The following is a 72,089-nucleotide window of genomic DNA, read 5'->3' on the forward strand; positions in this document are numbered from 1 at the left end:
TCAAGTATGCACATTACAAAGTCCTTGTAACTGGCAACAGTTTCTGGAATCGAATCTATTTTACTTAGCAGATGGTTGTGAGTCCCGAGACTACTCTTGAAGCCAGGACAAAAGTCATGAGTACACGGGAAAAAATCTGTGGTAAGAATAACTATTTTAGCTGACTACGCTCATTCTTAAAACTACCATGGAAATTCAGACCAAATTACTATGTTTACGGCACCCCACGGTACATTTGACAGAAATAATTTACAACAATCTGATACCAACTACAGACATGGTAAAATCAAGCGCATTTCTGGTCTGCTGAAATTTGCCGGTGCGAGCGCTTAAGGTGAAACATCTCGGAATCCAAAGATGGCCGGCACAATGGCCGACTTCTCTCCCTACTCACGTTTTCAAAGGCACAAAACTGGAGAAATAGTTGGCAAACGTTCCTGCTCTTCTTATTTTAAGCTTTCTGCTAGTGCACAAAGCCAAAATAAAAAGTGCACTGTTGTGGGATGCTTTCTTCACGAGATTTGTGCCTTTGAAGTTTTAGTGCAATCTTAGAAGTTGATTCCAAACTGTTTCACCTTAAGTTAACCCCCTGAAATGGTAGTTTTTACCGCACATTTTTTTTGCGTGTACAAACTCGACAAGTACTGTTAAATACTGGTAATTCAAGGACTGATGACTAAAAAAAATTCTGGCTTGATTCGCTTTTTCTGCTAGTACAAATCCTCTTTTTTCTAGTATTTTTCTGGGAATCATTTAAAAGCGAAACAAAGATGGGACTAGAGTCCCGTTGTATGGTCAAATATCAGTACTACCGGTTTGGTTCCTAAGGAATCAAATCAATTATGTTTGATAAGGAGCGCGCCTTCACTGAGATGTAAGTAAGTCTTTATGAAGGGTATAAATAGAGGGAACTTTGCATCACATTCGATTTTTATCAATCTCCGAGGAATTAAAACAAGAACTGTACAGAAATCGATACCGTAAAACGGGGTAAATTTGATAATGCGGGTAACTTTGATAGTAACAACAACATATTAAACGAATAACGAAGTTTTTATTAATCATGTTTACAAACTGGAACCATTTTTGTAATCTAAGACAAAAATTTCCATATAGCAATAAACGTCTAGAGGTATGCAACGCCCTATAAATGTTCCGTAATTCATTCAATTTCGTTCGATTTATACTCCATTATCAAAGTTACCCCAAAACAGGAAACCGACTTCCGATTATATGAAAAATAATATATCCATTAATAATAAATCTTTCGGCAATCTATCAAGTGCAATCGATAACTAGGATGTCAGTACTTGTTTTTAAAATATAAATTGTAATTCTTTGAAACAACATGCATAAATATTGAAGTTTCCTTCGAAAGAAAACTATCAAAGTTACCCCGTTTTACGGTACTTCAATACCTATCTATTGAAATGAAGTAATATGACATGCACTATACACTATCGACATTGCCCTTGGCCTCAGACACTTATCTCCCCGGAACTACTTTAAGGTATTTCTTCGGGGTGGGACCAGTGAATACTCACTGTACCCACATTTGCCAGCTCTACATTTAATGCGGCCAGGGATTCCAACCAGAGTTGGGAAAAGTTCTGAAATTCACACTACCACTGTGCTCCCCTGACCGTTATTATTAGAAAAAAATCTCCATCAAATCTGAGCTCACCAGTCGATTTCTATAGCTAAGATGCATGTATGGGCAAAATTTAAAAAAAATCGTATTGCCCGTTTTGAAGTTACGCCCTTTTGAATGTGTAAGTCCACTAATTCAAAGGAAACCTGAGATATTTAAACGAGTTTTCATTGGCCGTGATTATCAGAATAGATATAATATTAAAATTTGAATCAAAGTTGGTTTATATAGTTATTTGTAACTTCTGGTATGAGTTTTGAATGAGATGATAAAAAAAAAATGGTTACGCCCTTTTGGAAGTGTAACCATTAAAATACTAATTTTAACTAGATTTGTTAGGCATTCTTTTAAGCAGGCATTCCGTTAAGCATGTGTAAATGTTTTCAATGACACATTGCACTAACATGTCGCCAAAGTCTTTCACAATTGATCATTTTTCCAAAGGCTCAAGCGCTCTAAGGCATTACGGAGCAATTTTCGTGTCATTATTATTATTCATAAAATATTTCTATAGCCCAACTAGCTACCTTGGGCCTTCCTTAACCGAGTGGTTAAAGTCCGCGGCTACAAAGCGAATCCATGCTGGAGGTGTTTGAGTTCAATTTCCGGTCGGTTCAGGATCTTTTCGTAATGAAAATTTTCATTGGCCGTGATTATCAGAATAGATATAATATTAAAATTTGAATCAAAATTGGTTTATATAGTTATTTGTAACTTCTTGAATGGGTTTTGAATGAGAAGATCAAAAAATTGGTTACGCTCTTTTCGAAGTGTAACCATTGAAACACTAATTTTAACTAGATTAGTTAGGCATTCTTATACCTTAGAGCATATTCAAATGTGTTCAATGGCACATTGTACTTATATGCCACCAAAGTATTTCACAATCAACTGATTTTCCATGGGCTCAAGTGTTACGGAGAGGTATTACGGAGCTAATTTCATCATGTAACCAAATTAGTTCTTGTAGCACAATATTCTGGCTAGTTTGGTGAACCCATGTACTCACGATTCAGATTATTTTACATGCAATTGATTGTTGCCTGTTGTACATCGAAGCGAAGTATACGTCAAGGAATACTTCACGAGTTAAGTTTTCGGTTATGGGTAGCAGTGTATGGAATAAAATAAAATTAACAACGTAGAAAGCAGCGATACAAATGGAAGAAATGCAAAGTTTAGAACATCCGTTTTATTTTGTTTAATAGAGTTCAAAATTGTTGCATTTACAGAGCCTAATTTTGAATGTTTGTCTTTGTCAATTTGGAAAACTTTGTGAAGCTTCCAAAGTATTTTCGTTTGTGATGAGTCATAGCAGCTGGTGATTCTTTACTTCACAAGCACAGTCTGCGATCGAAAACAAATAAAAGTTTACATGGAAATGTTCAGTTTGTGTAGGATTGAAACCATATTCTGGTAGGTAGACCAGCAGGTTATCAACAGGGCCACAGAACAGTTTACGATTGTCCGGTCATCAAATCTGGGATTTACGTTAAATCCATGAACAACTCTGTTTTTACCATATTTTATATATCATTTCAAAATTATCAAGGGGCTTTTCAAAATACAATCAAGGGGCTTTGAATTCCATTACCCCGAATACCCGAAGACCATCTCCGCAAGTTCCAGTTTCTAAGCCCAAGGTAGCTAGTTGGGCCATAGAAATATTTTATGAATAATAATAATGACACGAAAATTGCTCCGTAATGCCTTAGAGCGCTTGAGCCTTTGAAAAAATGATCAATTGTGAAAGATATTGGTGACATGTAAGTGCAATGTGTCATTCAAAACATTTACACATGCTTAACGGAATGCCTGCTTAAAAGAATGCCTAATTAATCTATTGGAAATTAGTGTTTTCAATGGTTAGACTTGCACAAGGACGTAACTCCAAATTTTGTCTATCTTTTCATTCAAAACTCATACCAGAAGTTACAAATAACTATATAAACCAACTTTGATTCAAATTTTAATATTATATCTATTCTGATAATCACGGCCAATGAAAACTCGTTAAAATATCTCAGGTTTCCTTTGAATTAGTGGCGTAACTTCAAAACGGGCCCTACGATTTTTTTTTTAAATTTTGCCCAGACATGCAGCTTAGCTATAGAAATCGACTGGTGAGCACAGATTTGATGGAGATTTTTCTGATAATAACGGTCAGGGGAGCACCGTGACTACAGTAGGCAAGCGTAGAAAATCACAGTCAGCGGAGCCAGTGAAACTCACTCGTATCGCTGCTGTAGGCAAAATGCCTTGAACATAGCAAAACACCCTGCTAAGGGCAACCCAAAACTACTATAGAAAGATGTTCTATTTCCCGCATTTACAGCCTTCAATGACACTACAGATTTAGAAAATTCATGTACCCAACATAGGCTACTTGATGAGATTTACAATTTTGAACTACTGTATTAGAAGAGCCACGTGATTTTCGCAAAAACTCAAGCCTACCACTATTACCATTCCAGGAATTTTAAAAGTCTATTTAAAAAGTAGGGATGAATTAAAAATAAGTGATCTTAACCTATCCAGCAGATAGCATAAACCTATAAATGTCGAGAAGGACTATTTCGGATCTCAAAAAACAATAACACAAATTTGTAAATGACCTGATCTGTTCATTGATTCAACAATTGATTTTCGCTTCTTCAGCTAGTAGTTTTTGAAAATCGCACAAAAATTCGAACGCTCTATGAGCAAATCACATTGTAAAACATTAACATATAGGAGTTGTTCGTGAAATATATACGTGCACGTATTTGACTATCAAAGAGTTCTCGATATGATTGAGACTTTGTAAATAGGTTAGTTGGTTGAAATATTGTTCTACAATATTGTAATTCACCTTCGACATATGTTCGACTACAACGAATAACAAACGACACCCACAATAAATGTTAACCGAAGATAACGTTACGCTGGCTTCGGTTCCCAACCAAGCCCGATCCGGATCCAAAAGTCACCCGAGCAATACTTTGCGCATCATGCTGCTGCTGGGCTCACCGTAAACCTCCGCCGTTTTGGTATCGCTGATACACCTGTGAACGAAACAAAGCAAATCAACATTAGACACGTGGGTCCATGGGCGTAGCCAGAGAGGGACGTTTCCTCCCCTGGCCGACGAAACATAAATGTTAAATAAACTGAGTTGTTACATAGATCAATTGAACATTGTGTCATGTTAAATTACTTGGATTCCTACTCAAAATCAGACTTCTGCTAAAGATCATTCAATTATTGCGTCAAGCATTCGCTCGCAACGGATTTTGCAAGGAATTTGTCGAAAACTATTACGGTGAAAGTATCATATTCTGGAAGGTCAAGGTCAATTTGATTAACTTAAGGTCCAATTAAAAATGGTACAAAAGTCAAAATTTGCAGGATGCAGTTTTATCTTTTTTAAATAGAGAAATCGAAGAAGATAAAGACACACAGCTCTTTTAGGTGCCAAATAAAACAGCTGTGTGTTTTTATTTTCTTCGATTCGTTGGCTTAGAAGCTGAAAATTGCTTTTTCAGTTTTGACTTTTGTACCATTATTACTTGACCCTAAACGTCTGGTCAGCCTAACATTTTATTTTATTTTGTTTTGTTTCATACAATGAAAATTCTACCTACAATTACAATTTCGCGTACAAAACAACAAATAGCTATAACTTTCTCAAACCTAAAACGATTTCAGAACAATTACAACATTTGTTTTGAATTGAGCTAGAAATCTTTAAAAGAAACTTGATCTATTATTTTGCGAGAAATTCGATATGCCTTGATGGCAATCCTGGCTACGCTCATGCGTGGGTCATTACAAACAATAATTAATTGGAGTACTTTGTCAATACTTACTTCGAAGAGCACAAATACTGCAACAGGGGGATGCGATATTTTCCACAAAAGTCGACAAATTTGATATGCTCCACTCGATTATCAAAGAATACTCCTGAGAGGGGTGAGATAAGAAATCACAATGAGAATATAATAGACACATTAGATAAGTTTGCCCATTTTTCTGGAGTGAGCACAATCAATATGTTTCGGGACAAAGCCAACAAAAAAAAAAGCGGACGCAGCGGACTCGAGTGACTTGCTTACCTTTACAGTTAGGATTAACACAGCAGTTGGCGGTTTGCAGGTAATCGATAAGCGTCCGCGGTAGATCCTCGGGACCGAACGGCAGCGCGGCCACTTTCACCGAACGGGCCGCCAGTTCCAGTAGGGTGGGTGGATTAAGGGTCATATCCTTGACGAAACGCACGACCAGCGGGTTGTCTCGCAAACTGAGCTGTAATAGACAAGAAAACATGCAACTAAGTTGCAGTATGCATAGATGCTTGATGGGACGTGGTGACAATTTTTGCTTAGATAAGGATTAAACTGGCTAGAACTGAATTGCTGATATCACCGCCGAGAAGATGCCTCCGGTAAGCCGGCTTGGCGGTTGTCTGGCTCGGGTGGGTCAACGGCCATGATTCAGGACATTGAAATAAGCACGCTTTACTGATAAGTGGTAATTTGAAGCTTTTTCAATCGCTACGAGGTCGACAATCATTGTGGTGGCTTACTGGCTTGACGAGATACTCTGAATGGACCCGTGATTCGAGGCAGGTAGCTGAATGGACGATATATAGCGAGGGATATTTAGATGTTATAATCTAACTTTCTTTTGTTTTTTTTTTCTTTTGTTAGCTTTTGATTTAGAATTGATAGGGAAGAAATAATTAGGTCAGCCCACTTGAAATCGAGTTGATCTGATGACAAGCCTGTACAAATGGCGAGAGACAACTGGATTTGTCGCTTATCGTATACTATTCTTCTTATTCTTGGTGTTACATTACTGGAACGGTATATGGCTGGCCATGGCGTACCATTGGTACCTCGCGTACCTGCAAGAATAAAATAGACCGGTTTGTGTGGTCCTTAACCCTCTGCCCAGCAACTCCTATCCCTACCTCCTCGCGGTACTGGCCGGAGTACGAGTAACCTTAGGGAAGAGATCGGGTAACCAACCACGGTGGGAACTCTGGTCGTATGCTGACAAGGAACGGGGGGTGTTTGGTGTTTTCTTCTGCAAACCTGGAGCGTCTCTGTATTCCATGTTAGGGCGCCGAGTTCGTCCGAGTTCCATAGGACGACCAATGCGACGACAAAGGACTAATGACACTGCGGAACACGTTTTTGTCTCAAGCATCAAAATACCGTTATTTATTTATTTAAGGGTTGCTGAATCCATTGCCGTTTTCAAAAATATCATAGCACGTCTAGTTTTTGAGATATTGGCAGTTGAAAATGCAAAATTTGACTATTTCAGCCAACTTGCATGCAAGTTTGCCAGCTTGTTAGGAAATTTATTCGCTTAAGGTGAAGATGAATCGAAGCCAAACTTCAAATTTTCTAGAGCACGGATCTGGAGAACCAAACATCCGTTTAATCTGAAAACATAATCGATTGGTCACCACCAGCGACTGACCAATCGATTAAGTTTTCAGCTCAAACGAATGTTTGGTTCTCCAGATCCGTGCTCTTGAAAATTTGAAGTTTGGCTTCGATTCATCTTCACCTTAATTTGCCACAGAATTTAAACTTTATGTGTATAACAATACTTATCAGCAACGTTCATAATTCTATCGATGCTCAAAAGTTGTTTTTTGGTGTTTTAGAAAAGTATTGCATTTTGCCATAGAAGAAAAACAAAGAGTTTTGTATGGAGACTGCAAACATGTTGAATAAAATCGATTTAGACTAAATTTTATCGTGAAATTTCAACCAAATTATATCTAAAATGAAAGTTGTAGTCCTATTTGCATGTTTACTGTATTGGATCACAAAAAAGTTTGAGTAATCATACTTTAAATTTCATGTAAACATCACTTAAACCAGTGTTTTATACTACTTTGGAGACCTGTATCTAAAAATTGTGACGTGCTGGGACATTTTTGAGAACGGCATCAGATTCAGCGGCCCCAAATCTACTAGAGACACATAATTTGGTTCTTGAGACACGCAAAAATGTCATTTTTGTTACGCTGTGTGATTGGAAACTTGTAAATCTCTCAATTTCATCGGAAGCACCCGCATACTCCGATGCATTGAAGGATCGCAAGTTCGACATCGTAGCGCTGCAGGAGGTTTGTTGGAAGGGTTCAATGGTGCGAAAGTTTAGAGGTAATCATACCATCTACCAGAGCTGCGACAACACACACGAGCTGGGTACAGCTTTCATCGTGATAGGCGACATGCAAAAACGCGTGATAGGGTGGTGGCCGATCAATGAAAGAAGGAGCAGATTGAGGATCAAGGTCTTCAACATTAGCATAATCAACGTGCACAGCCCACACTCCGGAAGCACTGATGATGATAAAGACCGCGCAGCTCGAACGCGAGTACGACAGCTGCCTAAGCCACGACATCGAGACCATCATAGGAGATCTAAACGCTCAGGTTGGCCAGGAGAAGTTCAGACCGACGATTGGAAAGTTCAGCGCCCACCGGCTGACGAACGGGAACGACCTTCGACTGATTGATTTCGCCGCCTTCAAGAATATGGCCATTCGTAGCACCTTCCCCACCGATACACCTGGAGATTACCACAGCAGACAGAATCCTAAATCGACCACGTTCTGATTGCTGGACGGCAATTCTCTGACATTGTCGACGTCAGGACCAATCATGGCGGTAACATCGACTATGACCACTACCTGGTAATGGTAAAGCTGCGCCCAAAACTCTCCATCGGTAACATCCTACGGTACCGACGCTCGCTTCGGTATATCCTTGAGCAACTGAAGCAACCGGATGTCGCCACAGCATACACCCAGCATTTCAAACAAACGTTGCCTGAAGAGGATTCCCTCGCCGAAACCTCTCTCGAGGACTGCTGGAGTAGAATAAAAGCAGCCATCAATGCCGCAGGCGAGAACATTGTTGGGTACGTTGAACAGAGTCAACGAAAAGATTGGTTCATCGAGGAGTTTAGGATGATTCTGGAGGAGAAGAATGCAGCGTGGGCAGTAATGTGCAGTAAGGTACTCGACAGAACGTGGAACGCTATAGACAGAAGCGGAAGCATCAGACCCGTCTGTTCCAGGAGAAACAGCGCCGCCTGGAGGAGACGGAATGCGAATACATGGAGCCGTTGCACCGCACCGAATTGAACAGGGATAAAGATGGAAGCATGTTGTCGGACGGAAGCGAGGTGATCGAAAGTTGGAAGCAGCACTATAACGAACACTTGAATGGCGCTGAGAGCACAGACACGGAGGTTCAAGGCAGCGGAAGAAATGACTACGTCGGAATGTTGGACAATAGCAACCAACCAGCTCCAACTTTGAGGGAAGTTAAGGATGCCGTTCAACAGCTCAAGAATAACAAGGCAGCTGGGAAGGATGGTATCGGAGCGGAACTCATTAAGATGGGTCCGGAGAAATTGGTCGCTTGTCTGCATCGGCTGATAGTCAGAATCTGGGAGACAGAACCTGAACAGCTACCGGAGGAGTGGAAGCAAGGGGTTATATGCTCTATCTACAAAAAGAGCGACAAGCTAAAATGTGAGAACTATCGAGCAATCACTATTCTAAATGCCGCCGACATACCTACTTCTGAGAAATCGAAATTCTTTTAGAATTGTCTTCAGAAATTCTTCTACTGTGTATTTACTGAAGTTTTTCCGAAATTTGAACTAACGGACATTCTTTCAGAGACTTTTAATAAAGTCCATCATACTTTACGTTGTTCATGCAGTATGGCAGTAGAAAGACATGTAACGGAAATGCAAATGACAGTTTGAGCAACAAATTGCAGAGTGATGATTTTCACGGGCATTTAACAAAGAAAGCTTTCAGTTAATAACTGTGAATCAAAACACTAAACAGGCTCTCTTCAAGTTAGGACGTAACGTAAGAAAAAAGAAGAACGCTTGATGATTGATAGCCAGATTGGTTAGCATTCATTAGGACACAATATAAGCTATTCTGAAGTCGTCTAAAGAACACGTAGTAGTTCTAGGTGGATTAATCCGGACCTTATAGTCACAACAGGTCACAACCGCAGCTGGTGACGCACGAACTACGTTCCATTTTCACTAGAATACTTGCCAAAACAAGTCGTTCGGTACCGGCATCATGCTGAGGAACATGCTGAATCACGAACGAGTGCAGATTAGTTAAGAAAGCTCTCAATTCCCGAGGCGTCAATTTAATTGATTACCCTTCTCGTTGCAATCAGATTGTCGCTCGCTCGCCGCAGATCAACGTATGACGGACCGGTGATTCTTATCTTAATGTCTCTTTGTGGGCACAATGCAAAACCCGGCCATTACAACTTAAACAACCACCCAAGCAAATCAAAGCATCGTTCTCCTCGTTTACGGGTGAGTGATAAGCGAAACACAAACTACCTATATGCCTAACCCAATCTAGGCTAATTCAACCCCATTGAAAAAGGAAGACCTACCTCGGTGAGGTTTTTCAGCGTGATGATTTCGCGCGGCAGATGCTTGAGACGGTTCTTGTGCAGGAGCAGCGACTTGAGATGCACCAGACGGGCGATCGAGCTCGGCAGCGCCTCGATCAGGTTATCACAGAGTACAAGAGCGTGGAGATTATTGAGCAGCCCGACGGTGTCCGGGATCTCCGTTATGAAGTTTCCGCCGAGCGAGAGGAGTTGCAGGCTGGAAATGGAAAAGGAGATGGGAATTGGTTAATGATCAAATCTAAAGATTTAGAAGAATATGTCACGGAGTGTCTGAAACCGTTATCAACGAACAAATGTTCACTAAATCGTCACCCACCATTCGTATTCGTTCGTCTTCTACTTGTATTTTAAAATATTTCAGCGGAAGTTATCATGATTTACCATTATGTCCATGAAGTTTAATTTGGGGCTCATTCATGTGTCCATTTGTAACACTAATGGACACCACTAACAAATAAAAATATCCATAGGATTAGCATAGATAGATAAAAGAGTCGGCAAGGTTGTTTTCTCAATTAGTCCTCCCTGGACACTGTCTTGGAAAAAAAAAAACTCTTAAAGGTCACTTCTTCTTTCGTTTATTCACTGACCATGGTTCAAACCACGAACAAAAGGAAGGGAGAAACTCTAAATTCACAACTTCCTTCCAAACTGTCATAATAAACATTCGTGGCAATAATGGAAGAAAGGATGCAATCAGTTCGATGCTCTAGACAAATTTTCCAAACACCAAATCGAAGAAGTCTCTAGCCCAGGCTCTTTGATTCAAGTGAGGAAGCAAAGAGTGCCGCCTATCGTGGTCAGTTGTTCCGAATTTGGGGGATTCAGGCAGGAGATCTTGAACTCCGTTAGGGGAATCAAGGTCTCCTTCCAGATCGGAAAGAAAGAAGACTGTCGCGTTGACTGTCGTTTTAATGATTTACTTGGATTTTCGCCAGTCCATGCAATCATTATGAAAAAGAGAACCCAATCTGGTATTGTTCGGAAAAAACTTTCTCAAGAATATTGTTTAGTTCACTTTAACAAAACCTTAAATAATAAATAATATAATAAATAAATATTAGAGCTTTAGAAAAAGCTAGACTTATGTTCGATGTCCGTGTGCCAAAAGTGTGGACATGGTACAAAAATTGTCGCATGGATGCTAAATGCATGATTTGCGGAGGTTCTTCTCACGCTAATGACGTCTGTCCAGTGAAGGAAGATACCGATAAGTTCATATGCGCCAATTGCAAGGTCAATCATAAATCCAATTTTTGGGCTTGCCCTTCGCGTAGGCGAGTCGTCGAGGCTTGTGCCAGACAGATGAAAGATAATATCCGTTACGATAACGGTCGTTTCCGGAGTATGCCTGGTACCGTATCGAACAATGCTCATTTTTCAGTTAACGATCGCTTGATCAAGAATCATACCCATCAGGAAGATCATGATCATGCTCATTCACAAGCTTATTTTTATCCGTCGGGTAGCCGTTCGAATCTTTTAATTTCGAATGTTTCTACCCACGGAAAATCCTTTGCTGATATTGTAGCAGGTAATTTTAACACCTCCCCTATTCGTACTATGAGTACCCATTCTACTTGTTTCAAATCAAATGGAAAAAACCCTGCCGTCAGAGGTAACATCTACTTCTCGTCTACCGAAAATTCTAAAGGAAAATCATCAAATGTACCCACTTCAAGTGATATGTCTGCCTCTGACTTAAATTTTCTAACAGAACAATTGAATCTAATGATTGATACAATGTTCAAAGCCACCACTATGACTGAAGCAGTCCAAGTTGGTGTAAAATTTACTTATCAAATTGTTATTGGATTACGTTTTTCTAATGGATTCAATTAATAATAATTTAAATATTTTAAATTGTAATGCTCGTTCCTTGAATGGTAAAGAGGACGAGCTGTTCAATTTTCTTACAGCTAATAACGTGCATATAGCAGTTATTGTTATTACTGAAACGTATTTGAAACCTTAATCTAAACTCAAAAGAGATCATATCTATTTGTTAAATCGTAATGATCGACTTGATGGGGCATGTGTAAAGCCTGGTAAATATACTTTCATAGCTGCCTATTTGCCTCTTCAATGCTCTGGACAGCAAGTTAATTTGCTCCAAACTGACTTGCGAAAATTGACTCGCAATAAGTCAAAAAATTTTGTCATTGGTGACTTTAATGCCAAACATCGGTCATGGAATAATTTTCAAAATAATTCCAACGGCAGAATTTTATTTGATGAGTGCTTTTCAGGATATTTCTCAATTCCATACCCTGATAGCCTAACGTGTTTTTCCTCCTCTAAAAATCATCTACGATTGATTTGGTCTCAATCGACTCTAGGCTTGTTTGTAGCCAATTAGTTACTCATGCTGATTTTGATTCTGATCATGTCCCTGTTACGTTTCAAATTTCCCATGAAGCGATTCTCAATCCTATCAGCTCTACTTCCAATTATTCTTGAGCTGACTGGAATATATATGAAACATATATTGACTCTAATCTTGATGATAACATTACTTTACAAACAAAACTTGATGTTGACAATGCTCTTGAAACTTTAACAAATTCCATTGTTGAAACCAGAAGCATCGCAATTCCAAAATGTGAAGTAAAATTTGAATCCGTGATTATAGACGATGATCTTGAACTCTTGATCCGTCTTAAAAACGTGAGGAGAAAGCAATTTCGACGCACTCGCGATCGTGCTATGAAAATTATATGACAGGATTTGCAGGAAAAAATCAAAAAACGTTTTTCGCAATTAAGAAACAAAAATATTGGAAATAAAATTTCTCAATTGGACTCTGGCTCTAAACCCTTTTGGAAATTATCTAAAATTTTGAAAAAAACCCCAGAAGCCAATACCGGCATTGAAAGAGGAAAAGAAATTATTACTAACTAATTGCGAAAAAGCTCAAAAACTTGCTATGCACTTACTTACTAGTCCAATTGAAAATTAAGTTACTCAGGACTTCGAAAATATTCTCAATCAAGAGAATGTTTTCGAAAATTCCTGGAAGACTGATTTGGAAGAAGTGAGAACTATTATGAAAAAAAATTAAAAATATGAAAGCTCCTGGTGATGATAGAATTTACTACATCCTCATTAAGAAAGTTCCAGAAAGTACCTTATCATTCTTAGTTGATATATTTAACAAATGTTTTCAATTAGCATAGTACCAATTTTAAAACCAGACAAAATTCTGCAGAAGCTTGTAGCTATCGTCCAATCAGTTTGCTTTCCTCCATCAGTAAACTTTCGGAAAAGGTCGTTTTGAACAGAATGATGGCCCACATCAATGAAAATTCAATTTTTGCCAACAGTTCGGATTCCGCCATGGACATTCGACCACTCATCAACTTTTACGTGTAACAAATTTGATCCGTTCCAACAAATCTGAAGGCTATTCTACTGGTCTTGTTCTTCTAGACATAGAAAAAGCTTTCGACAATGTTTGGCATGAAGGCTTGATTATAAAATTAAAAAACTTTAATTTTCCAACATACATTGCTAGAATAATTCAAAGTAATCTGTCATATCGTACACTTCAGGTTAATTATCAGAACTCCAGGTCTGAAAGACTTCCTGTAAGAGCTTGTGTTCCTCAAGGCAGCATTTTGGGACCAATATTATAGAATATTTTCACATCAGACTTACCTGAGTTACCTCAGGGATGTCAAAAATCTGTGTTTGCGGATGACACAGGTCTATCCGCCAACGGACGAAGCCTGCGTGTCATCTGTAGTAGATTGCAAAACAGTTTGGATATTTTTTCTGCAATATTTCTCCTGATGCTTTCAAAACTCAACTTATAATATTTCCACATAAACCAGAAGCGCTTTATTTTAAACCTTCTAGTAGACATGTTGTCACGATGAGAGGGGTCCAAACAATTGTTCGAATGAAGTTAAGTATCTAGATCTAGGGCATGCTAGATAAAAACATATCTTTTAATACTTGTTTTAATTATGAATCGTGGTTTACGGCCAACCAGCCGAGTGGAAGTTTAACAACTACCGAAAAGCTAAACATTACATATAATTTGCAATTGGATTAGATGGACAAATTGATGTGAAGATTTGCGAAAAAGTTACACGTCTTCTCAGTGAGAATCGAACTCACGACTCCCCGATCTCTAGTTGGGGCGCGTTAACCACTACGCCATGAGAGGACTCATGAACGCAGAAGTTAACCTGAATTCGATTTCAGCTCAATAATCACGTGGTCCTCTTTCGCAAAGTGCACCTCTTTCGGAAGAATTAGATGCCCATCCAAACACAACGCTTTCTATATATATCCAATGCCTAGCCCGAGAGCGCATTGTTTTTTAGGTATAGGAATAGCACACTACACTAGCCAGCAACTGCGCTGGCTGAGGTTTCTATTGTGTGGGCTTCCAATGGGTTAGGCATTGGATATATATAGAAAGCGTTGTGTTTGGATGGGCATCTAATTCTTCCGAAAGAGGTGCACTTTGCGAAAGAGGACCACGTGATTATTGAGCTGAAATCGAATTCAGGTTAACTTCTGCGTTCATGAGTCCTCTCATGGCGTAGTGGTTAACGCGCCCCAACTAGAGATCGGGGAGTCGTGAGTTCGATTCTCACTGAGAAGACGTGTAACTTTTTCGCAAATCTTCACATCAATTTGTCCATCTAATCCAATTGCAAATTATATGTAATGTTTAGCTTTTCGGTAGTTGTTAAACTTCCACTCGGCTGGTTGGCCGTAAACCACGATTCATAATTAAAACAAGTATTTATCGAGCAACGGACTCATGTTCCGTAACCGGTCGTTTGAGAACGTCGCGACCCATTGGAAGCCCACACAATAGAAACCTCAGCCAGCGCAGTTGCTGGCTAGTGTAGTGTGCTATTCCTATACCTAAAAAACAATGCGCTCTCGGGCTAGGCATTGGATATATATAGAAAGCGTTGTGTTTGGATGGGCATCTAATTCTTCCGAAAGAGGTGCACTTTGCGAAAGAGGACCACGTGATTATTGAGCTGAAATCGAATTCAGGTTAACTTCTGCGTTCATGAGTCCTCTCATGGCGTAGTGGTTAACGCGCCCCAACTAGAGATCGGGGAGTCGTGAGTTCGATTCTCACTGAGAAGACGTGTAACTTTTTCGCAAATCTTCACATCAATTTGTCCATCTAATCCAATTGCAAATTATATGTAATGTTTAGCTTTTCGGTAGTTGATATCTTTTAATATTGAGGGCATTCAAATCAGATGTAACTAATACATAAAATTTCTGTATCCACTTATCAACAGAAAATCCAAACTTTGTCATAAAAGCAAGCTTTTGATCTTCAAACAATTAGGTATTCAAGCCAGCCATGTTGTATGCTGTACCAATATGGAAGAAAGCTCAGCAGAGGATTCTACATATTTTTTTTAATAATTCTGAATCTTTTTTCCTAGTATCGTACTCATGAGTTACATAGAATATACAGTGTTGAAACATTGGAACGAATGTCGAATTAAATTATAAATGATACAAAATTCGTTGCAATCTACTATTGCCACGACTAATGGGCCTTGTTAGAATATTCCAAAATTCATGAAGAACATTCTTGAAACTATATCTCTCGGATGGTGGGTGCCAATTTGGTAGACAATAACGGTTTCAGACACATTATGATCGGCAGTATGGTACTCACTTGTGCAGCTTCCAGATGTCCTTGGAAACGTTGGTGAGCTGATTGCCCCCCAGATAGAGATACTTGAGCGATCGGAGCTCGGTCACCTGCTCGGGGAAGTGCGTGAAACGGTTCCCGCTCAGGTTGAGCTCCTTCAAACCACCACCGTGGGCCGATCGCAGAGTTTTGGGCAACGATTTGTCGTCAAGCAGATTGTTCTTGGCAATCAGCGTCGTCAGCTGACATTGCTGCGTTATCTCGTCCGGTATCTGCCGGAGGCTATTGTTGCTGAGGTCCAGCACGCGTAGATTGGCAAACTCGCCGATAGATGCCGGCACGATCAACAGGTTGTTATGATTGAGCAGCAATGTTTCGATATCTTCGGCCACTTTTTTGGTTTTACACATTCGCAGCAAATCCTCGTCCAGGTGGCGTTTGTTGGCATGCCCGAAGTCGGCCGTCTTCTGCTCGCGGGAATCGCTATCGCAGCTATCCGAAGTGTACACTACATCCATGGCTGAGCGTTCGCCTTTACTTCTTTATACTATTGAACCCGCGGGTCGGAACTACAGCCCCAGCACACTTCTATCTACTGATTTCACAGATCTTATATTCACAATTCGCTCAATCACATTTCCACATCACAGCCTCGGCAAAATCACGGTCGATCTGTCCATTTGAATCAACCGGTCGCTTCACATTCACTCACTTACTAAAACGTTGCCTTTCTTCGCAGCTCAGGACCGAGGAGCACACTCTCTTCGCGCTGCCTTGCTGATAACGAGTGAAGAGAACATTTGATTAGTCCCGCCTTCTTATATTATAATGAACTAAACTGTGTGTGGAAGATTCGTTTTTATAATAGCCACACGGTGCTCGCCAGACCGTTATTATCAGAATATCTCAACTTGATGTTATTTTCAATATGGACTTATATAAATTTTATTAGAAGAATAATTTGTTTTCTATATTTTACTGACTTTACTATATGGAAAACAAACCTTAATTCATATAAGTGGGGCAAAAGTTCGAGTAGGTCTAAAATTTCTTTTTGAAATTCCTAGCTCAATTCAAAACAAATGTTATTCCATTAGTGTACCAGATTCCGTTCATTTAAGGGAAAATATGTGTTCAAATGTTTATTATAAAATAACTATTGTGTCAATCTGACTTACCTGAGTTACCTCAGGGATGTCAAAAATTCTTGTTTGCGGATGACACAGGCCTCTCCGCCAAAGGACGAAGTCTGCGTGATGACACGTCGATTGCAAAAAAGTTTAGATATTTTTTCTTCATACTTGCAAAAATGGAAGATTTCTCCTAATGCTTCCAAAACTCAACTAATAATATTCCCACATAAACCAAAAGCTCTTTATTTGAAACCTTCAAGTAGACATATTGTCACGATGAGAGGGGTTCCAATAAATTGGTCAGATGAAGATTAGTATCTAGGGCTCATGCTAGATAAGAATTTAACTTTCAAAAATCACATTGTGGGCATTCAAGCCAAATGTAATAAATATGTAAAATGCCTCTATCCCCTTATTAATAGAAAATCAAAACTTTGTATTAAGAACAAGCTTTTGATATTCAAACAAATTTTCAGGCCAGCCATGTTGTATGCTGTACCAATATGGACTAGCTGTTGTAATACCAGGAAGAAAGCTCTGCAGAGAATTCAAAATAAAATTTTGAAAATGATTCTGAAGCTTCCTCCCTGGTATAGTACTCATGAGTTACATAGAAAATCCAATGTTGAAACATTGGAACAAATGTCTAATAAAACTATTAATAATTTCAGGCAAAAATCGTTACAATCTTCTATTGCCACGATTAATGCGTAATAGGTTTAGGTTAAGTAAATTAAATGTGTTTTTTTTTCTCTCATAAGCAGGTGAACTCAACTCACCTGTAAAAAATCTGAACTGCTACGGCAGATGAAATGTAATATGTTGTTAATAAAATCTTAATTTTTTTTTACCAAATTAGGATGATAGTGTTATCTAATAACACAGAACACCTAGATATAAGAAATGCATGTAATGTTTGGAATGATATTGCTGTGTGCGTTTGAAACGCAAATCACAAATGCGGGAACACCAAATGCTGTAACAAGGAAGTCAAATTTTGAATTTCTCTGCTAGTCAAGTTCAACAATATTTGCACGTCAAATGCAAACAGCAATACTAATAAAGAAACTAAAAAAAAACTATTGTGTCGAGCAATACTATTTGTATGTCACAATGTAGCTTCAAGTACAGGTAATCAGAGGCAGAATAAAAAGAATTCAAAAAACTTCTATAAAAAAAATATTTGTGCTTATTCTGCGCGGCGTGTGAGTTGAGACGAGTTGCTCTCACCTCGGGTGACGTGAGACGACTAATGCTAATCAAATGGGAGCGAGTCGACAATTGTCACCTCATTCGACTCATGTCATCTCACACGCCGCGCAGAATAAGCACAATTTAATTGCAATTGTTACTGCATGTAAGTGTTCATATTTCCGCTAATGGTAAACAAATTTCGTGATGAACCTACTAAAAAATGCATGTTGAACGGATGTTTATTTCTTTAAAACTTTAAGAGTCGTTCTGGAAATACTGAATATTCCACCAATGTCGAACTTTTTCCCCACCTTACTTTTGGAATAGTAGCGACTGATTGACTTAAAAATAGGAACTTTAAAGACCTCATGTCAGAAAAAAGAGACCAAACGAGAATCAAAAAAAGGAAAAGAGACCATATAGAAACCAAGAAAACAATAAGAAACCAAACAGACACCAGAAAAAGAGACTTCAGAAACCTTCCATGATAAACAGAAACTTGTATTGAAATAGAGACCAAGTCTCTCAAAAAGACCTGCTACTAGCTCTGCGTTGAACAAAAGTGTTTATAAAAATTGAAGGGATTTACACAGAATCTATCAAAATGTTTTGGGCAGAATTCTTACATAGCCTCGGACATGATCTTTACAGATTACTTGGGATACATTCTCATAAAATGATGGACAAAACTCTTGCAGAAAATTGAGCATGATTTCACAGAATCCTAGCCAAGATGAACACCGAGTCAGGGATATAATTCTCATAAAATAGTGCGAAGCGTTTTAGCACAATTTCATAAGAAGTTCTTACAGATAGACGGGGTTGGTGGTCTGATAACTACCGCTTCTGCTTCATAAGCAGAAGGTCATGGGTTCAATCCCAGGCCCGTCCCGTCCCTCGTACTTTGTAGTTGTATATCTCTCACTTGCTTCTATCTTCCATTCAAAACTATCACACTCAAACTATACGTTCATAGCAAACCAAACGCTAGAACCAGAGACGGACAAGAAACCGTTTCCCTAACGCTTCCATTCTTCCACGCGCATGCCTTGCCTTACGCATGATACATAGGTAGTCTGCTAACCACAAAAGCAAACCTTTCTGCCATGCCTTTCACCCAATCCATACACTCCCGCATGTTCTGGCGTAGATGCAGTGGTAAATACGGTCTACGTGGGAGCCAGTATAATGCATCATCAATTCCTCCCCCTTCCCCACATTGGTCTGCATTCTGACGTGGCAGGCACCATTGTCGCTAAAAATAGAAGATCACCAGCACTTATACACTGAGGATGCCTGTTAGTCCCAAACAGTCATTCGGTTGGTTCCTTGTGTAAGTGCAGCTGATCTGGCGATACTGGAGTAGCATCCACGGGCGGCCAATCAAGCTCAAGCTCAAGCAAGCTCAATTTCATAAGAAGTTCTTACAGAATTCTGAGAAGGAATCTTATGAAATTGTGGACAGCATTAACACACACAATCCAAGACATTGTTCTGCAGGAGTCCGCAGCTGAATTTCCAGAAAAATTCTTTGCTAGATTCTGAAATTGTGCGAAATTTTCTCAGAATCCTATGCAAGTTCATCATTAGAATTCTGGGAAGAATACACACAGAATAATCTCCTTTTCGTTCGATTTCACAAAATGTTCAATTTCCTTTTAACTTCAAAGTTTTGCCCGCAACACAAGATTGTTTTTGAGATTTGGTCCACGATTCAAAACGGTTGGGCTTCTCTGGCTAGATTCTGAATCCCTGGCTAGAGTAATCCATATCTACAATTATTTTTAAACCAAGTAAAATTTATCATAATTTATTTGAAACCAGTAATAACTACCTTACCCACGAAAATATGCCGTTCTATGTGAAGAAACCCCTCAAAATCATATGTTTTATTATAACCTTTTTCCAAGATTTTTAACTTTTTTATTTTTCTTGTCACATAAAAACCCGTGTTTTTGCTGAACATGTCATCACGCCAACTTTTGAAATAACAAAGTTATTCAAACATTACTCTTTTTAAGGGGTAGTTTAGGCCTCAATACCTGCTTCCAGCGCAGACAACCGTTACCCAAGGAAGAACCATATCTTCCCTTCCGGTAGGCAACAAAAACTGTTGTCTGTATGAGTATTTTCATGCGTTTTTACCATAAAAAATGGGCCTCATGAAGCCGAAATAGACCGAGAACTTATTTACTTTAAGAGATAGAGAGTTGTAATGTTTCAGCGTGTATTAGGATATTAAACAACTTTGTAGAAGACACGAAAAATGTTGAAAATCTCGTAAAAGAGTTATAATTTTTTTAACAAAATGTGCTTTAGAGTGATGCAAATTTTGAAATTTTTGCTCCCCTATGCTTAAACGATTAAAATTATGATAAAAAGCATCCTCCCAAAATTGGAAATGATTTGGAAGAAATTTGACTGTGCAACACGCCATTTGAAGTTTATATGGAGATTACTGTGGAAAACGCCAACCTTTTGTGTTCAGACCTCTATCTCTTCACCATAATATTTTATGGAAAAGTGAACACACTCTTCTCATGTGAAATTCTTCCAGCTACAACTTTTCCGAAGACCACATTTTGATTGGACGTCAGGAAAAATTGTTATTCATCATCATAAAGTGGGTTTGCCTTCAGTAAGCTTCACCAATGCCAGGCTACTATGTTCTACAGCAAAAAAGCAGTGTTGCTCTGAAAGTAATTGAATGATCATCTCAGCATGGTTCAGACTTTGGAATCAAGATTAACAAATTATCCTTACGTCCCAGCAAAATGTGGTCTTCGCAAAGTTATAGCTGGGAAGATTTTACATGGGTAGAGTGTGTTTGCTTTTTCATATATTATTATGACGAGCAGATGGAGGACTGAACACAAAAGGTTTGGCTTTTCCATAGTATTTTCCATATAAACTTCAAATGGCGTGTGCACAACCAAATTTCTTCCAAATCACTTCAAATTTTGGGAGAATGATTTTCATCATAATTGACACCGTTTAAGCATAGGGGAGCAAAAACTTCAAAATTTGCATCAGTCTAATGTGCTTAAATTTGTATGTAAAAACTCCTTTGAAGTCATTTTCGTTCATAACTTTTTAGAAAGATTTTTAACATGTTTTATGTCTTCTTCAAAGTTGTTAGATACATTAAAACGCGTGTTATTGTTGAACATAACTCTCTATATCTTAAAGTAAAAAAGTTCTCGGTCGATATTGGTTTCATAAGATTTTATTTGTTTTGATAGTAAAAATGCATAAAAAGACGCTTATAGATAAAAGTGATTATCATCTGCTTAAAGCGAATATATGGTATTTTCATTAGTTGTCAGGGTTGTCTGCGCCATTTTACGCCGGAAGCAAGTATTAGGGCCTAAACTACCCTTTAAAAAAAGAGTAACTTTTGTATAACTTTGTTATTTCAAAAGTTGAAATGTCATGTTCAGCAAAAACACGGGTTTTTATGTGATAAACAGAACAAACTGTAAGAGTAGCGGTGAATTTTGATAGCAAGATCACAAAGCCTTTGGCTAAGAAATTTCGAAAATATGGAGTAGAATAGGTCTTTTCATGTGACAGATCCGTCTATGCATTTGTTTACTTCGGTAGAGGACCGGTGCTAACACCAGGCTGTCATTTCCAAAGAAGCACTGTCAAAGAGCCTTCCGATCAGCTGATTTGAAACGTCTTGTGAATGGGCCTATTGGTTTTCAGCATGATAGAAGATTGGATACCCAGACAACGAAAATGTACGTACATATAACGAAATCATCTGAAGTCTTTGTATATGCAAAATTTCACTTACATATAAGATGTCGTGAAAACGCCTTCTACGTGTAAAAATGGAGGCCATATACGTGCATATATTATGTGATGAATAATAGCATACAATGCGAGTGGATAAATTTTCTACCGAACTAATATGTGATCTTATGCGACTAAACTGATGATAACAAATGATGATTTGACAGCTGTCACGGATTGATTCGATTTACTTTGTACGCCTCGACAATATTGCATTTTCAGAAAAAAAAAAACAATTTTATCAATTTGATGCCCCCATCATGGCTCCCTTGCCAAAGCATCGATAATTACAATCATGGCGGTAGTTTTACTCAACACCATCAAAGAACCATGATAAATTTTGCTGAACTCGGGCAAGCGTAACAAATATCACTTGAGAGTTCTAAGGCTTAAAGCGATCTTGATGAAGACAAGCTGATCTTCTTGAAGAACGTGATAAGATTCGTTCGTTTTATTCCAGACAAGTACATTTAGACGTTTGTATATTTACACTTTTTGTTTTTGAAGAAAAGCGTTCATGCTAGATTTTGTTACGGAATGAAATTTGAAGCTACAAAACGACTATCTTCTTCTTCTTCTTTCTGGCGTTACGTCCCACTGGGACCTACAAAACGACTAAAGGTAAGTATTACCAGCTGTGGATAACTTCTTAATAAGGCCCAGATGTTGAGCAGGGAAAGAAATTGGACATTTAACCACATCCAGAAGTCCATCTTGCAAGGAGGTGTCCAGTGGTCCAGTTCTGCTCCTATATCATGATCAAGGGGAGAAAGACCACTGGAACTGGTTGATTGCGTTATTAGTAAGTTGTGCGCCGATTTCCGTGAAGGACAGATCGAAAATCCACGCAAGGCGCCCCCGTGAACGATTGAATTTATAATACTACAATCAATAATGTACATATGTGCGTTGCTTGATGGGGGAGAAATTTATGATTTTCTCGGCCAAGAGTTCTTACTCTCGCTCGAGCGCGTTCTTACAGATAAGTACGAGAGTATCATAAAACTGTTGCCAAGGTCACTTGTTCTTATTGAAAATGAAGTTTTATGTGATGCATCGGAAGTGTTCTTGAAGAAGTATTTAAAACCAAAACGGTTCAAGATCATTTCTACTGGGTGAAAATCACTATGAAACCTAGAAGAATATGCAAATCTACGATAAAACTATCATTAACATAAATAGAACCAGTTAGAATCTAAATTGTCACTTGGGGTACGGAACGAAACAAAATGTACAAATGAACTCAGAAAAAAAGTGTTTTATGCGAGGAAAGTCATCAGGCTGACGATTTTATCCACCTTGTTTTGCGGGTTTGATGTAATTTGTATGAATTGACGAGTCATTACGTGAACTTTTATGCGACCCAGGTTTTCAGAGAGCCATTTTACAAAAGAAGTTCGGTGCTACACGCAGTGCAATGGATTCGTCTTCGGATATTGAGACCTACGATGATACAATGTCTGCAGGGGAACAAAATTAGAGCAATGTGGCCAAATTCGTACCATGAAACTGTTCGATCAAGTGTTGACGGAATTTAAGGAATTTTTCATGATTATCAAAAATATGGATGAAAATAGTGCGCCAGTTAATGAATCGTATTTCGGGAAAAGTCCGACAATTTCTAGTAAACGGGAATGAATGTTATTATTATTATTATTTTTCCTTTGAAGCTTGCATGTGATGCGACATTTGAATTAAAACAGAGTTATTTTTTGTTGAATTACACACTACAAGTGTCGGAATTTCCCCTGTTTTATATAATTTCAATATTCATATATTTTTCTTTTTTCGCAATTACTAAAAACATGTTTTGAATGGTTCAACATTATGTAGCCGATTTTTTTATATCTTCTACCAAAAACATTTCATCTCGAGGCAAAAATGCAAAACTAGTTTTAAGCAAGAGTCGTATTTTTCCTCCTTCTACATGGATCACATCACCGACTAAAGGTGGCTTCCAGATCTTTTCCTCCCTCACTAATAAACACCTTTCTCGTGGTGATTGTGGAGATGCAGAGGTATTATCGGTCTTTAGAAGCAACAATCATTCATTACACCCTAACATTCCTTTCCCATCCCAACTGACTTTAAGGCGCCCTTATTGATCTATAATATGAGATCTGCTAAAATGTGCACTTCGAGAATAAGCGGAAATTCATTTGAATCGATGTGCAATTCTTACCAGTTTCGATCAATCACGGAGTAGCAACCATTGACATGTATGGTCAGTCAGGCTACGCAAAAAGAAATAAAGACTATGGGGCTCTGCACAAAAATCATTCTCTCTCTTTCACTCTGCTATGAAATCAGTAAACAACAAGGCCAGTAAACGTCAAAACGCTATACAAAATCAAAACAGTGCAAAGCCCCATTAACGGTTTTAAAATTCTACTAGATCTATTTCATGGTATGTGGTAACATTGTGCTAAAAGATTATGTAGCCGGCGGGACTTGAACCCACAATTTCCATTCTGTACACGGACGCATTACCAATTATACTACAGCTACGCTACGGTAAACTGAAGTATTTGGCTAATGACCTTTGTAGCATCCCCAAGCCCCACAATCTTACTAGTCCAATATACCATTTTTTTCAAAACTCCATTAAGAAGTTAAGATTAGAAAAACCAATTAGGATTGGTTAAACAAGCCGATTTCGGCACAATGTTTATTTTTGATATTCTATATTGCTTCTGATAATATCACTGATCATCTTTTTATTTGTGAGCTTCAACTAGTCAAAAAAAACAACCGGTGAGCACAGATTGAATGGTGATTTCTTCTGATAGCAACGGTCTGGGGCGCACCGTGAGCCCCATTATCATCGCGCTTCATTGAGAGAGTGACGAAGTAGTATCACAAATTTACGCGTAGGTACACCGTATAGCCCGGTTGGGTCCACTTCACAAACAGGGGCGAGCACGTTGCGACCTAGTGATACTCTGTTCTACCCACGTTCAACAAAGATCCAATCTACTACTAGAGACTACTGGGAGCTAAGGAGACGTCGCAAATCCCCCGTCGAGTGTTGTACAGTTAGTAGCTATAGGGGACGCCGGGGTATGGACGGATGTTAGGCGGATGATGGTGGGAGATGCACACCCAAACACACAGGTGATAAACTGTCGACGGACGGAACGTTGAGTCGCTTCTTACGTACTACTACGATACCTCCCGCTAGCTTAGCGAATACTGACTAGACTGGACTGATTGTGTATTTGATAGGAACGTGTGGTAAGAATGGTTTCGAAAGCTGAAATGATTCAGGCTGAAGTGTTCGTGAGCGAGGGGGAATAACTAACTGATAACAATTTGCATACAGATGTAACACTAGCTGACGACATGCTATACGTTATAACGAGGTTGGAGTGACGATTCAACAAAAATATTGTAACAACAATGACTCGGTAATTTGTTACTAAATATCACTGATACTAAACTAGGCTGGTCTCACACGAAGAAATAGATATTTTGTTCCATATGTATTTATCGATAGCCAAAACTTTATTGATTGCTGCTGTGTTATCTTTGTCGAAAAATAATACCAATACAAATTCTGAGGTTCACTTAAGGGGAATCTCAGTGTGTAGATCGAACATATTTAAATCAACAAACAAAATGGAATGTTTACTTCACTAAGTCGTAAGTAAAATTGTGCGTAAGAGTTCCTGTCTTTGGGAATGATTAATTAAATTTCGTTTTAGATATTATATTCCAAATTTCGTATTCCTAAGAATCGAGTAAGGGAGAGTTCACTGTAATATATGGTTACGTAATGTTACGTAATGAAAAATGAGCTCATTTCTTCTTCTTCTTTCTGGCGTTACGTCCCCACTGGGACAGAGCCTGCTTCTCAGCTTAGTGTTCTTATGAGCACTCCCACAGTTATTAACTGAGAGCTTACTTTGCCAATGACCATTTTTGCATGTGTATATCGTGTGGCAGGTACGAAGATACTCTATGCCCTGGGGCTTATTCACAAATTTCATAACGCTGAAGGGGGTGGATGGGTGTCCTCACGATGTTACGCCTCATGCAAAATTTTTAAAATAATCATATAAAAAGCGTTACGAAGGGGTGGGTGGGTGTCAAAAATGGTCATTTTCAGCGTTATGAAATAAATGAATGAGCCCCTGGGAAGTCGAGAAAATTTCCAACCCGAAAAGATCCTCGACCGGTGGGATTCGAGCCCACGACCTTCAGCTTGGTCTTGCTGAATAGCTGCGCCTTTACCTCTACGGCTATCTGGACCCCACATCTGAGCTCACATCTAGAGTTTTCATTCCCGGGAACATTTCCCGGGAATTGAGATTTCCCGGGAAATGATTTTCTATTTCCCGGGATTCTCGTATTTCCCGGGATTTTCATATTTCCCGGGAAGCTTTATAAAAAAAGAAATAACTATCTATTTTCAAACAAAACCATCGCACCATTTACTTACCATATAATTTAACCAATGAACTCACTACATCACTAGTTATATTTCGATGCTGATTTTTTGTTTTGTTTTTTTTTTTTTGTAATGAAATAATTGTTCATAAAGAATATATCGTTTTGACGATATCTATTTCATGAATTTTGCTAAATAAAAAAGGGAATTTTCAAGGGATCTTTTCTATGAATTCAGTAGGCTTATAAAGTTTTCATGGATGTAACAGTCACAATTTTTAATATAAAGACTCTAGTTGGATCAAGAATAAACTCCACGAGGGCTTTTGCTTAATGCTATAAATTTGGTTGTTCTGAAGCATAGCGTTTAAAATGAAGCTATCATTTCTTTAGAGAAACATGAATAAATTACTCACAAAGAAGAGAAATAACCAACAAATATACTGGTATAAATACAGGACCTTCCTTAGCCGAGTGGTTAGAGTCCGCGGCTACAAAGCAAAGTCATGCTGAAGGTGTCTGGGTTCGATTCCCGGTCGGTCCCGGATCTTTTCATAATGGAAATTTCCTTGACTTTCCTGGGCATAGAGTATAATCGTGCCTGCCACACGATATACGAATGAGAAAATGGCAACTTTGGCAAAGAAAGCTCTCAGTTAATAACTGTGGAAGTGCTCATAAGAACACTATACTGAGTAGCCGACTGTGTCCCAGTGGGGACGTTAATGCCAAGAAGAAGAAGAAATACATATAGGGTCGATGAAGCCGCATGACTAAGAACAAATATTCGAATAAAAGCGAAAAATAAAGCCAGGCATTGTTTTTACGTCTGGAAGGTTTTTATGACGGTTTTGTAAAAAAAAACAAACAATATACGAAAATATTTTTTTTTGTGTTTGTTGTCGCTACTATAGCCTATAATACAAAGCAAAATACAAATAAAACCATGTTTTTACAAAACTTTTACATTTTTGCTTTCAAATCATCAGATCGAAAGCTTTTGATTGATATTAAAAAGTTATAATCTAATTAATTCTTTTGTTTTATGAAAAATAGTTTTGCTTAGTAATGCTACTATAGCAACAATAGGTTTCCTATAGATGCAAGGGAGCTTATATTATAAGCAAAACTATATCTCGATTATTTTTTTTTTAACAAAATCGAGTTGTGTATCAATGGTACTTAGGTAAATGGTACCTGAGCTTCGTGTTAAAAATGTTTTGCAACAATTTGTAGCAAAACGGCCGTAAAAAGCTACTAGTGCGACTATAGGGGACTGCCCAACTAACATTCACTCATTTAACAAACACCATTATGGCAGTTTTATCCAGCATCATGTTTTATAACATTTTAATAATTTCCATGGCCAACCTTTGTTAAAGCATTGTTCACACAAATTTGGAGAAACTTTAAAGCATGTCGTTGAATACCAACTTTATTTTTCAGCTTTAAAAACGTTTTACAAGCATTTAGTTCAGCTTTTATACGGCTGGTCTAAAAATAATTAAAGACTAATAAAAACAAAAATATATTTTTTAGGCACTTTATAAATGTAGTGTGCACTATTATTATAATAGTATAACAATCTTATTTAAAAATCGCCTGTATACTGGATTCAAACTCGAGACCTTCCAATCGTCAGCGGTATGCCTTGCCATCTGCGCCATCCTAGAATTGATGATTATACCGTCCAGTGCAAAATATAAACTTCTCATAGCTGAATATTGACCATGTTCGAGCTTCTATTCGACAACGTCTAATCAACACATGTTACGCTAATCTACAACTGAACAAGCATATTATTCAGCTGCTGTTTAGTGCTGATCCAAGCTGAGTTCAGTCGGCTATTTTTAGCGCACAGTGAGAAAATTTATGTCGTTGTTGGTCAAAATAATGTTTATTTACACAAAGTAAAAACAGTCTGAAATGATTAATCTTATTTTATAATAAGTTTTAGTATGTTCAAAAATTATTAATTAACTTAAATAATTTTATAAATTATAGTTTGATTTTTTTTTATTTGTATTTTTCATAAACCTATTAAATATGCATTGAAGTAAAAGTTCTCTGTACGAATATATTTGAATCATTTGAAAGGTTAGTCCTCAGAACCCACCTGAATAGGAAAATATTCGAATATCTTGATGCGATTTTTATTTTCGGAAATGGCCAAGTAAATCATTTTTCTTAGAGCGCAGTATTTATTCAGTTGTGAAGAAATGTAATTTCAAATGTAGCTGGCTATAGAAATTTATTTAGTCAATTCTGTCAAAGAAAATTCCATTTTTCTTGTACGGAAAAACATCCCGAGTAGGCGAAAAAAGCTTAGCAATAGAAAATATAATATGGATAGCTTAAAGTGATATTAACTTGATAGATACAGTAAGGACCCGATTTTGTCAACCCCTCGATGTATTTTAGGCTGACAAAATGGGGAACCTGACAAAATCGAGTCGTTTTATTTTGTTCCTGTTTTTAAAATTTTGACGTGTTACATGGTTACATGGACTTTTAAGAGGGCGATGGACTTGGGCGTAGCCAGTTTTTTTATCAGGAGCTTCCCCTCTCTCATATTGGTAATATCGATTTTTAACACTTAATAAAAGGCATTGCCATTGCCCCCTCTAGCTACGCCCATGCGTGCATCACATCAAACAAAATCATCAATTTTAATGTAAACGTGGTAAAACATGACGATATCAATTTTTTGACAAATTTAAAATAGACTGACAAAAACGGGTCAAAAAGCTGACAAAATCGGGGGCAGACTAAATCGGGGGCTGACAAAATCGGGTCAGTACTGTATATGATATAAAATATCTGGAAATGATATCTAAAATAAACCACTAGAACAAAATTGGCATGTCATATTTAGATTCTGCAAGATTTTACCAATAGCTGCGAGCTATTCATTAGATCTGCGTACATCAAATTTTTCATAGGTTTAGAAGTTCCAGGAACAAAATTTTGATATTGTCTTCAGATATTTTATCTCTTATGTCAATCAAGTCAATATCACGCTTTGTTTGTCAGTACTTTGCTTCTACTCGGAATACTTAGCTTAAATGTTTATTTTTGTTTTTCACAATAATTCTGCATTTCTGGAGACTTACCATGTTTATTTTCTGAACAGCTATTTCAAAAGTTTTAAGAAAGCATAATTTATGAGCTTTAAAATGCATTCGGAACTCAACACGAATTTCGGATATTTTGTCCATTTTATGAAATTTAGCTATAGTGTGAATGTTTTTACAAGGCTCATTTATTGCTGAACAGTGTGTTTGTTAATCGTCATTTTGGCCTCTATTGGATCAACTGTTCTTATAATATACTGAAGCTGATTTGGGATTTTATAAGATACTTATTTAGCTCTTATTCATGCTTATGTTAAACATGTGGGAATAGCTGAAGTGCGACGCAAGTAAAACGTTAGTTCGTCTTCTGAATATCCTTTTAAACATATACATTTGTTTAGTGGAATATTGGCTTTTTAATTGGGGGAAACATGTCTTGTTCAGCTCATTTGTAGAACAATCTTGACTAGTCGAATGAGAATTTTTGGAAACGTTTAATAAGTGGCGATTCAACTTTTGTTCATTCTAATGCATAACGTTGAACATTGATCTAAGTTTGTGTTAAAAAAGCACCTTCTCGGCTCTTTATAGAGCAAATTTTTTATTCAGCTGCCGTTACCATTATTGAACAATAATTAAACATGCATGCTTGTTTGTGGCTCTGAATTGTTAGTTAGAGATCCATAGTAAAAGTTGGTTTTCATGGCTAACTCTATGGTCCCTTTGCACTGGTTTTGTGTTTTGTAACTCGATACCTCCCTTACTCGATGATCCCTTCATTACCGAGTTTTTTTTTACTTATCTGGTTTATTTAGCAGGCTCGAGCGCCGTCGGGCACAACATAGCCGAACTCTTTTCTTTTTTTACATTATTTTTATTTCATAATTTGTATTTATCTTAAAAACTATGTTTGAGGAAGTTTCGAGGTTAGAGAATACATTTATAGTTATGGAGAGTTGACTGTATCAAAAAAACTCGCATTCTGCATTCTTGCACACCCTTAAAAAATAAATTTGTAAAAAATGGGGTAATTTTCGAGATAATTTTTGATATGTTGAAGCTAATTTATTCTTTGGCACAATCCTTATGACACAGTGAAAAAAAACCTAAAAACTCATCACTCATCATTTAAAAACAAATTCACAAAATGAAAAAAGCGGATTTTTAAACGCCTTGGTTTTTTATATTCGGTTTACACACGTCAGTGGCAATATCGACCGATTGAAACAAAACAAAAAATTGTTTGTTGTTGGAAAAGTTTCTTTGCATAATTATGAAGTAACGCAAATAGTCAAAATTGTTGGAATCCGTTTTAAGTAGAATAACATGTTCTTTTTTCGTTTGAAATTGTGTTCACAATCTCATTTTGTACAAGATATTTTCGTATTTATATTAAGACTGCACATATCTCAATATATTTTTGGTTGTTTCGACAATTGGTGACATTAAAGAATTGTAATTTGTAATTTTGTAATTGCTCAATCCACACCCTGGCAGACAATTATCCGCCCATCTAGACACGGGCTGGGTGAGGACCTACCAAGCCTCCCCCGTTAACATGTCCTATACCGTTTAGCACACCGGGATCTTCCACAAGCAGGCGCCGGAATTAAAGCGGTCCCACAAGCTTCAGATACATTAAATAGATTTAGTCCCTCTGGCACTAAACCGAATGGCGCCCTCCGCTTCACCACTAGTACTGCTTCCCCACACGCCAAGCACAATATCGAAAGTAGTGCGTTGTATAGCAAATACAGTACACCACCTCCGACACTATGCCAAATGTACAGGAAAAACAGCACCAGTAAGAAAGCGGAAGGCGCACCACTCGGTTCAGTGCCAGAAGGACTATAAGTATAACGAAGAAGAAACGAAAAGATAGTAGAGTTGGTTCGGTTATTTGATTGCTGAAACGAAAAAAAACAGAAAAAACAGAAACAAAGTGTTAACATTAAAACGGGGTTTTATAATTGATAAATGTATCGATAGTTTCTCATCTGTTACGTTTCCTTATCGTAGCGCTGTCGATTTTTCCATCTCCAGGGTGTTCGTCTCCGCTCGAGCAATGAGGACCATGATGAAATGAGAATATAAAAATGTGAGCATTAGTGTTGATCTAGTAATAGATTAATTTAAACTGCTTTTCATGTGCTAAGTAACTTGTAAACTCCTACTCAATTATGTTTTGTTGGCCTACACGTTTTATTTAGATACAATTTTTATTTAGAAAACTATTTGGATCCGAGATTTTAGGTGCAGATTGAGCATGTTTGATAAAACAAGCATCCTGTTTTCAGTTGAAGAATGTTCAAGAAGTTGATGATTCTGTTATTTATACTGGCTACATACAAGAATTCACTATTGATGTAATATATGGATATTGAAAGTTCCAACGCGCGATTATAATACTTCAGTTTTCGTGCTGTTGTATTGGTGTAAGTAGTGGGAAACCAATCAGTTTGGTGATTCTAACGGTAACAAATAGCAAGACGAAAGGAAAGTTGATAATCTATCATCATTATGATTTCAGTCCTAATTTCATGATCCGTTTAATAAATTCCGCGTATGATTCGGCAATTTTAACAATTTATACATGTGTATTCGAATAAAACAGACTACGGGCATTTATTACCTGTTGCAAGGTTCCTAAGTGATCAGATATTTATCATTTTCTACAGCCTAATTTAATAATACCTACATTGGGTTGTAACAAAAATTTGATCTTGGGATGTTGATTTGCCTCCTAATCATAGTTTCGACAATAGTCACATGCTTACTATCCCTTATGGCAGTGTTGTTGATTCTATTGTCTATCGCTCATCAGTTTCGCGCCACCCGGCAGGGACTTGGTCCTATGTACCCAATACTCTGCTGTGTCTTAACTTCACGCAATACATTCTGTAGATGTGTGATACAGTTTGCGGAATATTATGATTTATCACTTCGTTCAGATGGAAAATTCTGTTATGCAGGGCTGGTAGCAAAAAGTGATGCCGAAAAAAGTTATTTTAGTGACCAGATTTGAGAAATAAGTGACTAAATAGTGACTTCCAATACTCTAAAAAGTGACCTGAAAACGTTATCAGTTTTATTTAAGTTCTATTAAACTGTTGTACGATTAAGAAGGGAACATCCAATACGATCTACTCTAGGTGGTAAGTCTAGTTTACTACCAAATTTGGAATTTATTTTTTGTACTTCCAAAATTTCAAGATATCGTCTACATTTTTTAAACAGAATTTTTTTTTATTCAAAATGACATGGAACCGATTATGTATCATATTTTCTAGCATCCATAAACATAGCAGGTTCAAATAAAATGATTAAAAAAAAAGATGTTCTTTAGTTGAAATATACTGCGGGGCAAGTTGAGCACCCCTGCAGGGCAAAAAGAGCACTCTCCTTATTACCATTTTTTAAACTATCAATGGTTTCTCATTGATACGCTGATACATTCTACATCAAGCTATACATTTTAAATTTTGCTCGAGCAGAAAATTCTTGAATAATTTAACAGTTTGCAGATATTAATGCATTAACTATTATATTTTACTACAAATGGGAGGGAAGGATGAGAAACGACTGTATAACGGCTCAATTTTATAAATACAAGCTAACCAATACAAGCTAAAGCATCTTTTCTTAGGATTGCTGAGCGAATTTGAATTATTTCAAAAAATATATTCCCATAAGAGGTGCTCATCTTGCCCCGAAATATAAAAATTACTTCAATCACGTAAAGTACTGTATAAGTTTTGTCGATATTTTTCTTTTTACACTAAAACATCGTTTCCCAAACTTAAATTTCGCGACTCCCCAACGCCTCGTCACCTCGCTTCTTGTTGTACACACAAAGCGAGGCGCTGACAGGTCGGGGAGTCGTGAAAGCCAAGTTTGAGAAACGATGTACTAAAAGACTCTTCATAAGCCTTGAAATATTGGCTGAGAATAAAAAAAATTATCAAAATATTGTTAGACGACAAAAGTCTTATTTTGCTCTGGTCATTTGATATAAAACAAGTGAATGTTTTCACAATTCTTGATGTTTTACACATATTTTTAAATTCATATTATTTCTAATAACTTTTATCAAGGATAGTAGTTGGATGAACCTCAGTTCAACAGTGTATAACGATATTTTAATAGAATTCATTCATTAAGTCTCAAAATTGGGGGGTGCTGATCTTGCTCCGGGTGGCCAACTTAACCCGTCCTCCCCTATATATTTTGGAAGCATTCTCAAAAACCTTTGAATGAGATTCTTTAAAAACTTGTTCCTAGAAACAATTGATAATATACTTTCCTAAATTGACCTAAACCCGTTTAGGTCTGAGTGAAAGAAAAATAAGTAAAACTCTCACCGCTCAGCGAGTACTTGACGGATTTAAATTATTGTCTGTCAGTATACTGGCACACATATCTAGTTTCTAAAAGTGGTCAAAGGATCTCGGAAATGTTCCTGTGGCTGGAGTTACTCAGGTGGGTTACTGGGTCAGGTCAGCTGAAAAAAAAATCCGGTGTCGGCTATAATGTAGTCATTATATCAAGGAATTTAAAGAAAAACGCATCAGCGCAAATCTTTTGAGAAACGATTGATTTAGATAACCATGTGACCTGCATTAGTTTGATCTTTGAAACGACCATTTTCGAGTCCCCAGGACGCCTCAAATTTACCATATGTTTCAAGCCTATGGGAACGCATTTCACCAAACTATTATGTTTGATCTTTACTGTTAGAGAACTGAAACGATTTAGTATCCAACAAATCTATAGCCGATTCTTCAGGGCATTAAGTCCGAGTGGCCACATCCAGTACATTCTAAACGGTGCTAACCTCTTCATGTATAATGTTGATATCAGATTTTATTGATTTATGCAAATTTAAGTGATTACCATTACAAAAAAAAAGATAACCTGGCGTGTCCCAAAAAATTGCCCTTTTTTACCCGGCCTGACCTGGTGTACCAGGATACTGAGAAACAAATGTTTGGATCCGTTAAGTATTCGCTGAGCGTTGATAGTTTTAGTATGTTTGCTTTCACTCAGGCCTATACAGGCTAAATACTTGCATTTGAAAAAAAAGTATACTCTAACCAAGGTCTATCCGGCCATTAAAGTCTGTCCTAAGGAACTCTATGAAAGATTAACTTTTTCACAAGAAAACCATTTTGATACTGACATGGAGTTGTTCTGGTGATGACCTAACCTAAAACTTACCCTTAATCGAAAAATAGGCCGGTCATAATTTTCTCTCTAAAATTTTGCTCAAAATAGTTGAAAAAAGTGACTTTTTGACGAAAAAAGTGACTTTAGTTGAAATGGCTTCAAAAAAGAGACTTTAAAGTGACTGGCTTAAAAAAAGTGACCAAGTCACTAAAAAGTGACTCGCTACCAGCCTTGTGTTATGGTACCATATTCACATATCAGATAACTCCCACCTGGAACGATGTAATACATCGGAGACATGTAGATTCAGATGTATGTAGACGATCTATGCCTAGTTCGGCTCTGATCGACAGGCAATCAGTGTATTCAGTTTTTCAACTAGCTTGAAGCGATGAACGTATCAAGACAAGCTCTCCACTATATCCGCTAGCAATCACCGGTCGTCGATAGACATTTCGGTTCTTTTCTGCTAAAGAAAGACCCGATTGTATGCCAAAGACTATGGCTCATGCTTTTCAATACAGCTGGAAAAACAAGAACTACACCCAGCACCAAATAGTACGTAACTATGAGGCGGACCGGAAGGTTTGATAAGCAATCCCCACCAACAATTGGTGACATTAAAGAATTGCTTGAAAAATAATTTGAACAAGATCTACTGTGCTCTGAGATATACACACTTAGATTAAATTACTGGGGTCGGTAAAATTTGGATCCACCGGAAATAAGAATGAAGGTGAGGCGAGAGACTTTAGAGATCGTAACAAAAAATAGAGTTTTTAGAAGTAGTGGTCAAAACTCTAAAAAGAGACCTGCTCACATTATAATTTCGCTTAATCTAGGATAACGCTCTCAAATCCATTGGTAACCATGTGTGTAACTCTTTGCTTCTGAGCAAATAAATGGATAAGCATTCAAACCAACACCACGGGCAGAGAAAGGATGATCCTTTCTTCATCATAGAGTTGTGTAAATCCATTCCAATTCTTAGAAACAACGAGCTACACACATGGTTACCAATTGCTTTTAAAACTTTACTTGCCGTTAGCAACTTGACTTGCTATCGGTGTAACCGAAAATTTGTTTTGATTGAAAAGATTTTTCGTCACAAACTCAAAATAATTTCCCTGATGGTGGCCAAAATTCCCTGAGAATTCCAGTTTGGATAAAATCTCGCATAATTTATGATCACGCCCTAAAAGCCATTGGTAACCATGTAAGTAGCTCGTTGTTTCTGAGCATTTGAATGGATTTACACGTTATTTAACAACTCTATCGTTAAGAAAGGATCATTATCTACCTGCCAGTGATGTTGATTTGGGTGCTTATACATTAATTTGCTCAGAAACAACGAGCTATACACATGGTTACCAATGGCTTTTAGGGCGTTATCTCAGATTATGCGAGAAATGTTTTGATAATTCTAGGTTTCCCAGGTTTTTTTTTTCAGGTAATAAACCTAGACACCTTGATGAGAGGAAATGTTGACGTGTTACATGCTGCACGTGCTGTAAAAAAGCCGAGGAGTCATGGGCGTATCCCGAGGGGGCATGGGTAGGTCTCATGATCCAGCTAGAACTGCATTATTAGCCAAATATTTACATATACAGAGAAGTTAACGAAAAATTTTCAATTTTCCCTATGCCTTTGAGTCGCATGACCGATATAGCCATACCAAAATAATATAACTCCACATATTCGCCAGGACCAGGACCATGACGACCATGAATTTGTTATGGGATTCCTCTTTATTTTGTTCAACATATTTTTCTTAAGATGTTCATGCAGTTTATTCAATACTTATTCCAATAATTTATTCTATTTTATTCTCATTTCAAAAAGGAATTCAAATTGCTCCATAAAGTCCTCATCAGGTAGATATATTATTGCTTTTCCACATTTTGTTGTACATTTTTTTTTCTTTTACAGAAATTGATTCATGACTTCATTCAAGAATTTCCATAAAATCCCTACACAAATTTCACAATGAATTTATTTCTCTCAAGATACCTCCAAGAGTTCATCTATGAAATCCTGGCTAAACTTTTGTTTTAAATACAAAAAAAAATCTATCTTAAACTCGGAATATCGGAAATTACACCCATAATTAGGCCTTATGACTCCTATTATTTTAAGATCACTTCAAGATTTTTTTGATTAAGTCCAGTGTTTCCCAAACTTTTTGAAAGTGCGACCCCTTTTCGATTTTTATAACTTTCCACGGACCCCTGAAAATATTGGTTCCGTAATCCGGGGTATCATTGAACAGCGGGGTAAAATTGATAGGAATGACTCATCTCGTAAAAAGTTCGTATTATCATTTATTAATGGAACATTTCCAAATCATGAATGGCGCTTCTCTTTCGTATATTTATGAGCTAATAAAAGTGAAGATTTTTGCGAAGATTGCGTTTACCTTATGCGTAAATTTGTCAACTTTTCGAAACAATGATTTTATTGGTTGAGGATGACACTACCGAAGATTCATGCCTCACATAAGTTCTGCAAACGATATGAGCAAGGAAAATGCGGTTCTTACTAAAAATGGCATCGCCAAAAACGATGCCGTTGTACAAACTTTCATAAGTATGCTGAGTTAGGTAACATTAACGAGTTACTGTTAAGAATATAGAATTCCGTTAGGAAATTGCCTACCTTTAGGCGTATTCCGTGGTTCGAGGTGTTTTTAATTTAAAAATAACTCAAAAAGTAAATGACTTGTAAGCATTTGGCCTTCATATTCGGCTTCAGGGGCCATGATTTAAGTAAGTAACGACATTTTCAATATTACCGAACGTTGTTTACATAGGTGATCAATGTTACCCCATATCAACTTATAAGCGGTTTCTTCACCACCGCTTAGGCCTTAAACCTGGTTTAATCGTATGGGTAAACCTGGTTTACGGCTTAAGCGAAGGTGAAGAAATCGGCCCTTAATCAAAAAATCACTTAAAACATTTTTAAACATATTCAAATCTTTCTAAAAACAAAATACACTATATAGCCAAGAGCTATGGGTGGCAGTACTTGTTTTAAAAATAAAAAAAAATCAACATTTGCAATTTCAAACGAAATATTTAAGAAATATTCAAAAAAAATGATCAATGTTACCCCGGATTACGGTTCTTTAAATCAAAATGTATGAAGACAAAAGGTTTGTCTGAACTGTAACCATTGAGTTAGTTGTAATAACATTACAATTGTATTTTCTGAATTACTATAATCATCCCCAGACATCAAACTGGTGCTTAGAAATTCAAGAAAGATATTTGAGAAAATGCCCTAATAATCTTGTCTGATATGACAAGAACATCTTTACCAGGAACAAGTAATTTTTTGAATCTTCCACAAATCATGTAATAAAAAAAAAAACTCTGGAAGAGTTCACCAATGATATTTTGAGATGATTATATGTAGTATCTTCCATGAAGTTCACTAAATAATTTTCAAAACCGATCTTGCCAAAAACCAATCCAAATTTTATAGGTCATGTACATGAGAAAATTACAACAACAGATCTTGCCAAACATTTATCAGACATTTCCAGGATTTAGTTGACAGTCACCTCAGAAATGTCCCCAAAAGGTCTTCGAAAGACTTGAAATATTTACTCAGGATTTCGACTAAAGATATTATTAGAAAACTACAGAATCCTCTAAAGATTTTGACTGAAATATATAAGGTATTTTTCTCTTGAATGAGCTAAAGATGTTTTTGGGAATGTTAATAAAATTATTTAGAGCTTGTAATGGGACTCGGGGAGAAACCGTTAAAAAATCCACTGGAATTTTATACGGACTTTGTCAAAACATCGTTCAAAATCATCTTAAAAATCTAAAAAGAATACCTGCTACAGATGTGGAATGCCACATTGTTCCTGCTTTTAACTTAAAAAAAATCCGCCATTCCGATAGAATTAGTCAAGAATTTCGGAAATAAATTATTTGGAATCTCACTAATGGTTGGGCAATAATCCCCCAGGTTTTTTTTTCATTGATTTCACTAAGACTGGTAAAAATCTCTGGTGAAATCTGTAAATGATTCAGCCAAAAAGTATGTTAGAAATATTCTGTGGATACCTTCAGAAACGATATTAGTAATTACTTCTAATTGAGAATCATAATAAGAATCTCAACAATTTGAGTCAATATTTGTAGTGGCTTCGCGGACCCCCCGAGAATGCTTCACGGCCCCCTAGGGGTCCGCGGACCACCGGTTGAGAAACCCTGATTTAGTCCCTTGCAAAATTCTACCAGTTTTTTCTGTCTAGATATCTTTAGTAAGCCCTGAACATATTTTTTAAACAAATTGATTCTGATAACTTTCACGGGGTTTTGCCTTTAATAACTTCCAAAAGCCCTTTCAAAAATCTTTTTTTTTTTTCCTGGATATCCTTGATGAGATGTAACCTGCGACTACTCAAAATGTTTGTTCAAAGAAACCTATGAGAGTTCTCCTAAAAACTTTCTCCATTTCCAATCTGAAATTGTAACAGAATTAACTCCGAACCAAAAATTTTATTGAGAACATCTTCAGACGATGCTGGGATATTCCAAGAAATTACTCTAAGGATTTTTCAGGGAATTTGCCTTGAATAGTTTCATAAGATTATCCAATCAATTTCTCAAGAAATGCTGATCTGGCTTCTTTAAGGAAGTTTTCGGAATTTTTCAGATAATTGGAATTTCTTTTGAAAATTTTTCTGTAGGTATTTCTCCAAATATTCCTCTTCTGATTATTCTAGGAATTACTCCTGGTATCACATAAAACAGATTTCATAACAATTCCTGCAAAAAATTCCTTAGGACCAGATCCTATTCTAGGCACTTTTGATTCACTTCGGATTACTCTGTAATGTTTCTATGAATATATCTAAAAACACTAACAAAAAATAATCTGCAGAACGCCAAGGATATTTCTTAAGATATTACTTCGCAAATTCCTTTTTTAAATTCTTTGATATAATCCTGCTGTTTATTTGACAAGTTTTTTTTTTCTGAATGGACATTTGGAGTTCTCTGTGAAATTGATTACTATATTCTATACAAAATTCTTGGCTAAAATTATGGAGGAATCTTTTAAATTATGATCAACGGAAATTTAAGGAGAGGTTTAAAAGTTTCTAAAGAAATCCGAAGAGAAGTTTTTATCCAGCTTTTTACCCTGACCTGATTCAAAATTTTCTGACCCCCGTATGACATTTCTTGCCTACACTATACAATTTATGGTTAGATCTAAGCAGTTCTTGAATGATGAAAAACTGGTGACAAACTAATTCGGGTTTGATTATTTTTTATTCTTTTTCAAACAAAAATTATTACTTACTGATCAATAAACAATAAACAATTATGTATTCAGATTTTCAAGGAAAATAAAAAGAAGGCAGCATTCTAAGGGAATTATCTACAATGCATACTACATTCCAATGCATCCAATGTTTTGAACTGAATGCGCCTGTCGGAGGCCTTTGCGGAATGTAGTCACCTTTTTTTTCAAAGTAGACGGGGTTGGTAGTCTAATGGCTATCGCTTCTGCTTCTCAAGCAGGAGGTCGTGGGTTCAATCCCAGGCCCGTCCCTTTCTCATCTTTGTAACGTTCTACCTAATAGCTATCTTTCTCTATCTCTCTGCGCCGTTGTGTCGCAAATATTATCGGTTCTATCTATCGCTAGAACTGAATAAATCGACTTAACCGCTTACCACAGTGGTATCCATACGGTCGGATACCCCCATCCATCACTAACAAAACACTCCTACTTCCAAGGTAGCTGTGGGAAATGCAGGAGATTCTCCGGTTTTCTAGTAACAACGACTATCTAATTAACATTCCTTCCTATCCCCGATGGGCATAAGGACGTGGCCGGCATCAATCTAGAAATATCAAGGATAGTGTAATTGCACATTGAAGATGGTAAAAAGCTAAAAATACCCAAGCTCCCATCTAAGTGGTTCTCTGTGCAAATACCACTATCCTGATTGATCACGGAGTAGCAACTACGAAGTGTATGTTCCATCAGTTGATCGTTGATCGTGTAGTTACCTTTTTTTTTTTTCAAAGTAAACCTATCCATCTGCTAAATCTTACCGTAGAGCTTCATTCCTTAATACCAAACTATTCATCTCGCTAATATTTACGGACTACTGATTCTGACTAAAAATAAGACCAATAGATACATTAATTATCGTCCTTTTTTTTCTCAGAAGTACTACCTTGTAAACAGCTTGAATCTAGCACTAAACGCCGTTGTTCACAAATTGGAGGTACCAAATAGAAGGAAGTATTAACGATCAACGCTCCGTCATCGTAATCATCGTCATCATCGAAACTTCAAAAGCAGTTTTTCTGTTGAAAACTGAAAATTATTCGATGAAAATGTTTTCACTGTGTTGCAGTTGTAGAATTGAATACAGTGAACACATTTTCCAGTCAATTTTCTTGATTTTGAACGAAAAAACTGCTTTTGAAAATTCCGAAATTGATGACGGATCCTGCCCCCTTAAAAAAGTTCTGTGATAGAAGGCCTCAAGTAGCTTACTTATGAGAAATTTGAGGAATGACGAAAATTAATATCTTGATCAAATAGACTCCATTGATATTGGCAGCAAGGGAAATTAGTCGAAAATGTGTGGGTTTATACAAAGTTATAAATCGTCTAAAAAAAATTAGAAGTCACGCTGAAAACTTCGTATTTCTACTAAAAAAGGGGAAATTACAAATATTTCTAAATTTCGGTGCATTTTTCTTGCGATACTAAGACCTAGATGTGAATCATGAAACCGTCCATAGTACCGAAGAATTTTGAATTATGGTGCCTAAAATGATAAGTAATATTATTAGTCATGCTACGATAATAAAAATAAAAGATTTCGAATACAAAGGGATCCTGCCCACAAGTTAGTGAAAATATTTGACATTTCAATCAATAAACTAGAATTACAGGCTACTAAGATATTGCCATTATCTACAGGCAAGAAACGTCAGAAGCGAATCACTCCTCGTTGTTTTATGGCTAGCATAAAAAGCTGGATATGAATCTCTGTAAGATTTTCGGTAATCTGAAAGTAATTTTTCATTTTTTGGAGTGCTAATTGGTATTATTTCTGGAAAAATCCAACAAAATACGGCAGGAAAAAAAACATTTCTAATAGGTTTCTCAAAGTTATTTATTGAGGAAATTTTAAGATATATTTAATTAAAATTCAATTCAAGAGAAAATATTAGAAGGAGATAAATTGTTAAAAAAATTTAATCTATCGTTAATGGAATACATAGAAAAATACTTCAGGGAATTCAGGGAAAAAACTTGAGAAATCTTTTTAATAGTTCACGGAGTAATCTTAGCTAAAATTCTAGTATAAAATTCATCACTAGTGTTTTTAAAGTTTTACATTTGATTACAAAACTAAAAACAAATCCAGGATAAATAAATTTTTAAAGGAATCTCGAAACATTTTCTGGTATAATTTCTGACGGTTTTCTTGAAGGAATGCTCCGGAAAACTATTCTAGGGATGATTGCAGAAATTCGGGAGTGTACTTTTAGAACAAATGTATGAACTCATTAGAATCCATACTAATCGAATTTAAGAAATGTTTCCAATTCATAATTTTCCAAGCCGTTAATGGACATTTTACTCAGACAAGTTGGTAAAGGGTGGTTTAAGGTGAAGATGAATCGAAGCCAAACCTCAAATTACCAAGACCATTTGAGTTGATCACCTCGGCTCTATCACAAATGAGGGCAAAACTTCCTCATCTTTGAGCATTAAAAGAAAAACATACAATGTTTTACCAAAAACAAATCCTTTGGAAAACAAAACATCCCTTTAACGATCAACGCTCCGTCATCGTAATCATCGTCATCATCAAAACTTCAAAGGCAGTTTTTCGGTTCAAAACTAAACATTTTTCGATAAAAATGTGTTCACTGCGATACGGTTGGAGAACAGAATACAGTGAATACATTTTCCTGTAAGTTTTCTTGGTTCTGAAAGAAAAAACTGCTTTTGAAAATCAAATGAAATCAATGACGGATCCTGCCCCCTTAAGCTGAAAACTTACAATACAATGTTTTTGGTAAAACATTATATGTTTTTTCTGTTAATGCTCAAAGATGAGGAAGTTTTGTCCCATTTGTGATAGAGCCGAGGTACTCTACTCAAACGGTCTTGTCCCTGCTCCAAACATAGTATAAAAAATAAAATATGACACTATAATTTGAAAAGAATACACCAGCATGACCATGACGTTATGCCAAATTATATCATTGAATTGTTCTGAATAAATCAAACTCAAACATAAACCAAATAAAGAGTAACGTATGATCACGAATGGTGATTTATGATTGACAAAGACACATATGTACTGCTCACCTGGCCACCATTGAAACGAAGCTTTGGCAAGTCGAAAGAAATAACATTATCCAGATAGATCACCAAACTCATTATAACTACTATCACAATCAAACTGAAATATCACACAGCATCGGAACGGAATCACTGCGTGTAATTGTGCTCCATAAACCAGTACGGATCTTCATCCTCACTACCACTGAGCAACTGCTTCAGTGATTTCCCCTTCAGTCTCACGTACTCCTGGTACCACTTGTTTATAATGCTGGCCTGGCGTTCCTCAAAATAGCTGATGGCATCATTGACGAAAATATCATTTTCGAGTACGAACTGCGCGGACAAAGCCTGGCGCGCCAACTGATCGGCGATTTCGTTGCCCTCGATCTGAACGTGGCCCGGAATCCACTGAATGGTAGTCCGGGTCTGTTTGGCGTGCTCGAGAATTTCGTTGGCCACGGTGTTCCGGAGGCGGGCGGTTTTGCTCTTCTTGAGGAAACTGCATGCCGGTTGGCTATCGGTGAGAAGAACAGCCCTTTGGATGCCCCGGTCGTGGATATGTTGCATTGCAACCTTGATGGCAAGCGTTTCGGCAGTCATGATGCTTGTGTCCAGCTTAAGCTGCATCATAAGACGGATTCCGTTGGTCTCGTCATATACTCCGATCCCACAACGGCCATCCGGTGACTTGGAAGCATCAGTGAATATCCTGGGACGATCGTGGTACTCATTGCACAGTAAATACTCTACAAGGTGTCGACAGATGTCCGGGTCGATGCTATCCTTGCTCACGGTGAGCAGATCCATAGAGGGGCAGATCTGCACTTCGGTCAGTAGATCGTGAACCCGAATATGCTTTGCAATTGCTTCGAAGATGTATCGATTCTCGAGGAACATTCTCTGCACCAAGGACAACCGGTCAAGGTCAACTTTGAAACTGTAGTTCCCCAGCTCCTGAAGTTGCGTGTAGATGTAGCTGTTGGTTCTACAATGGTGTGCAATCTCCCGGGCTGCAACCACCTCCCTGAGGGCACTCAGCTGCTCCTTGCGGGCACTATCTTCCCGCTGTTGCCGAAAAGCGGCCACTGTTGGTCCAGCATCAAAGTTGTGATAATAAATCGCCCGTGGCCGTTTGCATAGATTACAACAGTACTCGCTCCAGCGACTAACCAGTTTCTTATACAAGGCATTCCAGATTTCATACGTGGTGTACATGACGAAGTTGATGCACGATAGAACTTCGAACTTTACATAACCCGACACCTGAATGACTGCAACGCAATAGATACGAAACTTGCCTCACAGCATTCTTACTTGAAAATCCGTACTTTTCGTAGACAATGTCACCGAACCGCGGGATGCAGAAACCTATGTTTCAATCCGAAACTGTTCACAAATTTCCCCCACAAGGCTTTTCGTAATACAACACAACACTTTCCCTTACTTTTCCAAATTGCGATCAAAACTTTTAAGGCTTCCCGTCGAAACAGCAAACACTACCGTTTCGTTCTCAATGCCATCCGAGAGTGGTGTTGATCGAATGAGAAAATAATGTGTCAATACCTACGAATGCAAAGCGGTTTGCAGGCTGCAAGATGCACTAAATATGTGGATAAAATACCTGTGACGCAGATGCAGAAACGGCAGCTGCATCAAAATCAGCGAGTGGAAAGTTTGTAAACATTGAACGAAGCAGCGCGATTTTTCACGAAAACAGTGACGCGCAAGACGTCAGAATCTGATACAGTTGCACCCACCTAGTGGGTAAGGGAGTGCACAGTGGTTTGATCCTATGGATCAATGCACGAGTTCATTATTTGACGTTTTAGCGGTGCCATGTTTTTTATGTGCCCATCCCGGATAAAAACGTATCATTCAGTGAATGGAATAAACCATTAATGTACAATATAACGTATTGGATACAATACAGCGTATTGTAATTGAATGTCGAAGCAATATTATTCATGTTTGGATATACAATTCAAAAACAATATAATATGTTGTAACAGAACATTGTATTGTTTTTAATTGGTTTTATACCTTATACAATTTTGGTCAAATTCCTATTTTCGCGTAAAACAACTGTTGCTTTTTTCTATGTAGCTTTGCTGAAAGAAATAAACAAAACAAGTTCAAAAAGCAAGAAATGTTGGGTGGAAAATATTCAAAAAGTCAAAATAAGTAGTTTTTTAGAAGTCACTTGACATTAGCTGACATGCAACCATGATACAGTTTGTTGAATTGTTTTTGTATTGTACAACAATACACGAATTGCTTATCAAGACAATACATGAACAATATATCATATTGTGTTTTCAAAATATTTGTATGAGAAAATATCTATATTTGTATTGTTACGATACTTAACCACCCATACATTATATTGCAAAAATCTCATATACCATACAGTGAACTGTTGAAAACAATATATTGTACTGTAATTGTATTGTCATTTCACAAAATACTGTATTGTATTTCCAATATATTGAATGATACTGTTTCAATACGTTATATTGTTTTTGTATTGTATTTTTTATCCGGGATGGCAACGAGTGAATTCGGCAACGCTCAAACGTCAAATTAGTGAACACGTGCATTGGTCCATAGGACGTGATCCTAATGAGCCTCTGTACGTGCCATAAATTCTTTTGTTCTCATGACTTTCACTGTGCGCCGTGTGTTGGTGCTGTCTCGCTCTCTCTCACGGGCAACTTGAAAACAGAGCGCACAGTAAAAGTCAAACGTTTTATAGCATGCATAGGCTCATAAGACAACCTGAGATGATCTTCACGCTAATATGAAAGTACTTATTAATGGGTAAAATATACTGTTAAGCGATTAAAAATGGGGTGGGTAATGTCTGTTACATTACCACGGGGTTGACGTAGAACTACTATGGACACAACTTCGATCAATTCTGGGTCAGACTCTTACAACAGTGCGGTAGCTTTTTGCAGGTGATAGGATGTTTGTTGATAGATGATAGGTGCTGTGATTGTGAGTATTCAATAAGGGAGATCTGTCATTTGGTTTGGAAGCTTTTTCAGAGTTTCGTATTTCAAATTTCAGTTTCAGCAAATAGATGTTTTCGAAAAACTGATTACGCCTTCATCATTGTTTGGTCGTTGTGAAGTTTCTCAGTTGACAACTTCAATAATAATCAACCCTACCAAAGACACGGTCTACTATAAGGGTTTATTCACAAATGTCACAACGCAAAAAATTGCCACTTTCGACACCCACCCTACCCCCTCGTAACGCTTTTTGTATGAAAATATTACAAATTTTGTATGAACTGTAACAGCACGAGGACACCCACCCACCCTCTTTAGCGTTATGAAATTTGTGAATGGGCCCTAAGATATACAAAACTACCACATCTCCTTTCCTTCAACAGAAAATGCAGATTTTTCGCAACATCAAATCATAGCTCCTCAGGCAAACATATTAATGAAATCTTAATTGGGTCCTAAAATGTTTAATGAAATCTTGTTTTTATTTAATGACACGAAAGAGCATGTTACTGCAACTATTTTAGCAATTTTTCCCGCTCAAATAACGGCTACATCATATTTAAACTTTAATTTAAAAATTGGGTCCATAAATGAACCTTGACATTTTTGATCATGTTTGACGTACGCTTAATCGACAAAAACACCACAGGGCATTTAGTTTTAACACTGGGGTTGTTCCTATCTGACATTTTGGAAGGTACACGGAAAGCAAAATACACCCGAAATATGAGTTTAAGCTAAGGAGTTTGACAAAATCTAAAAAAATGTTTTTTGAACTTAAACAAAAGAAAAACATTGAAAAATTGAGTAAACATGTGTTGTTAGCCTAAACTTAAGCGTTTGGCATTAAAATTGGGACAGGCCTTTAGGACCCTATTTTAATAGAATTGTGCACATTTATAAAGCTTGTAGGAACCCTTCAGTAAAACAGTTGAGCATCATATGCGTTGCTGCGACCTTTTTGTAAAAGGATGGTACACAAATTATGTCACGCTAAATTTCAACTTTTTCGACCCCCTCCCCCCCCCCTAGGGGAACGACACTAATCAATTTCGTTTTAATTTTCGTGCAATACGACCCTATTTCATTTGATTTTCCGAGTTATCCCCAGATTAAATCCATTTTATCAGATTTTGCACATTTTATCGACTTTCAAGGTTTCCAATAATTTTGAGTTTTCTGCTGAGTAATTTTCACAGTAAATTGATAATAATCGACAAAATCCGAAATTATCCTAAAAATCTCATTTAATGAGCTTTATCCGATTGAAAATTGAAATCTTTGCTTTGTCTGTGTTGGTGTCTTCGCATCAGTCATGAAAATTGACATTTCTTCCCCCACGATGGTAAACAAGTGCCAGTGGCCGCTGCAGTCACTGCTTAGCACGAAAACCCTTTGTTGGTATGCTAGCCTTGCAATAAGCAAAACATCGCCGATTTAGATCAAAACTTTTATCCTAGTCCTGGTGACCACAACCTTCTGGTAGATCCGGACTTCAAGTTGTTGTATGAAAAGGGTACAAGACCCTTTTAAGAAGCTTCTCCCGTAGAGAAAAGTTCCACAGCAAATCAAAATTTGAAAGCACATTTCTGTTATTGTTAGGGTACATTCACACATTTCATAACACCAAAATATACCATTTTAGACACCCAACCACCCCTTCGTAACGTTATTTTATATGAATATTCCGATGAATATTCCACGAATTTTGTGTGACCTGTAACATTTCTAGTACTCTCACCCACCCCCTTCAGCGTTATGAAATTTGTGAACAGGCCCTTATAGGAATTTATATCATGTGGAAGAGAATTCAGAACCAAGGATTTTTTCTACTAGCAACTTGTTCCGCTAACCTTAGCGGCAAGCGTCTAGAACAACTCTCAAAAAATCATCATTGATAAGGAAACATATTCGGAGTATGCTTGAGACTCTTGTTTGAAAGCTATATTTTTTCGATGGCACATCCATTCAGTTATAACTATAGCTAAGCGGGGGCGGGAACTGATCTTCCACGGCCTGCTGTTGCGTTTGTCGTTCAGGAAGCTGAGGTACTGGGTCAGGCGGAGGACGGCAATCAACGTAACGACGTACTCCTTGACATCTTCCTTGCGGAGGGATTTCACCTGCTTGGACACGGTGCGGTAGTCGCGGCGGGCAACTTTGTTGGAGAGGCGTCCTATGGTGATCTTCCTTAACCGAGGTGAGAGCATTATCATCTTCATCGTCGCCTTCCCAGCGAAGTAGTAGTCCAGTAGACGCTCGGCCAGCTAAGCGGTGGGAGGCCAGTACTTCGTTGGCTTTCTTCCAGGAGGGCTCTTTCAGGGAGGTGGCCTTCTGCTGGGAGGCCTGTTGTAGTTCGCATACCTTCTCGGTGTAGCTTTCGATCGTGCCGAGGACCTTGGACTTTGAATGGTTGTAGATCTCCTGCGGTTGTTCCTTGATGATCGGTGTACCCACGTCAAGGTGGTCGATGCCCTTGGCCAGGGTTTGTTCGACCAGCTGGAGCAGGCGGTCGAACTAGTGCACCAGCGGGGCGGAGATGCTGGCATGGGGGACCACATCCTCGGCCGTTCCGAAGGCCCAGCTCGGAAGGGGATTGTAGTCTTTCACGGGTCCGTAGAAATTTTGCGTTTGCTGCCAAGTAATGTCCGCATTTTGAGCATACGGTCCCACGATTCCCGATGTGGCAACAGGCCCGACTGATCGTCGCCGGTCGAGCAGGATTCTCCGTTTTCCTGTAATTTAGCAGACATGGTTCTTGTTAATGATTATTCTATTTCGATTCTCACAAAAACTCACTTCACACAATCAGTTGGACCTTATCAATTGGTAGTCACTTTGCGGAGTCCGGCAATCGAATTTTCTCCAACAGAAATGCCGATCACAAATGTGGAACAAAACAAACGCCAAAATGGAAAAATTTGACATTCGAGTTTCAGGGATGTCCATCGATTTTTGTCGATTCGATGAATTATTACAGATTTTATCGGATTTTTTCAGATTTCATCGATTTTTAGTGATTTATTATCCACTTTATTTATTTCGATGGAAATTTTGCTCATATGAACATTTATTGCATTTCGGCTCACTTTTGGCCTAAAATGAAGATAACCTGCAAGTGTCGTACCCCTAGTCCCCCCCTATGTCACACTTTTTGCATGAGTCCTACGAAAATTTTGTAAGGCTTGTCACGCTTGGTTCGACCCCCTCCCCCACCCCCTTGGAGCGTGACGTAATTTGTGCATGACCCCAAACGCATCTAGCACAAATTTTTGTGTATTTTTATCGGACACAACGGATCAAATCCGTTGTTTTAGCTACGGCCTTTTGTAGCAGTTTTGATGTTTTAGTTAAAACTGGCAGACCAACGCTGCTGATTTTTTGCGTATTTAAGTTCAAACTTTTTGTTTGAGTAGATGAAAAAACCGAATTTAGTACTATACCATTTAATTCCACTAGAGTTTGTATCCTTTGACAGATACGCGTATTTCGACCTCAACTGTAAGGCCGTCTTCAGTGTCGTGTACTAGACTCGACTCGACAGTCGAGTCTAGTACACGACACTGAAGACGGCCTTACAGTTGAGGTCGAAATACGCGTATCTGTCAAAGGATACAAACTCTAGTGGAATTAAATGGTATAGTACTAAATTCGGTTTTTTCATCTACTTATAGGTATTCTACTAAACAGCTCGAAGATTTATTATCTTTTTGTTTGGTTGCTCCCTTCTAAGGCGAGCATTTCAGTTTTCACTGGACTCAATGGATCATGCCGTTACTACGGCTGTAGCTCCCTTTTAAGGCGAGCATTTTATTCGTTTTCCGCCGGACCCGACAGTTCGAAACTGTCGCTGCGGCAGCTACCTTCTAAGGCGAGTATTCTGATTCATTATCGCCGGACCCGACAGCTCGTATTGACAATTCAAGTGACAATTAAAAGTTCGGCAGTCAAAACTTCGGCGAAGTTCGGCGTCGGCATTCTAATTTGGTGCTTCGCCGACGCATAAGGATTGCTTTTGGCAGTGTAGCACTTCGGTAGAATGCCGACACCGAACTTCGGCGAACTTTTGTCGGTGATATTTCATTTCTCTTATAAACTTCGGTCTAAAATTAATCTGAATGCACAATAACTGCCGCTACGGCTGCTCCCTTCTAAGGCGTGCCATTGTTCTTCCTTAAGTTCCCTTTTGAGGTGAACTTACTTTGCAACTGCCCATTGCACGGTGAAAATCGCTCTCTTTCCCTCCTTCGGAAAATCTGAAAACAACGGTGCCAGTACCTGTCAAAGTTGACAGGTACTGGCACTATTGTTTTCAGGTTTTATTGAAGAGCGAAAGAGAGAGAATTTCGCCGTGAAATGCCTAACAGCCTGACCCGACGGATCGAATCCGTCGCTGAGGCAACTTCCCTTCTAAGGTGAAGTTTTTATTATAGAACTTACTTATACACGGCTATTTTTCCAACTAAACTAGCGTCATATTTGAGGCACCAGGTATTGCAAAATAATTGAATTTCCGTAGGAATAGCAATTACAAACATCAATGGAAGCTCTTGAGAAAGCAGCTTTTTTCTTCATGATTTCTTCCTATGTAATCCGAGTTAGATGGCCATCGTAGGAAAATCCGGGTTCACTCGTCGCCAATGTGAAGTTTCTCAGTTGACAACTTCAATAATAATCAACCCTACCAAAGACACGGCCAATTATAAGATATACAAAACTGCCACAGTCGTTATTTTGTATGGTTGTTTATTTTAGAACCAGTGACATGTTGGGGTAGCAAGAAGCCGCGATTATTTCCCTTGGTGCAAGCCAGCCGTGTGTGCGCAGTTCGATTTTTAGCGGCCATTAGCGCTCGCAAAAAGCTGGATACCCTATGTCGTGTGTATCTTGCGCATTATTAAGAATCGAGTCGCAACATGGCGAAGTTGGTCAAAAATCAAACTTCGCACGTTGATTAACCCATTTTCAACGCGAAGCAGTATAGGTTTCATTCACAAATTTCATAACGCTGAAGGGGGTGGGTGGGTGTCCCCATGATGTTACGGCTCATACAAAATTTGTAGAACACCCATACAAAAAGCGTTACGAGGGGGTGGGTGGGTGTCAAAAATGGTCATTTTTGGCGTTATGAAATATGTGAATGAACCCATACACGAGCCAAAAAATAAATCTCGCGTAACTTTTCAAAAGGACCTAAGTAACAAATGTAAATAAATCGAGTTTATCTTGGCTTATTATTTCTCTTATTGCTCTTAATAGTATGTAGAAACACTCATTGAGATAAGATAAGTTTAAATGTAGAAAACCTAAATATAATAAAACGTCTTATATACAATTTCGCTTCACCGAAGTAACATTGTTATTTAAGACCTTTTGTTTTGTTCCGCTACTAAACGTCTGAAGTAAAGCACAAACACAATGAGAACGATTTGTTACTACGGTCATTTTGCTGATGAAACGTCTGAATTGTCAAAAGCAGCGGAACCGAGGAGATTTGCTACATTCGTGATTTGCCATGCGGCTCGGGAGTTTGTTTTTTTTAACATTAATAAACTAGAAAAGCTTTTCCGAAAATTCAAATCTTTACCCGGATCGAATCCTATTTGATTCATTGGCAACCGGCTTGCAAAAATCCAATGTTGGAAGAAAGTGAAACGCTGGCGATGTTCAGTTTATTTCTCGGTAAGTACAAGAAGACATCATGTGTAGGCATTTTCGTGGCTGGAGTATTTTCCCGTGCTATAAGTGGTTTGCATTCACTTCTATGGTTTGTGTTTTAAGCGCGTTTTTTTTGTTCTTGCTTCTGATGCTTGGACTTTCTTTTTTTGTTCCAGCTGCAGCAGAAACGCTTGAACAACAAGAAGCAATCTCTCCATCAACAAGACAGTTCGAGGAAGTTTGCATCGACAAACTACAAAGCGGCATATCTACCGCCTATGCTGAGTCGGGCAACCTGGACCCTCTGTCAACAACAACAACGAATGGCTTTGAACAAGTGTTTCTGCAACAAGCAAATGAAAATGTTAGCGTGGCTTGTGATATGACGGACCCACTTTTTGCTACTAATCTAAACGAGCGCAGCTTCCATAATCATCATGAACATCGCAGTGACGTTGGAAATCTGGCAGGTAATATTCACATATATTTCATCTTCTTCGTCTTCTTGGCATTTACGTCCCCACTGAGCCTGCTACTCAGTGTAGTGTTCTAAGGGCCGATTTCTTCACCCCCGCTTAGGTCCTAAACCTAGTTTAATCATTAGGGTAAACGTGGTTTACGTCTTAAGCGAAGGTAAAGAAATCGGCCCTAAGAGCACTTCCACAGTTATTAATTGAGAGCTTTCTTTGCCTTAATTGCCATTTTCGCATTCGTATATCGAGTGGCAGGTACGATGATACTCTAATGCCCAGGGCAGTCAAGGAAATTTCCATTACGAAAAGAGCTCAAAATTAAATTTTGTCACAAAACATGCGAGCTCAACCTACTAATGGTAGCTAAGCATGTTGCAAACAAACTTTTCTATGTAGAACACTTTGAGAAATGACGTTTAGATGTCGACCCGTTGACATTTATGAAAAAGTGCAATTTTTATGATCAATATAAAAAAAATATTTCCATTTCAGCAAAATTTGTGACACCCATTATTTTTATAATTTTTACAGATCCCTGGGGGTCCAAACTATCTGGGAAAAATCATTAATAATTTTGCCCAATACAGACTTCAAACCTCTAATTTCATGCTTTTGAGATTCAAGATTTAGAGTAGTAGATATGTGAATCATTTAATTTTTTTATTTGAGCCTCCATGCCATACATTGCAATGAAGAGGAATAAATAGGACCCATTAAACTAAACACAAAACAATACCCAATAATCTGAAAGCTTGAAACTGTCCACTAAACAATCAACCCAGTCTTAAAAACAATTCTATTTCAAAACTAGTACACTGTCAAATTTTCAACGGTTTGTAGGAACATAGGTTGGATATTGGAACACATTTGTATGACATTCAGAAAAAAAAAGAAAGTCACATTTCTGCCCACAGTAAATCGTAAACAACTTTCAAACGCATGGAATTAGAAGTTAGATGTCTTTGGAAAAGGTTTTCCTTACACAATTTTGCATATTTTCATAGGTTATTTACTTCTACATTTTATAGAGTTAATTTTGGTACCTTCTTTTGATGATTAAAAATAAAGATGTTCATAAAAATCATAATGTTCGAATATTTGAAAAAATATGCGCAATTTTTGTGCTAAACATACATTGAATGGTTTTGCCTTGATATTTTGGATTCCTAGAGATCTGAAAAAAATATTGAAATAATGAGTGTCTTGAAATTTGGCTGATCTAGAAACATTTTTCTGAAATTAGTCACAAAATTTGAACTTTTTTCATAAATCTTAACGGGAAAACCTTTATACGTCATTTCTCAGAGTCCTCTTCTTACAAATATCACAGAGCACCACAGTAACATTCTTAGCTAACATTTCCACAAAATAATATGATACAAAACATTTAAAGCCTAGTTTTCAGCTGAAAAGGAATTTCTTGGCCAATCTTGATGCGTGAGAAATTCTTGCACGGAATCTTTCAAGAAATCACTTTTTTCTGATCGCAAGTATGCAGTTGAAAATAAATTCCAGTTCAAAGTCGCCGTATAAAATTAGGCATTTGGAGTGAATTTAGTATTATACCTTTGCCAATATGGAACCCAACAGGTCTAAAAATCTCTGGCCATTTGAAATTAGGTGAAGATGAAACGAAGCCACACCTCAAATCTAGAGAAACAGATAGCTGTTCAAGCTAAAAACTTGATCGATTGATCAATTGCTGGTGTTGAACAATCGATCAAATTTTTTGCATGAATAGGTGTCTGATTATCTAGATTTGTGCTCATGTAGATTTGTGGTTTTGATTCGAATTTTCTTCATCTTAAATGCGCTAAATAGGATACGTCTCCCTACAATCGGATTATCTAAATTAAATTTTAATTTTAAATTGATTGAATCCTTAAAAAAATATTACTAATTTCGCAGGTGACCACTCAGCCTCAATTCGTCATAACGCTATCGAGAACCTTCCGGCAATACTATCAAACCAATACGTCGATAAAATATCGAAATCCATGAAACGGAACGCCAGGAGTGCTTCTACTTCTGAGTATTCAGCATACCGCAATCTTAGCTCATCCAACAACATCTCACAGAATCCCATAAGTAACACCACAGTTCCTGGTGTACTTTTGAATAATCGAGAGGAAATCTCAAAAAGTCCATCGTTCTTACATCTGGCTAAAGTTCAAACTAATGGTAATTTGAAAAGAAAAATCATAGTAATATTTTAGACCGAGTCAAACTTATTGTTTTATATTTTATTCTTAGCTTGCCGTGGAAACTCAAATCTCCAAAATCAGTCTGACGAACCGTGGAGTAGCCAGGCTCATCCACATGCTAATCGTGTGGCTTGCAAAGACGTTTCACATTCTTCCACAACTCATAAGCAAGTGCAGCTACCAAACCATTATGCCCAATACGGTGGACCATGGGAAAACCTAAGTAACCCAGGTGCTAATCGCGTTGCGCTAGCAGACATTTCAAATCACTCCACAACTTACAAGAGAGGACGACTTCTGTCGGCAAGGGATATTTGTGGTAAGTTTTATTATTGTGTACTTTCTGCTTCTTCTTTCATGCTTTCTGTTAAAAATAAGACTTATTTATTGCGTAATATTTTGAATGCTATAAAGTATACTGATACTTATTGTTTTCTAACAAAGTGAAATAAGGTGAAGATGAAACGAAGCCACACCTCAAAATTTTTGATTTAATCTTCAAGAGCACAAATCTAGAGAAACAAACAGTCGTTCAAGCTAAAAACTTGATCGTTTGATCACTCGCTGGTGTTGAATAATCGATCATGTTTTTAGCATGGATAGGTGTCTGATTATCTAGATTTGTGCTCATGTAGATTTGTGGTTTAGATTCGATTTTTCTTCACCTTGAATGCACTAAATAGTATACCTCTCCCTACAATCGGATTATCTAAATTAAATCTTAATTTTAAATCGATTAAATCCTAAAAAAAATACTAATTATTTCGTAGGTGACCACTCAGCCTCAATTCGTCATAACGCTATCGACAAGCTTCCGGCAATACTATCAATCCGATACGTCGAGAAATCGAAATCCACGAAACGGCACGCCAGGAGTGCTTCAACTTCTGAGTATTCAGCATATCGCAATCTTAGCTCATTCAACAACATCTCACAGAATCGCATAAGTAACACCACAGTTCCTGGTGTACTTTTGAATAATCAAAAGGAAATATCAAAAAGGCCATCGTTCTGTCTGGATAATGTTCAAACTAATGGTAATTTGGAAAAAAAAATCATAGTAATATTTTAGACCGAGTCAAACTAATTGTTTTATATTTTATTCTTAGCTTGCCGTGGAAACTCAAATCTCCAAAATCAGTCTGACGAACCGTGGAGTAGCCAGCCTCATCCACATGCTAATCGTGTGGCTTGCAAAGACGTTTCACATTCTTCCACAACTCATAAGCAAGTGCAGCTACCAAACCATTATGCCCAATACGGTGGACCATGGGAAAACCTAAGTAACCCAGGTGCTAATCGCGTTGCTCTAGCAGACATTTCAAATCACTCCACAACTTACAAGAGAGGACGACTTCTATCAGCAAGGGATATTTGTGGTAAGTTTTATTATTGTGTACTTTCTGCTTCTTCTTTCATGCTTTCTGTTAAAAATAAGACTTATTTATTGCGTAATATTTTGAATGCTATAAAGTATACTGATACTTATTGTTTTCCAACAAAGTGAAATAAGGTGAAGATGAAACGAAGCCACACCTCAATTTTTTTGATTTAATCTTCAAGAGCACAAATCTAGAGAAACAGACAGTCGTTCAAGCTAAAAACTTGATCGTTTGATCACTCGCTGGTGTTGAATAATCGATCATGTTTTTAGCATGGATAGGTGTCTGATTATCTAGATTTGTGCTCATGTAGATTTGTGGTTTAGATTCGATTTTTCTTCACCTTGAATGCGCTAAAAAGGATACCTCTTCCTACAATCGGATTATCTAAATTAAATCTTAATTTTAAATCGATTAAATCCTAAAAAAATACTAATTATTTCGTAGGTGACCACTCAGCCTCAATTCGTCATAACGCTAACGACAAGCTTCCGGCAATACTATCAAACCGATACGTCGAGAAATCGGAATCCACGAAACGGCACGCCAGGAGTGCTTCAACTTCTGAGTATTCAGCATATCGTAATCTTAGCTCATTCAACAACATCTCACAGAATCGCATAAGTAACACCACAGTTCCTGGTGTACTTTTGAATAATCAAAAGGAAATATCAAAAAGGCCATCGTTCTGTCTGGATAATGTTCAAACTAATGGTAATTTGTAAAAAAAATCATAGTAATATTTTAGACCGAGTCAAACTTATTGTTTTATATTTTATTCTTAGCTTGCCGTGGAAACTCAAATCACCAAAATCAGTCTGACGAACCGTGGAGTAGCCAGCCTCATCCACATGCTAATCGTGTGGCTTGCAAAGACGTTTCACATTCTTCCACAACTCATAAGCAAGTGCAGCTACCAAACCATTATGCCCAATACGGTGGACCATGGGAAAACCTAAGTAACCCAGGTGCTAATCGCGTTGCTCTAGCAGACATTTCAAATCACTCCACAACTTACAAGAGAGGACGACTTCTGTCAGAAAGGGATATTTGTGGTAAGTTTTATTAGTTTGTACTTTTTCTGTTAAAAATAAGACTTATTTATTGCGTAATATTTTGAATGCCATAAAGTATACTGACACTTATTGTTTTGTAACTGTAACGTATTAAACTTTAACTAATATTGCTTTATGAGTTTGAAATGCAAATGCAAATATCAAATGCGGGAACACCAGACGCGGTAAGACGAAGTCCCTATATTCCTTTGGTTATTTTGTTTTACTGCATTTGTAGCTCAGTTAGACTGGATTTGCACGCCAAACGCAAAAACCAATAATAACGAAACTTCGAATAGTTTGCAATCATTTTTGTTAGCTTCTCTTGTTCGCTTCACGACATATCTTTTACTGTAAAAAGTAGTATATGCGTACATGTTAAATTATATATAAAGGTTTTACAATAATTTTGCTTACGAACAAATCTTATTTCGCTCACGAATTGTTCAGTATTATAAGAAGTTTCAATGGATTGGAAAAATTTACCAGAATAATTAATATAAATATTATGAAACCTTAATTGAAAACTGCCAAAATTATAGGATTTTCATGATAAACGACAAATTTTTATATTTATGTTAATATTTCGAGTATTGACGAATATTGTTACTGTTTTTTTTATTGTAGCTGCTATTTTAAGCATCCTCTAACAGATCAAAATGACACTAGACATTAAAACACTGGTTTTGAGGTCAAATCTGAGGTGGCTCATATTGCCCCTTGCCATTGTCCCTATGTCCAAGATGAATCAGCATCAGGCTGAAAGTCTCGTTAATTATAGAATCAATAAATACATCTATTAGTTGAAATAATTCATATAGAGATTTAATTCGTCTTCTTTGAAATAATTGCATTTTTTTAGATCGTTCGCTGAATGGTATGATCGTCGATGAGTATCCATCCTTCCAGCGTGTCCAAGCTTCAACTCCAATATCTTATGCCTCTTTTGCTCTGAACCTCTCGTTGGATGAAAATTCTACCACTGATGCACCGTTAGATTTGGTTGTCGTCAAACCAACTACAACGATTTCTACTGATCAGATTGGATCACCGATGGTGCTTGACCTTCGAAAGAAAAATATTGCAATAGACTACAAATCACCAACAACAACTCGATTGATGCCTGAAAAACTCTCGCTGCCTAAAGGACACTCCAAGTTGACATCGAATGCTATTTCTGACTCGTTGGGCGAACCGATTCTTAACGATGAACAAATGGATGCAGTTGACTCTGGAGACTACACAGATGATGACTTAGATCCAGAATGGATGCCAGATGGAGACGCTACTCTTCTAAATGAATTGTCCATATACGAATATTTCGAAAAATACAAAAATGAAAATTTATCCGACAACGATACCGATGTTGAAAATATCGATATAAACGTTGAAGTCGATTCAGGCGAACCACAGCCGAATAAGAAGAAAGCTGATTCCCGGAGAAAAAACCAAAAGCTGAAAGAAAAAGGACTTTCTTACAAGAGAGCTGATGGCACCATCGTCCCTGCACGTCGAGTTCAATCAGCATGTAATTGCAAAATGCGCTGTAGTGAAAAGTTTTCTGAGCCTGTCCGAAAAGAATTGCTATTGAAACTTTTGGAATTGAAGCAATCCGGGCAAAACCAATTCCTGTCTAGTCATATGAGCGTCATCAACAAACTTCGTCCAAAGGTAAGAATGCGTGGTAATTACAAACTATAGTTTTATCTATTATTAACAGTCAAGCAGTGATTCCCATAGTGAGCGTTCTGGACCGGTATAATTAAAAAAAAACATGTCAAATTGTCCTATAATAAAAAATAATCGCATTTCATTCTCACACATTTTCGGACCATGTAACATAAAAACGAACAATTTTTCGATAAGCTTTACATTTTTCTCTCGGAAGGATATTTCCTTAGAACTATATTAGGTTCTTAATCTGACCTTGGTTGAATCATCAAGAATCGGTTGAGAATTGACAAAGTTATTGCAAATTTAAGAAAAAAAATGATATTTTTTTATGTTGATACTTTAAAGGTTAATACACAGACAAAGTGTGTGATTCAAGGCAGTGGAGGGTGAAAATGTGGGAAATTGAATTTTGGAGGCGAAAACGCTAGAAAGGTGGCGAACGTCGGAGAAGCAACCTATAACATTTTGAGTGACACTCACTATAATGGGATATTTTACTCTAATAATCGGAAGAATATTGATTAATTTTACACAAAGGCTTTTTACATCAAACAATTGCATATGTATGAACAAAAATTATTGATTTTTTTTATACAGCGTTTTTTTTATCAATTTCGTATTTATGGCTAGAACTTTGAGGATTTGTAACTCTTATAATTATGAATAGTTTTCGATATGTATTTCATAAATTGAATTTAAGTGCGTAGCAATTAGGCAAATTAAGAGGCGAATCAATCAAGAAATAATAATATTGCTTCAATACTGTAAAAAAGGTGTCCTTTAAGAATGAGGCTACTTTAGACACTTTTAATCCGTAATGGTCTGAGTGAAAGTAAAAAAAAACAACCCTCACCACTCAGCGAATACTCAACGGATTCAAATATATTTTTTACGGTATACTGGCCCACATATCTAGTTTAGAATAGAAGTGGGTACCTGATCAAGTCAGGTAAAAAAGGCGATTTTTGGAACCGGCCAAGTTATCTTTATCTATTTTCAATGGCATTCATTTTAATTTGCATTAATTATTAGGATCTGATATTCAACATTATAAATAAATAGTTTTGCAAGAGTGTACCGGATGCGACCACGCGGACTTAATGCCGTGAAGAACCAGCTCTAGATTTGTTGTATACTGAACCGTTTAAATTCTCTAAAAGTAGAGATCGAACATAATAGTTCACTAAAATGCGTTCCTAAACTTGCCACAGATTTTAAAATACAAATTGTCCACTTTATCATAAATTTGAGGCATCTCGGGGACACGAAAATGGTCATTTATAGGATCAATCAAATGCAGGAGATATGTTTATCCAATTTAATTGTTTAAGGTTTACGATGATTGGTTTTGCTTAAAACTCCTAGATATAGTAGTCACATTAACATTTAACATGACGGTTAGACAGTTTTGTGTACTCCCAACAACTTACCACGATTTGTGGTAAAGTAAAAATGGCCGTAGTAGGCCCCAGTATCTAAAAAAACCTCGTTATTGAAAAACATTTTTTTTATTTATGTTCGTCATTTGAACATTGAAACACAAAATTTGTCTTTTTTTTTGTCAATTAGCGGAATATACGGAATTTATGAAAATTTATGAATGCCCATTCATCTTAATTTACAAAATTAAGAAGCGACAGGATTATTAATTGTAAAAAGTGGGCATTGAGGAAATAGACTGCTTTCCATACAAATCTAACAAAAACCTCAAAGCCGTTTAAGCTGAAAATTTTAAAAATGTTCAGCTATCTGGTTCTCTAATTCATATCAGGAAGGAGGGAGTCTATTCCAAAAAATATTGGCCTTCAAAGAGGCGAAACTCAAAAAAGTTTGGAAAGCCATTGGACTGGAAAACATTTTTTAAAACTGGATTTCTTATATCCGAAATCCGCAGGGCGTCAAAATCATTGGCGTAGCTAGGATTTTTATTTGGAGGCTCTTAGGCTAGGGAGCCTAGTAAGTTCTGGTTTTACATAAATAATGTCGGTAGCAATAATCACGACTAAGTTTGCATATTGATTTCATTTGTTAGTAATTTTGTCTCATATCGCTGCACACCAATGATATTTGTAAATTTCAATTTTCACAACCATTTCATTCTTTGTCTAATCTAGTAATAAAAACCATTCCAGAATTGTTCCAAAGAATTCGAAAGGAATATCCCTTGTGATTTTTTCACGAACTTTTCAAATATTCAATCAGGGATGGTACACAAATTATGTCACGTTAAATTTCAACTTATTCGAACCCTCCCTCCCCCTTTGTCACGTTTTTTGTATGAGTCCTCCGAAAATTTTGTACGGCTGGTCACGTTTGGCTTGACCACCTCCCTCCCCCCTTAGAGCGTGACATAATTTGTACACGACCCATATATTTTTGAGAAATTCCTCTGAGAGTTCTCATGGGGATTTCTTCATGATTTTTTTCCGCACTTTTTAAGCGCTTTCTTCGAGAACTCCTATAACAATTTTCACTGAGTTCATCCTGGGATTTCCACGGAACATCATTCCCGGGATTAGTTGTTATTGTTTAACAGATTTTTCTTGAAGTTTCGCTTAATGATTTTGCCAGAAAATCTCTCAAAGAAACATTATCAAATTGCTTAAAAAATCGCCTAAAGAATCTCCTAAAGAATACTCTAGAAATTCTTTTGAATATTTCTCCTGGAATACCCTCGACACAGTTATTACATATATGTTTTATATAAATTTCAATTGTTAGTTTTAAATATCATCCAGTTGTTCATTATTCATTTGTTTAGGATTTTCTGGAATTACTGAGGATTTTTTTTTTTTCAAAAAAGTTCTATGAGTTTCAGTACAATTATCTTCAAGATCACCAACCAAGGACTCTTTCCACAAATTCTAATTTTGCCTTTGACGTTCTTCCTAATGTTTTGCTTTAGATTCCTTCAACAAATCTTTCAAAAAATCTCTCGGAAATTGTTCCAGGTTTGATTGAAAAAAGCTTTGCAAACATTATCCAGTACTTCCTGCAAAAACATTAGATGATTCCTCTAGATGTTGCTCTCAGGACTCCTCTTAACATTTCTCAAGATTTTCATAAGCAATCAGACAGGATTCAATTGGGATCTGAGTATAATCTGAGCGATTTCTCAGAGAAGTTCTCCGCAAATTTATCTGTATATTTTAAAAGAAAATTCTCTGAGTGTTTCTTTAGATTTATCTAAAAATTAAACTGGTTTTGTAGCATTCCTTCAAAACTCTTTCTTAAAATAATTTCAAATTTGCTGGAAAACGCCTTCCCTTCTTAAGAAAATTCTAATTAATTCAAACATTTCTAGCGGAATTCGTTTAAGTGTTTTTTTTTACGTAAAATATTGCCAAGCAATTTATTCTGGGTTTTCTTAAGAGAACTATATTATTGTATCCCATGGTATGTCGTCCTTTTTTTCAAAACATATACCAAAGATTCAAATACAGAGATTTTTTCTTTAAACAGCAATATAAACTGAAAGTATTGGTATCTTACAAAATGATGGAAAACGTAACAACAAAAGATACTTGATTTTTTATAATGTTTTGTGTAGAGGTGAATGATTACATGATAATTAACACCTCTCTTATAAATACACTAAAATTCTAAACTAAGTTCCATCAGAATCTTGTTTAGAAATTATCCTTGAAATTTTAACTACGTACTGCGATCAAATAAAAATGCTTTTCTTGAGCATTTCTCGCAAGAAATTTCCCACGCATCGAGATAGGCGATTACTTTTCTGTTGATGTTCATACTTCCCATGATAAGTGGTGATTCAACTTTTGTTCATTTCAATGCATAAAGCTAAACATTGACCTAAGTTTGTGTTTAAAGAGCATCTTATCAGCTCCTTATAATGCAAAATTTTTATTCAGCTGCCATTACCATTAGTAAACAATAATTGAACATGCATGCTTATTTGTGGCTCAGAATTGTTAGTTGGGTCGTTGCTAAGGGCAACCCAAAACTACTGTAGAAAAATGTTATATTTTCCGCACTTACTGCCTTCAATGGCACTCTGATTTAGAAAATTCTTGTACCCAACATAGGCTACTTGATGAGATTCGCGATTTAAAACTACTGTAGTGAGAGAAGCTACGCGATTTTCGCAAAATTCAAGCGTACAACTATTACCATTCCCAGCCCTGCTCCTGACAAATTCTTCACAAAGTGAAACTTTGGTATCATGACGGGAAAATTAGATTTTTTTCAGTTTTGGTTCCAAAAAAATATCCGATGTATGAAAGCATTTGTGCCATTGAATGGGTGATAGATTCTAAATAATAGAATAAATTTCTGATTCGCTGTTAATCTCAGCCAAATATTTGCCATAATGTAATGATAGCTTACAGTCGTAAATGTAAAAGTTGTGTTGAAATATTATTAATGATCATTATCTTATATATCTGTTTATTTAAAGGTTCTTATTTCACGTCGTACTTGGTCTCGGATCTACATGCTTCCTGGTGTTGGAGGTAAAGTCAAAGTGTGCAAACATATGTTTATGTCCACGTTCGACATCAAAGAGAGGAAAATTCGTGTGCTGGCAGATAAGCTACTTTTGGGTGGTGGCATTGCTAATGATGACAAGCGCATGAACAATCACTCGCAAAAACAATTAAGTCCGGAACACGCTGAATATATAATCAAACATATTAAGTCGTTTCCTGCCGAGGAAAGTCACTATGGACGTGAAAAATCATCTTGCCTGTATCTGTCATCGGATTTGACCATTCTTCGAATGTACGAACTGTACCAGGATCAGTGCGGCGAGGATAACTTAATTCCAGCGCATATAGGATTGCTTTTAATTCCCAAAACATAAAATTTAGAAAACCCAAGATAGATACATGCAACACGTGTGACATGTTGAAGGTCGAATTAAAAGTTGAAAAAGATCCAGTAAAGCGAGATGAAATATTAGCAAAGAGAGTATCACATCAGGCAGAAGCTGAAGCAATGTACGCCGAAAAAAAATTGGACAGACAGCGGGCAAATGATAATATTTCCGTGCGAACAATATCATTTGATTTACAAAAGCAGTTAGCCACTCCACACCTGACATGTGGCCGTGCTTTTTACAGCCGTCAACTGTACACGTACAACTTAACAATTTTTGAGACACAAACGGATGCAAATATCCCAATATGTTACATTTGGGATGAAACTAGAGGAAAACGAGGATCAAGAGAAATTGGATCGTGCTTATGGAATTATTTGAAAGCACTACCCTCTTATGTCCAAGAAGTTGTTATGTACAGTGACCGTTGCGCCGGCCAAAACAACAACCGGAATATATTATTCATCATGGCTTATGTCATAGAAATGTTTGCGGCTGATGGACGAAATTTTGTGCTAAGTCACAAATTCATGACAAGCGGCCACAGCCATATGGAGTGTGACACAATTCACGCTGCCATAGAACGGGCCAAGAAGAAAACGACAATAAACATTGAGATACCTCCAGATTGGGCAATGTTTATTGCATCAATCAAACGCACGCCTCCAATCATTGTTAAAGAAATGGAACAAAAGGAGCTCATAAACTGGCTTAGTCTAAGCCAAAGATATATATTACCAAAAACTACCACAAATAATGAACCATTTAAGTTCAAAGCATCCCGGATTTTTTCATGCTCCACCCAAACCCTCGGAATAGTGACATTTAAAAATGACGTTGGGGATGAACAACCCAAACAAATTTGTCTTCTATCAGCAAAATCCGTCCCACTAAACCAAATAAAATTGATGCCTATTTCAACAGTACCGATCCCTTTGCCAACAGAGAAAGTAGAAGATCTTCGTCGGTTATTGCCATATGTAACAAAAAAATGGTATTACGAAGCTTTCTTAAAAAGTATGAATCCACCTGGCCGAGGCAGAAAACCAAAGGTTACTAGTGGCGTAGGATTCGATGATGATATGGATGTTATCGAGGAAGATTAAAGATGTAGTAGATGTATATTGAAGGGGCCATCAGTGTACAAGGTCAAGGAACCAACAAAGCGGAAGAGAAAACTACTTTTAGTCCTGATGTTGCACAGCTTACGTAGTCAAAATTAGTTACAGGAAAAATGTTATTGAAGGTTGATTTACAAGAAATGTTATAATCTAAAAATGTTGCCAAGACTTGCATCCCAGAAGATATTTTGTAGAGCAAAATACGGAAATAAAACGAATAATAAAAACAATTCACTGAATCGAAGTTTATTTTATTGATTCATTTTCTACATGAAAATCCAAAAAACATTTTTGCTATTAAGGTGAAGATGAATCGAATCCAATCCTTAAATTTTCAAAAGCACAGATCCGATTATTTGTTTAAGCTGAAAACTTAATCAATCAGTTACTCGTTGGTGACCAATTGATTAACTTTTCAGCTTAAACAGATGTTCGGTTCTCCAGATTTGTACTCTTGAAAGTTTGAGTTTTGGCTTCGATTTATCTTAATATGAAACGTCTTAGAGTACAAAAATCTCTTAGAACGTCTTTTTTGTCATTATTCTTAGAATACTTAAATCTCTTAGAACGGAACTCGATCCAGACCTCTCCTTAACTCGCTCTCAACTTAGAATCGTTCTTGATATTTGGAATACAATAGGGGTATGAGTTCAATCCCGTTATCCACTCAACTGTGTGCGAACTGTTCAACAAAGACTTGATCATTTCAAAACGATATTGTACAACATCTAAGCCCTACAAATCTTGACTTGTTCATTATGCACCACTGGGGTGCTAACTTGGCTCCACCTACAATCTTCTGTTAGGGATAAGACATGTTTCGCTAAATGTGCGATACTACAACGATAACTTTTTTACCATTTCATTTAATAGTACGTAATAATTAAATTTATTATAATAAGTATACGATAAAAAATACTGCAATTCGTGAGAAAATGCTGAATATGCGCAGTATGTACAGCCTACCCTTAGCCATCAAAAATATGGAATCGTTTTGAAATAATGAATATTGTAGAACTTTCAATTTTGGCATCTTCCAAACTTCCCATAAAGCATATCAGTCCAATATGAAAAAAGAAGGTATTGAGAAAAAGCACTCAAAGTTTGAATTTTGTCTTCTCATACAACATTCAAATTCATTTAGCATCAACGCACAGATAACACATTTTGCAACTATTGATCAGCAAAATATATAAATTTGAACACAATGCACATTTTGCAGATGCTTATAGAGTTGAAAGATCATATAGAAACTTTTATGCCTTTATTTTACAATATCGGACCAACTATATATTTTTCTACAACAAAGTGTGTCAAAGTTTATATGCGTCGAAAAGTATATATCAAAATGCTCGCTAAATGTTGAACACGCCATAAGGAGTGTTCGAAAATAGACGAGATTTTTAAACGTTCAACAATAGGCCAATTACCCTAAATGAGTCCCAGCTGGAACAGAGCCAGTTCCCATGATCACTTCCCAGTTATTTACTGAGTTTTTCACTAAATGTCACATAATAGACAAATTGTAATTTTATTGTCATTGTCACTTAAACTTATTGGTAAGAACCATTATTCAAGTAAATTTTATGCATTTGCGTATTGTTTAGCATTTACCGTTGTGGCTATTTGTGTCCCCTGATTATGTTATAATATCAATCTCAATTCACCTTTCAAAGGCACTTCATTATTCACGTAATCCCCCTATGTTTTGTATAAATCATTTAGACGACCAATGTACATTTTTGAATGGAACATATTTACTGTTAAATCAGACGTTTAGATTGTTGCCCGTTTTCATACGTCTGAAATGTCAAAACCCGAAGCAAAACATAATTTGTACATCGGTCCTTGACTTCACTGGTTTTCTGTTGTTTCACTGACTACATCATGTGAGTGCTAAATACTTATAACCAAAGATCTCAGCTTATACATGCTTAACATTTAGGCAAATATTTTATATTTGATTGCAACTGCAGTTAGGAGCACAGTTTACGTGACCACTACAGGGTATGTATTCATAATATATAGTGCACGGATTGGCCACAGTAGTGTCCTAGAGTAGATATATTATACCAGGACTTCTTCGCAAAGTTTGGTTCCATTGTAGGGGTTTGGAAATATTACTGTTGCTGACAGTTAATGTTTTTGGTGTGAACAAAACAATGAAATTTGGAATGCAGCTTTAAACTTCTGACGAACCCCAATATCGTAGTCACCCAATAATATTGTGTAAGGTGTTTTTCATAAGTTGGCGGCAAACGCATCCTCATTTCCTAGGAAAATCAGCAAGAGTCTACTTCACAAAACATCTGAAGGAGAAATATTATTTGATAACGATCAGTCAGTCTGAGATGTGCGTGGGGGGCACTCTCTGCAAAACCCCCTACGCAGTTATTGTAATAATGTCCATGGGCATTAAGCATTGTGCATAGGGTGTACTAAGACAAAATGACCAAAGTGACATTTATTTGCCTTTGAACGTCCTATGTTGAATGTCCAATGTACATCATAGTTGATTAAAAGGTCCTATGTGATGTTTTTGGTGTTTTAACCTATATATTCCAATTGAAATGTCGTGAATGTTATTTCTTATGATAACTCAAATTGTGTACTTGCCAACAACGCTTAAAAAGTTTTAAATTTAGTCTACAGTTTAAAACACTTTTAAAATAAAGTTTGCAATTCTTTCACAGCGTTTTTCTCGCAATGTTCAATATGATACATAGGTCCTTTTGAAAAGTTACGCGAGAAATAAGTCAAGAAAGTGATTGTTTTAATTTTTGCCGGATTCATAAGTCCTTTTGAAAAGTTTGCGAGAGAATATCGTATTTTTTTTTACTGTGCCATGGTGGGTAGAACTTGCGATGTGTGCGTGTTTGGCACTGCACAAAACAACACTGATCACACCAACACATCAAAACCGTTGACGAACTGTCAAAAGAGTTGATGGTGCCGCGTTGAAAACGTATTTTCGGTTCTGGTGAAATTCTAACCGAAATAAAAGCTGATTTTCCATCGCGAAAGTTGTTTTCTGTGCGGAAAAAGTGTGTTGAGTTTTATTATTAGTAGTTCATCTATCGGTGAAAATATAAAGTTATCCCATTTATTCGTACAGCTATCATATATCGACCGGAATAGAAACTAGCGTTCGCAGCCCAAATTTTCCCCCAAACAACAATGGCGGCGAAAACGAGCATAATCGATGAAAGTGCCGACGATGGAGTTCCGGCTGATTTTTGGAATGAAGTCCTCGACAGTTTCGAGGTAATGGACGAATGGGCCGAAGGAAGCGAAGAGGCCAAGAAAGCAGCCGAAGAACGGGCTCGGAAGAAGAAAGAGGATGAATTGGAAAAGGTGCGGAAGTTCAATGAAGCCTGGAATATTGCTCCGGCTGCAGAAGAAGAAGCTCCCACTAGAATAGTTGTGGACAAATCCGGGGAACCGGATCCGGTTGTGGAGTCTACTACCTCGACCGAAACGGATTCCAGGTCCAAATCGCCAGACTGCGCAATAATACCGGAAGAACGAGAAGTGATCACGGTGGAGGAAGATAACATTCCTGTTGCGGAGAATTCTGTGGTTGTGATCCCCGCAGAAGGTTTACCGAAAGATCCAAGATTGAAGCGCATCGAAGAATCTGTCCGAGTGCAGAGCCCATCAAGTCCTACCCAGGAGGGACGGAGCGGATTCGTAGAAAGAGAACTAGCCCCTTCAAATAGGTACTTTCAAGATAGAGATCGGGAGCGTGAAGAGCAAATTCGTAAGGATCGCGAAGACTTTGAGCGGGCAAGAAGTCGTTTGAGATCTCGAAGCCCCGGGGCAAATGCTAGACGGTCCATGTCCGATGATGAGGACGACATTGGTCGACCTTTCCCACGACACACTGAACGCAGCCGCTCCCGGTATCGTTCGAGAAGTCACGGCAGGCGCTCCAGAAGCCCCCGAAGAGCCAAGAGTTCTCGGCGATCGAGATCCCGCAGCCGCGACCGTGTCCGTAGTCGTCGTTCGACGCGATCCAGATCGAGATCGCGTTCCCGACCTCGCCGTGATCTAACCGACGAGTTGAGGGACAGGCTCATGCAATCCGGAACAGATAGCAACAACTCCACGGCCATGATGAGCCAGATGACGGCCATGATGCAGATGATGATGGACCCCACGAAGATGATGTCTATGAACCCCATGATGGCCATGATGATGCAGATGAACCCGATGATGGCTGCCGCTGCTGCGGCCATGCAGAAGACCGCCGAAGCTGCCAAGGAAACTCCGGTGGCTGAACAACAGGACAGGAAGGACGACATTACAGCGCAGGTAGGTTGAAGTTGGATAGGGAAACTGCAGGGCTGTTAGCGAGTCACTTTTTGTTTATTTGAACATTTCTTTGGAACATGTGACTAAAAAGTCTCTTTTCAACCCTTCAATGCCCATGATGTCTGCAGAGCATCATCACTTTTCGACGAACACAACATAACTGCCGTGAATCGCAAGTGTAATATTAGGCTTGTTAAGCCGATGTTCTATGACTAGATATCGACTAATGGAACCATACTAAAAATTTGTTCCATGGTCTATGGCCCCTTCATATATCAAATCATGGAGGTTTGACTGTATTAAGGTGAAACATTTTGCAAACCTAAGATGGCCGCCACAATGATTGGCTTGTAGGGGCACTAAACTAAACATAAAGTGAATGAACGTGCTTGAGCTTCTTATGGTAAGCTTTCTGATAGTATACAAAGCTAAAATAAAAATTCCACTGTAGTTCGATGCTTCCTTTTCGAAATATGTGCCTTGAGTATTGGTACAATATTGGCTTTAGATTCCAAGCTTCTTCATCTTCTTCTTTCTGGCGTAACATTCCAACTAGGAAAAACCCTGGTTCGCAGCTTTGTGTTCTTATGATCATTTCCACAGGTATTAACCGAGAGCTTTCTTTGCCCATTGATCATTTTTGCATGTGTTTATCGTGTGGCAGGTACGAAGATACTTTATGCCCTGGGAAGTCGAAAAAAATCCCTTTACGAAAAGATCCTCGACCAGGGGGATTCGCATCCACGACCATCAGCATGATCTTACTGAATAGCTGCGTGTTTGCCGCTACGGCTATATGAACTCCAAGGATTCCAAAGTTTTTCCACCCTAATAACAAATATAGTGTGATTTATAATTCAAAATGTCAAGAAAGATGGGGATCCCTGGAAAACTTCCTTTAAGAACACAGGTGAATATTTCGTAGACAATTCAAACGGGAAATTACGAACATTTCTGGGAAAAAATTTGGAGACGATTCTGGTAAAACTTAGGAAACGACGTTAGACTGTGGCCGAAATATTTGAATAAATTTTGGGCAAAAACCAGGACCAATATTCGGCAGACCTGTAGGCGAATTCCGGCGCGAATTTTCTTACTGATTTGTTATGGAAGAAAATTTCTTCTCTCCGAAGAAAATGTGCGCCGGAATTCGCCTACTGCAGGTGAATTCCGGCGCACATTTTCTTCGAAGAGAAGAAATTTTCTTCCATGATCCACCAGCAAGAAAATTTTCTTTTCTTCGAAGAAAATACGCGCCGGAATTCACCTACTGGTGCATAAAGTAGTACCGTCAAACGGGGTGACTTGCAACACTTTTCAACTTCAATCAACCAAAACCATGATCTAAACGTAATCTAAAAATCTAAATTCCTTGTAGAACTTTGAATGGCCGGCTCGCCTACAGAATGAGATGATAGAAAATTGAATCGAATTATTTTGTCATATCAAAAGTCATCAAAAAGGTGATTTTTTTTAAATCTCCTTGTGCGGGGTGACTTGCAACACTCAATGCTAATTTAGTTTTTTTCCAACAATATGTTGATATTTTTATTAGTCACACTTGTGAAGTATTGTTATTCATGTATTTAAAGCATTCGAACCATTACAAGAGCATTTAGAATACATTTTTGTAAGAAAATAATTGAGCTATTTTTGTATGGAAAAAAAAGGCCTTAAATCATCAAGGTCCAATATCTTACCAGAACAATATTTTTAGCGAGTGTCTGTAGTTGATTGATGAATTATTACTCTTTTGATTATAAGGTAGACCTAACACAAAAGTTTTTAACTTTTATAAAACTCTAAATTGCATAGAAATAAAGTGTTGCAAGTCACCCCGCATAGGTACATGTATATAAAAAATATTTTTATTAAAAAGTTGTTGCTACAATTTCGTAAAATAAAGTTCGTCATATTATCACTTATTAGTTATAGAAACAACTTGTAGAGTATTACTTTTGTACAATAAATCTATCTCATGTTTTCAGGTCACGATTTTGAACCTCCATCAAGTATCAGTTTTCAAGACATTTAAAAGAATTATGTTTATTGTATGAACATATTTATAATAACTGCTTTAATCGTGGCCCCTCCTTGAATTGTGAGTCACACGTATTGAAGCACCGATTTAAAACGAATTTTCTATTGAAAATTGTGTTTTATAGTGAAATTTAGTTGTTAATTACAATGTGTTGCAAGTCATCCCGCCGTTGCAAGTCACCCCGTTTGACGGTAATGAACTTTCTGCAGTAATCTGCCGTTATATAAGGAATCAGAAACCTGCCTTCTGAAAGAATCTCATCAAAACTTCTTCGGAAGATAAGAAACGGATAGGAATAACATTCAAAATTGAATAGTTTTTCAGAAATTCTTCTAGGACTTCTAGAGCGAGTACTAATATTACTATGTAGAGAAAAAAATCAGAAATAATATTATAAATTTAAGAAATAAGCTACACATTTTTCTTCAGAATAATCCTTGATACTGTTTTCCACGACTTTGGTCAACTATTTCTATTCTTCAAAGAATACCTAAAGCAGCTAAGGATTGCCCAGCTGTCTACATAGGCCAAACTCGCCGAAAAGTGAAAGATAGACTAAAAGAACACAAAAATGCAGTATCGACTAATAACATCAATGAATCGAGTGTAGCAGCCCATGCGATAACTTCTAATCATGTAATGTATGTGGAAGTGCGAAGGGTATAAAAAGCGTGTAGAAAACTTCGCACTTATATGCGGGAGTCCATGTTCATCAGCAACGACGTAGAACCGCTGATAAATGAATAAAATCCTCCCATCACGTCGTGTCTGTTCAATTTGATAGATACAATGATCCAGTAGCTCTTCGGACGCGTACGAACAACGTACGACAAGCAAACATTGTCTTGTAGATGGGCTACATCGCGCCCGAAATCGGTCGATGGAAAGGTAATTTTTACTTGACGTTAGTAAGAACTATAAGTGGTGTGTCTTGTCTCGCCTCGCGTTTCGTGGGATCAACCCATGGTCAAGGATCTTTTCTACAACCCCCACTAAAAACCTGATTAGCACTCTACTTACAATCTTTCTAGTGAACTCTCAAAAAGACTTTTTAATAAACTGGACAATTACACAGCGTAACAAATAAGAATTTTTGCACATCTCAAGAAATCAAATTATGTGTCTAGAAGATTTGGAGTTGCTGAATCTGATGCCGCTCTCGGAAATGTTCCAGCAAATGTTGTAGTACAATTTTGAGCTACATGCCGCCAACGCTATTTTTATTGATATTTACATGAAATTTAAAGTATGGTTTATCAAACTTTTCAGTGATCTAATCCACCAAGTATGCAGAATAAGACTTCAATTTAAGATATAATTAGATTTACATTACACGATAAAATTTAGATTAAATTGACTTTTTTAGCATGCTTGCAGTCTTCATGCAAAATTCCTTGTTTCTCTTATATAACAAAATACGAAAAAAATTTAAACCATCAAAAACAA

General features: G+C 37.3%; 3 protein-coding genes, 1 long non-coding RNA gene and 1 pseudogene across 9 annotated transcripts in view; 2 read left to right on the forward strand and 3 right to left on the reverse strand.

Annotated features, from left to right (window-relative positions):
• Nucleotides 1-4,254: 4,254 nt before the first annotated feature.
• On the reverse strand, nt 4,255-44,551 carry LOC5566166 (leucine-rich repeat-containing protein 58). Of its 5 annotated transcripts, none has more exons than XM_021854597.1 (6): nt 44,489-44,551; nt 15,791-16,543; nt 10,102-10,318; nt 5,746-5,935; nt 5,500-5,593; nt 4,255-4,695 (listed from the first exon to the last, which is right to left on the reverse strand). In XM_021854597.1, exons 2-6 carry the CDS (start codon nt 16,282-16,284, stop codon nt 4,617-4,619), a joined length of 1,074 nt encoding a protein of 357 aa, XP_021710289.1. In that variant the 5' UTR covers nt 16,285-16,543; nt 44,489-44,551; the 3' UTR covers nt 4,255-4,616. The 5 variants fall into 5 exon arrangements, with proteins under 5 accessions (XP_021710289.1, XP_021710288.1, XP_001650545.1 ...); XM_021854596.1 differs by lacking the exon at nt 44,489-44,551 and adding an exon at nt 44,431-44,455; XM_001650495.2 differs by lacking the exon at nt 44,489-44,551 and adding an exon at nt 44,196-44,415.
• Nucleotides 9,566-10,095, reverse strand: LOC110679572. The gene is made up of 2 exons (XR_002502598.1): nt 9,856-10,095; nt 9,566-9,785 (listed from the first exon to the last, which is right to left on the reverse strand). It is a non-coding gene; the product is annotated as an uncharacterized LOC110679572 (long non-coding RNA).
• Nucleotides 44,552-47,746: 3,195 nt separating the features above from the next.
• LOC5571698 lies at nt 47,747-48,634 on the reverse strand (annotated as a pseudogene).
• Nucleotides 48,635-51,086: 2,452 nt separating this feature from the next.
• Nucleotides 51,087-63,155, forward strand: LOC110678758. Of its 2 annotated transcripts, XM_021852058.1 has the most exons (10): nt 51,088-51,563; nt 51,716-52,009; nt 53,921-54,193; nt 54,266-54,535; nt 54,987-55,253; nt 55,326-55,595; nt 56,046-56,312; nt 56,384-56,653; nt 57,516-58,324; nt 62,748-63,155. In XM_021852058.1, exons 1-10 carry the CDS (start codon nt 51,518-51,520, stop codon nt 63,150-63,152), a joined length of 3,171 nt encoding a protein of 1,056 aa, XP_021707750.1. In that variant the 5' UTR covers nt 51,088-51,517; the 3' UTR covers nt 63,153-63,155. The 2 variants fall into 2 exon arrangements, with proteins under 2 accessions (XP_021707751.1, XP_021707750.1); XM_021852059.1 differs by lacking the exons at nt 53,921-54,193; nt 54,266-54,535 and having other exon boundaries at nt 51,087-51,563.
• Nucleotides 63,156-67,171: 4,016 nt separating this feature from the next.
• LOC5566165 overlaps nt 67,172-72,089 on the forward strand; it is a 9,107-nt gene continuing 4,189 nt past the window's right edge. Inside the window, exons 1-2 of the mRNA XM_021849262.1 lie at nt 67,172-67,332; nt 67,404-68,602. Coding sequence (XP_021704954.1) covers nt 67,466-68,602 — 1,137 coding nt within the window. The 5' untranslated portion in view covers nt 67,172-67,332; nt 67,404-67,465. The remainder of the gene's footprint in view (nt 67,333-67,403; nt 68,603-72,089) is intronic.

The sequence above is a fragment of the Aedes aegypti genome, chromosome 3 (assembly GCF_002204515.2).
Source record: "Aedes aegypti strain LVP_AGWG chromosome 3, AaegL5.0 Primary Assembly, whole genome shotgun sequence".
NCBI lineage: Eukaryota > Metazoa > Arthropoda > Insecta > Diptera > Culicidae > Aedes > Aedes aegypti.

Coding starts and splice junctions, on each gene's coding strand:
- LOC5566166 (XM_021854597.1), bottom strand. CDS start 16,284: ATGGATGTAGTGTACACTTCGGATAGCTGCGATAGCGATTCCCGCGAG. Junction 10,319..15,790: donor GACATCTGGAAGCTGCACAA/GTGAGTACCATA, acceptor TTCCATTTCCAG/CCTGCAACTCCTCTCGCTCG. Junction 5,936..10,101: donor CGCTGAAAAACCTCACCGAG/GTAGGTCTTCCT, acceptor TGTCTATTACAG/CTCAGTTTGCGAGACAACCC.
- LOC110678758 (XM_021852058.1), top strand. CDS start 51,518: ATGTTGGAAGAAAGTGAAACGCTGGCGATGTTCAGTTTATTTCTCG. Junction 54,194..54,265: donor GGCTAAAGTTCAAACTAATG/GTAATTTGAAAA, acceptor TTTTATTCTTAG/CTTGCCGTGGAAACTCAAAT. Junction 56,654..57,515: donor GTCAGAAAGGGATATTTGTG/GTAAGTTTTATT, acceptor GCATTTTTTTAG/ATCGTTCGCTGAATGGTATG.